Source organism: Medicago sativa, chromosome 7 (assembly GCF_051527215.1).
Source record: "Medicago sativa cultivar Bolivia chromosome 7, Bolivia_mono, whole genome shotgun sequence".
In the NCBI taxonomy this organism is placed as follows: Eukaryota; Viridiplantae; Streptophyta; class Magnoliopsida; order Fabales; family Fabaceae; genus Medicago; species Medicago sativa.
The window spans coordinates 102,231,635-102,290,571 of NC_140755.1; the positions used below are offsets into that span (position 1 = coordinate 102,231,635).

At 34.1% G+C, this 58,937-nt stretch overlaps 5 protein-coding genes, 2 non-coding genes and 1 pseudogene across 11 annotated transcripts; 4 read left to right on the plus strand and 4 right to left on the minus strand.

Annotated features, from left to right (window-relative positions):
* Window positions 1-1,671: 1,671 nt before the first annotated feature.
* Window positions 1,672-6,994, plus strand: LOC146911443 (glutathione synthetase, chloroplastic-like). The gene is made up of 12 exons (XM_085724807.1): window positions 1,672-2,029; window positions 2,362-2,531; window positions 2,708-2,783; window positions 2,947-3,077; window positions 3,280-3,402; window positions 3,492-3,572; window positions 3,746-3,826; window positions 3,925-3,994; window positions 4,608-4,729; window positions 5,713-5,852; window positions 5,941-6,133; window positions 6,236-6,994. The coding sequence occupies exons 1-12, from the start codon at window positions 1,688-1,690 to the stop codon at window positions 6,357-6,359; spliced, it is 1,653 nt and encodes a 550-aa protein (XP_085580933.1). The 5' UTR covers window positions 1,672-1,687; the 3' UTR covers window positions 6,360-6,994.
* Window positions 6,995-7,161: 167 nt separating this feature from the next.
* On the minus strand, window positions 7,162-8,884 carry LOC146911444 (uncharacterized). The gene is made up of 2 exons (XM_085724809.1): window positions 8,290-8,884; window positions 7,162-7,624 (listed from the first exon to the last, which is right to left on the minus strand). Exons 1-2 carry the CDS (start codon window positions 8,489-8,491, stop codon window positions 7,320-7,322), a joined length of 507 nt encoding a protein of 168 aa, XP_085580935.1. The 5' UTR covers window positions 8,492-8,884; the 3' UTR covers window positions 7,162-7,319.
* Window positions 8,885-11,015: 2,131 nt separating this feature from the next.
* Window positions 11,016-16,611, minus strand: LOC146911445 (putative polygalacturonase At1g80170). Its single transcript, XM_085724808.1, has 9 exons — window positions 16,332-16,611; window positions 13,220-13,351; window positions 12,917-13,087; window positions 12,799-12,819; window positions 12,484-12,691; window positions 12,224-12,305; window positions 12,036-12,144; window positions 11,833-11,949; window positions 11,016-11,523 (listed from the first exon to the last, which is right to left on the minus strand). The coding sequence occupies exons 1-9, from the start codon at window positions 16,551-16,553 to the stop codon at window positions 11,230-11,232; spliced, it is 1,356 nt and encodes a 451-aa protein (XP_085580934.1). The 5' UTR covers window positions 16,554-16,611; the 3' UTR covers window positions 11,016-11,229.
* LOC146911446 (uncharacterized) lies at window positions 13,547-15,601 on the plus strand (annotated as a pseudogene).
* Window positions 16,612-20,141: 3,530 nt separating the features above from the next.
* Window positions 20,142-23,330, minus strand: LOC146911447 (phosphoglycerate mutase-like protein AT74H). The gene is made up of 2 exons (XM_085725290.1): window positions 22,727-23,330; window positions 20,142-21,280 (listed from the first exon to the last, which is right to left on the minus strand). Exons 1-2 carry the CDS (start codon window positions 23,262-23,264, stop codon window positions 20,847-20,849), a joined length of 972 nt encoding a protein of 323 aa, XP_085581416.1. The 5' UTR covers window positions 23,265-23,330; the 3' UTR covers window positions 20,142-20,846.
* A 4,075-nt stretch (window positions 23,331-27,405) lies between these two features.
* Window positions 27,406-27,478, minus strand: TRNAA-CGC (transfer RNA alanine (anticodon CGC)). The gene has a single exon. It is a non-coding gene; the product is annotated as a tRNA-Ala (tRNA).
* Window positions 27,479-29,709: 2,231 nt separating this feature from the next.
* Window positions 29,710-49,228, plus strand: LOC146911449 (piezo-type mechanosensitive ion channel homolog). Of its 5 annotated transcripts, none has more exons than XR_015018221.1 (21): window positions 29,710-30,221; window positions 31,130-31,210; window positions 31,432-31,591; window positions 31,689-31,846; window positions 32,308-32,464; window positions 32,579-32,765; window positions 33,600-33,715; window positions 34,239-34,323; window positions 37,178-37,393; window positions 37,469-37,643; window positions 38,568-38,696; window positions 39,193-39,366; window positions 39,558-39,782; window positions 39,935-41,452; window positions 41,662-44,141; window positions 45,176-45,513; window positions 46,646-46,804; window positions 47,573-48,076; window positions 48,178-48,319; window positions 48,457-48,601; window positions 48,728-49,228. XR_015018221.1 is itself a non-coding variant. In XM_085724817.1 (21 exons), the coding sequence occupies exons 1-21, from the start codon at window positions 30,173-30,175 to the stop codon at window positions 48,861-48,863; spliced, it is 7,392 nt and encodes a 2,463-aa protein (XP_085580943.1). In that variant the 5' UTR covers window positions 29,710-30,172; the 3' UTR covers window positions 48,864-49,228. The 5 variants fall into 5 exon arrangements, 4 of the variants coding, with proteins under 4 accessions (XP_085580943.1, XP_085580947.1, XP_085580945.1 ...); XM_085724817.1 differs by having other exon boundaries at window positions 45,118-45,513; XM_085724821.1 differs by having other exon boundaries at window positions 39,558-39,761; window positions 39,908-41,452; window positions 45,118-45,513.
* Window positions 49,229-51,298: 2,070 nt separating this feature from the next.
* On the plus strand, window positions 51,299-51,380 carry TRNAS-UGA (transfer RNA serine (anticodon UGA)). Its single transcript has one exon. It is a non-coding gene; the product is annotated as a tRNA-Ser (tRNA).
* The last annotated feature ends 7,557 nt before the right edge of the window (window positions 51,381-58,937 follow it).

Sequence of the window (58,937 nt, forward strand, 5' to 3'; positions counted from 1 at the left end):
TTTTTATTTTATTTTTATGAGATAGAGAGAGGGGGAAGAGAGGAGGGAGAGAAGAGAGGAGATAGAGGGAGAAGAGATATATATATATATATATATATATATATAGAGAGAGAGAGAGAGAGAGAGAGAGAGGGAGGGAGGGAGGGAGGAGGGAGGGAGGGAGGGAGGAGAGAGAGAGAGAGAGAAGGGAGAGAGAGCAGGGAGAAAAGAGAGGAGAGAGAGAGAGAAGGGAGAAGAGAGAGACGAAGAGAGAAGGGAGAGAGAGAGAGAGAGAGAGAGGAGGGAGAAAAGAGAGAAGAGAGGGAAGGGAGAAGAGAGAAGGAAGAAGGGATAAGAAAGAGATGTAAAAACTTTTAAAGAAAAACAATCCCAAGAAATCTTATGTCTTCATGAAAGACTTTTTTTTGTTAAAATTTCACTAGACAATCTCACAAAATCCTTCAAAATCTAATTTATTAAACAATCCTTTGAAATTTGAATGATTTTGAATACCATGAGACTTTTTTTAAGTGATGAAAAGTCTTGATTGAATACCTCAAGACTTTTTTAAAATGACAAAGAATCTTGATTGAATACCACAAGACTTTTTTTAAATTGCATAGAGTCTTGATTGAATACCACAAGACTTTTTCATAATTAAAAAGTCTTTTAAAATCCCTTAGAATCCTAATCCAATACATCCCCCTAAGAATAGAAAGAGAAAAAAAAAATAGATTTTCCAGTGACCCATTAGGAAAGTGAAGTTGAATGATGAAGAGAGAAAGAGGAAAAGAGAGATTGAGCTCAGCTGAGTGTTTCGGATCTGAAGCTTGGTTTGGATGAGAATGGAAGTTACAAGTGGTGAAAGTGGTTGTGGGTGATGTTGTTGGTGGTGGTGGTGGAGGGGGGGCATGGACATGGAGGAGAGAGAAGGGTGGCTGAGTGAGTGAGGTTTAAGTGAAAATATATGATGAAGAGAAGGACGGCGGAAGGTCACCGTGGAAGGTCCGATGAGGTGGTGGGCCGTGGGTGGGTGCCAGGAGGAAGATGACAATAGATGATGAGTGGTTAGATTTGGTACTGTCATGATAATATTATGTTCCTTACATAATCCATGATCCAAACAAACTTTCCCATGGTGGGAAATAACCTTCCTTTCCCAGGTTAAACCTCACCGGTTCTCCAAAGTTTAAAGGTTCAACTGGAGCAGTAATAATTAAATATAAGTTTAAAATTATTATATATTGTAGTAAAATATACACCAAAAAGTAATTGAGGACCAATATTGTAACAAAAGAATTGAGGCTCAATTATAAATCCAAACAGGCAACCTAATTTCAATCAAATAGAAAGTTTGAAGCAGCTAGCTAATGCAGTGTGCAGCCGCCGCCGTCTCTGGTTTTCACGTCTCTCCTTGTTCTTGATTTATCCAAACAATCAGTTTTTTTTATATAATGAATATTCTTCTTTCTCAGTTTTGAAAAATAAATCGCGGTCCGGTCCGTTAAACCGGTTTTGACCGTTTTCCCGGTTTGTCTCCGGTTTTTTGCAACACGGGTTTCGTGGAGTGACGTGTGAGAGTCGTCCAACGTGGGCTTTGTTAGTTAGTGTTAAAAAAAGAGTTTTGGTGTGATACTGTGATCGATCTAAAGTCTGACAAATTGAAAAGAAACTCAAATTAGATACGATGTTGAAGCACTAGGCAGGCATGTCTGCTGCTTCTGCTTTTGGTATTAGATTCTACCAGACAATAATACCTTTGTCCAAATACATTCCTCCTTCTCCTCCTCACAAAAACAACAACCTTCTTCTCTCTTTACCTTGTATAAATTTCTCGACGAAACCTCTAATGTCTCATCATCATCAGCATCTCACTATGACACCTGCCATCACCATTAATGGCGATGAACAAAACATCATTAAACCTTCTCCTCCTCTATTCGCTGATGATTATCACAGTATTGATCAACAACTTCTCGGTAACATAGCTTATGATGCTCTTGTTTGGGCCTCTCTTCACGGTCTCCTCATGGGAGATAAATCTTACCAGGTCTTCTTCTCCTTCTTCTTCTTATTTTCATTTCATTATTATTATTAATTAATTATTCATTTCACACCATAAACTCATTTTTACTAAGCCATGTCTCCATCACCGTTTGGTTTTACAATGAGTTTGTCACAATCATAGTAATTTACAAAATCACGGTTGAATCAAATATGCTGCACTTATTAGTCCATGTTTCTATTCTATCCGTGGTGAGTTTTGCAACAGTTTGGAATTAAGCATGCATGTTTGGAATTATTTGAGCTGTAAATAAATTAGGTTTAAAAAGATGAACAAGCAAGGAATTTTTTAATTTTTTTCTTTCTTTTCAATTACAGAAATCAGGAATGGTTCCTGGTGTGGGATTGATGCATGCCCCGTTTGCATTATTCCCAACGTCATTTCCAGAAAGTAAATGGAAGCAAGCATGTGATTTGGCACCTATATTCAATGAACTTGTTGACCGTGTTAGTTTAGATGGTGAATTTCTTCAAGAATCTCTCTCAAGGTCCGTTCTACTAATTCACTTCACTGTTGCTCTATTATTCTTATTCATTGTCAAGTGGGTCACCCTTTTCGTTTGTTTGGTTTGGTACAACACAGTATTTACCTTTTTTCTACGTCTTTTCCATTTTCAGCTTTTAATTGTCATGATTTTTTTGTCTCTTTCTTATCTCAATCCAGAACTAAGCAAGTGGACGAATTTACCTCTAGACTTTTAGATATTCATTCCAAGATGCTACAGCTCAACAAAAAAGAGGTCGGTAGCTATATTGGTTAAAGTGGAATTATCATTTTTTTAGTAACATATTCTCCTTTTCACAATAACGCTACATATTATCTTTATGTTTTTTTTTATAAAGTGGATCAAAGGAATTTACTGATATATTACTTTTACTGTTGGCATCAATTTAACTTAATAGGAAATAAGATTGGGATTACATCGTTCAGATTATATGCTTGATGAACAAACCAAATCCCTTTTGCAAATAGAGCTCAACACTATTTCATCTTCATTTGCTGGTTTTAGTACTCTTGTCACTCAACTTCATAGGTAAACTTTTGATGTAACTCTAATTTACAATCTCTTTTGTTCTTCATACTGTGATTTAGCCTTTAGATATTTGTTTCACTTCAGCTGTACATTTAAATTCTCTGATTTTCTCACACTTCCTCTGTTTTTCATCTCTTTTGCATCCCTATGTTTCACCTCAGAATTTTTTCTGACCCAATTGTTTCGGTTTGTGATTTTTCAGGTACATACTTTCTTGCCATGGAAAATTGCTTGGTCTGGATTCAGAAAAGGTTCCTGCCAATAATGCTGTCAGCCAGAATGCCGAGGCCTTGGCTAAAGCTTGGAGTGAGTATAATAACCCCAGGTTAGATCCGAGAAACAAATATCCTTTTTCAGTTCACTTTATTCTACTGCTTATTTTGGTTCCTTATATTTCTGAATGATTCCATACAGGGCTATCATTATGATTGTGGTTCAGGCTGAAGAGCGAAACATGTATGACCAGCATTTTCTTTCTGCTGTTCTAAGAGACAAATATCCTTATCACCGTAGTTATAAACTTACAATAGTAATTTTATTGCATCTGATTTGTGCTACCAAATGTGATATCAGAGGGTATAAAGTGTAGTTTATCATATAAGGAAATGACTAGTTTTATATTTTAAACATATTCTGGTTATAGAGCTGTTGTCCTTAGCTTTGAACACGCATGGTATTACAATTGTTCGCAAAACGATGGCAGAAGTTGACCAAGAAGGAGAAATTCTACAAGATGGAACACTTTCTGTGTATGTAGGCTTTAGCCATCAGAAACTGACTTTCTTTAAGTTTGTGGTCTACTCAACTTGTTTTCTGACTGTAGAGAAATTCAATTTTTTTACTGTAGTAATGGACAAGCAGTTGCAGTCATTTACTTCAGGGCTGGCTATACACCAGTTGATTATCCTTCAGAATCAGTAAGTGGCCAGTTTATTTTTTCTTGCTTGTTCATAAGAATTGCGCTTTTACATCGTAGAGGCATTTTGTTACTTAAACAGTTAAACTCATTATCTGAAAGATTAGGAAAGGTTAACCCACTGAATTACCTGGTATGATCTTTGTGACCAAAAGAAGAACTGACTGCTGTCTATTAATATTTGATTGAATGTGAGCCACCTTATTTTTGTTCTGTTGGTTTGCGTGAAAGCTTTGTAGTTAGTTGTCTTTTTGTGTCCTACAAGTATTGAACACCTTTTGAAGATAAATAACTTCCAGTTTGGACCTCAAAATAGTTGAGTTCCGTAAGTTATATTATTTGTTGATTGGTCGGTACAGCTTGGATTTTGCGTGATTTTAATTACTATGTTAAAATTTTTGCATTACACCTTTTTTTTTACCGTTAGATTACTTTTTTCAAACTAACATGAACTGATTAACTCTTACCTCAATCTTTCTATTCTATGGATTATCTTCTCTGACATAACTTTGTTTCTTGATATAGTTGTCTTATCTTGAAATGTTAGTGAGCCTTTTATCCTGACAATGAGTTCTCATTGCTCATGCTTTGGGCAAAACTTACTCAATATGCAGGAATGGAGAGCTAGGCTACTGATGGAACAATCTTCTGCTGTCAAATGCCCTTCAATATCGTATCATTTGGTTGGCACCAAGAAGATTCAACAGGAACTTGCAAAGCCAGGTGTTCTTGAGAGGTATCTTCTAATTAGTTTTATTCATCTCTTCCTTGCTTTTTTTCAGTTATTGTTTTGAAAGTAGTTTTGATCAATTCAAAGATACTACGATTAAAAGAAAATTGTATAAATGTGAGTGAATGATATGTGAAGTGAGATCGCCTTCTTCTGGATCTTCTGTTCTCCAATCCATGCCTTACTTATTTGATTAATCATGGATATGGTTGTGCCAGCCATTTATGATTTGATTGGTTGGTGATTTTCTTAAAAAAATTTTTTTGCTTCGTGTTCCATATCTTTTTCATATCTTGTTAGAAGCTAATTTAGTTCAGTCCGACCCTATGCTTTTCTGCTTGGCCAGTAGTGGCAAGAATGCATCGTTAATACCTGAAACGGAAGGTTTGGAATAGTGAGGGCTTTGATAAAAACGTAGGTGGATTGAAAGTAGACAGTTGACGTTGTCTTTAGAACAATCATAAGAATGAATTCAACGAGGTTTTGATGTTAGAGAAAACTGGCCGCAACTAATCATGATTTAACGGGCTGATGATAGATATTAGATTTGTAAATTCAAAACTCTTCCTAGAGAGGATTGAGTTGAATTGTTTTGTCTGTTTCTCTTTTGTCTTACGTGTGTTCGAGTGTTTAAATATTTATCTTATCCGGTTATCCCCTTTTCTTGTACCTTCAATTTTTCTTCCAAAATTACTCGTTCTGTCTTGAAAAAAAAAGCAAAATAAGAAGAAAAAATAAAAAATCATTTTGGATGATCGGTGTAAATGAATATGTTCCCTTGGAACTACACTCATACTTCCTATTATGGTTATAGGAATTACAATTTATCAAATGTAGTGTACTGAACATGATCTGAAGCAAAAGTAGACATTTCCCTCGCACTTTCATCTAAGAAAACCAAAATATATTGATTTGTATTTTTAGTTGACCATAGTTTGCTTTTCTGGTCAATATCTTTTCCTAAATCCTTGAATCAAAACTGTAAGCAGGTTCCTTGAAAACAAAGACGATATCGCAAAAATGCGTGAATGCTTTGCAGGACTGTGGAGTTTGGATGACTCGGATATTGTTAGAAAAGCAATTGAACGACCGGAATTATTTGTAATGAAGCCCCAGAGAGAAGGAGGAGGTACTACAACCCCTAAAACGTGATCTAACTTTCTGCTCTCTCCAACTTTGTTGAAAATTATATTAAATGAGCTGTAATTATTTTTCAGGAAACAATATTTATGGTGAAGCAGTGCGGGACACCCTCATAAAATTGCAGAAAACGGGTTCTCAAGAAGACGCAGCTTACATACTTATGCAGAGGATATTTCCAAATACTTCTGCTGCAGTTTTGATGCGTAATGGTTGTTGGCACAAGGACCACGCCGTCTCAGAACTTGGGATATTTGGTACTTATTTAAGGTACATTACTTAACTATATATCTCTATAGCTCGGTGCATAAATTTTCATAATGCTTTTTAATTTGCATAATGCTTAACATCCGCTGGGACTTGAATTTGCAGGAATAAGGATAGGGTTGTCGTGAATAATCAAAGTGGCTATTTGATGCGTACAAAAATATCATCATCTGATGAAGGTGGGGTTGCAGCTGGTTTTGCAGTAATAGATAGTGTATACCTCACTTGATGTAGAGCACCCCTAACTTATCTGGGTATATTATCAAAACATTGTGTTTACCCATTACCATTTGAGCCTCCTGTTTATATTTGTCTGCCTCTGCAAAAAATTGAAAGAAGGGAGGCCACATTGTTTATTTTACGTTATCCCATAAAGAACCTTTTAATGCTTTTTGTATAGTTACACAAAAATAACCTGTTAATGCTTTTTGCTCAAAAAAACTTGTTAAATGCTTCCGGAACAGTACTAAAGAATCCCATAAAGATCGATGATCTGAGCAAACCTGTTGTTCTTATTGAAGTGCAGTTTCTAACCTGCTTTATAGCATGATTTGAGTTGGCAATTTTTAGAAGAAGAGGAAATGGTTTGCGTAGGGATTTCTGTATGGTGGACAATCCCCTCCTTGAACAAAGAGCATTTCATACAAGCGACTCCAAGGAACATGAAATCTTCTGACCTTACTCGATAACCTTGAGTCGACCACTCTATTAGTGAGGCTGGCATAGAATTTCATCACACAATAAAACAGACATTGTAAAAATAATGTAGAGGATTATATCGATTTTTATAATCCACCGTGACTTATAAGGTGCCAGTATAAGCATCCACCATCATAATTGAAATTAATGTTATGATTTTCATAATCCAAGACTTACATTTGCTATACTGGTAATCCGTAAACATACAGGCGAGAGTTTTGCATACAAGGAATATTGGCAAATGGCAATGTTGATTTATCCGTGCCTGCGTTTTCAATGATCAGTTTATTGTAAATAAAAGAGGTAAAGCCCTTTAGTTTAAGACCCTGCCGTTAAGTGGAATTCACCAAAATACTAATTTAGTTTTAAGGCATAGCCTCCATGGTTAAATAATCACAATTAATAAAAAGCTATGCTACAAATTACAATGAAGTGTTAGCATAAAGTAGTGATAGTTTATTAGTTGGTAGCTATCTTCTTAAGCATGTTCTCATCTCCTGTCCTTCCACCCATAATCACGAGCTCGTTCTTCCCATAATGCCGTCAACCTGCGCTCTTCAACAAGCTCTGCCTCTGCTCTCTCCCTTGCTTCTTCACAAGTTTCCATCCCTATGCTGCACTTTTCTACTTCTTTTTTATAATGAGAGAAAGTATTCCTTGCATTTATTACTAATCTTTTGGTCTGTTCCAAAGTCTCATTGGCTACAATTTTCTGCAACTTTAACTCCTCTGATAGCATTGTCAGTGGATCCTTGTTCATTTCCTCCTTCATTGTTGGATCATGTCTCCCACAATCTGTACATATAGTAAAAGAATGATCTTTTCTGTTATAATGTCCAAAAGACAACATGGTGGTGAAATAAACAATGCACTAAAAATGAGAACAGAATGAGGAAATAAGAGTTCAATCTCAGTAAAAGTATTCAAGTTTATTATAAATTTTACTTAAAGTGGATATTACTCATACATGTACGATTAGTAAGATTTACTAGCCACATAAACAAAGCTATGTTGACAGAAATGCAAAACATTTAAATGGTAACATTTCGAAACTCTTACGTAGAGTAGAAGCTAACTAAAATAAGAAACCAATCCCCGTACCGTGTTGAGCTAAACAACTTACAAGGCAAAGCCTTCGATGTATGTTTTGTATCACAGTGGCTTAATGCGATTCTCGCAAACTATGAACTCAGTTATCATACATCGCAACTTGCAAGATATCAAGACCACGAATTAATATATAAACCTAATACATATGAATTGAATAACCAAAACATTCTGGCTAGATAGACTAAAGAATTCTTTGTTCTGATTCTCAAAAAGGCTACCAGTGAATTTTTCTAATTACTATTGCATCATTTTTCAAACACAAAGGGTAACTTTTTTACCTGTACATCTAATCATTCTTTATCAAAACCAAGTCTGTTAATTTGTAGAGTAAGTGAAAAAGGGAAACTTACCCAAAGAAGCAAGGGGATATTCCAGTGAGGCAAGTGAGGAACAGTAACAATCATGACATTGAGGACAAGGAGATTTCTTCAAACGCCAGCGAGATGGTGGTCCAATTGTGAACACAAGGTAACACACACTCATCCAAACCAAAACCCACTTCAAAACACCATAAGAACATTGTCTTTGCTCATTTTGATGATGAACCCTCATTGCAAACCAAACCAAACCAAACCAATTGAACTCTGTTTTGTTTTGTTTTGTTTGAGGATTTGGGTCTCGTTGGATGCTCTCAAATATAGGACTGACCTTAAAAGTTCGACAGTACAACACAGTGAATTAGAAACAGATTTGGACTTCACATAACAAAAAAAGGCTCTTTTGACTCTGTTTTTTTTAATGCGAGTGGAAGACAAATTCTACTTTGTCTTTCAAGAAAAAATGAAAGAGAGAGAGACCCAGATCCCGGTAAAGTATAAAGATGATGTTTTTATGGGATTTGGGAATGGGAATTTGTTGCAGAAGAGTGCATTAAAGTGGGGTATCGGTATGGTATGGTATGGGGAAGAAATAAAGTGCATTTTTTAGTTCTAATTCAAGAAGGTTGATTTATTGAGAATTTAGTTAAGAATGGTAAATCTTTAAATATTTTGATATAATGGTTTACCAATAAGATGGTACTTACTAACTTGATCATAGGTGGTTTTCATTTACATCGAATTTTTTGTTAAATTGCGTGGTCTTAGATGTTGCCGTTTTCTGCTCTTGAGGCCCAAGATACTTCCACATGTCAATTGCGCACGTGTGTGTTGGAACAAAATGTGTTTAACAATGAACCTTAAAGAGTTTTGATGATAACAAGGTATTAAAAATTGTAAATTGGACTAGCTAATATTTGTTCAAGTGTACATGACCATAATTATAAAGTTACATCATCATTGGTTCTGAATGAGCAAATAAAGAGCAAAGGAAACAACAAAAATTTGAAGCTTGGACGCTCCTGAAGGCAACTTGTTACTGAAGAGAAAAAGCGCTCCTGAAGTTAAGCCGCTTCTGAAAGAAAGATTAGTGCTCCTGAAAAATAGTGCTCCTGAAGACAAGAAGTCCAGAAGTCATATCATCAGAAGCTGCATCATCAGAAGCTGCAGAAGTCATATCATCAGAAGCTGCATCATCAGAAGCTGCCTCATCAGAAGTCATTTCACCAGAAGCTGAATATCAACTGGATTTGCAAAGAATCAAGAATTGAAGAATTATCAATGCAAAAGCTGTCTATTGGATTCGAAAACACAAACAAAGGATTAGTGGATTTTGCAACGGTCATTTCAAAGGTGTTTGAAGGCTTGTGCTTGCAATTTGGACGAAAGCGTTGACATTGTACTCTGTACGAATTGTACAACCACGTTCTCCACTACTCTGTTTTGTGTCCACGCTACAGGACAAGAAAACAGCTCCAGAATACGGTTTTGCCTGCATAGATGTTCCTTTGGATAAGGAATGGAATTCAAATTTGTTCTTCATAGGACAACAACCAAATCAGGCAATGTATCATTGGTGAAAGATCAAGCTTCAACAACGACTCTTTGGTGTGCTGGCAATTTCACAACGTCTCTTTCACACCACTATATAAAGGAGTGAAGACTTAGAGTTTTGGTAATGCTAGAACGCTGAACGAAAGTCTCACAAGATTTTTACAAGTACCAAACCTCTGCTGAAATTGTTCTGCATTCACTTAGAATTTCTGTGTCTCAAAGTCATATCTTAGAAATTCTTAAGTCCATTGAGTCTGTATCTGATTTGTATTGTGAGCACCTCTGATTGTATATCAAGTGTTCAAACTTAAACAATTTTCTGTGTAATTTTGTTTAGTTAGGAAGTCTCTTGCAATTGTGCTTGAGCAGGAAGTCTCTTGATTGTGTTCTTGAGCAAAGGAAGTCTCTTGCTTGTGTGCTTGAGCATTGGAAGTCTCTTGCTTGTGTGCTTGAGCATTTGTAATCAGATATTACTCATAGTGAAATCTCCTTGGAAGTGCAAGGGGGACTGGACTACTTCCGGATTGTGGAAGGAACCAGTATAATTGCTTTGTGTCGTTCTTCTTCTCTCTCTCTGTTTTATCCGCTGCATTTAGATTCTGATCATCACTTCAGAAGCTGTCTCACTTAGCTTCTGATCAGTGTATTCAGTTGTTTAGGAGAAACGAAGAATTTTTCAAAACACAATTCAACCCCCCCTTCTTGTGTTTTTCTCACCTTCAGTGTGGTTAGTTGCTGATCAGTTTTTTTAAGGTTTCACTGTGTTGTGACGTGGAGTGATATATGAAATGAAATTAAAAAAAAAAAAACAAAGAGAAATCAAATATTTTATTCAGTGAGTACTCAAGTTTTTCTTTTTTGTTCCTAAAAAAAGGGATTATTTTTTAAAACAAAAATTGAAATAACCCATTGAGTTGGTTTGGTGACGTTCACTTGTAACTTTTGAATGAGCTCCTCAAAGTCTTAGATTTGGCAGTGTCAATTTGGATGTACTAGTTTAGTTTTAAAAACAAAAAAAAAAAAAGTAAAATTGAAATATTTTTATAAGCTTTAAACAAAAATTGAAAATTAAGAAACAAAGAAAAAAGATAGGGAAAAGAAAGTAATTGAATTAGGATCATTCTTCTTCTAGGTTGGATGTTACTGTTCTGATACCATGTTGAGAAATGAGAACCATGGTTGAGCTAAACCAAGAAAATAAAATGAGAGAAAGATGAATATTTCGAATTAATAAAATGAAGAATGTGATAAAAATTAGGGTAGAATACACCTTTGTATAGTGGTTAGTGAGTGATCCAAGGTAACTAACCTAACAAACTTCCACCTAATCATAACTAACTTCTAACTGCCTTAAACCAACATATCTAACATGAAGGGTTCATCAACTCTTTCCATTATGTACAGAATACCCCATTATCACTACAAATCATAATTAATATCAGGATTTGGCTCTAATAAGACATTCTGTCTAATGAAATCATTACTTGTTGAAAAACAAGCGGGAGGATTCACACAGCCTTGAGCAGAAGTAGAACCATGAGCTTGCCAACAGTAAGATCTATTTTCTCCAAAGTATGATGGAAGATAAATATTTTCGAGATATAGTCCTTCGCATGGATATGTATCACTGCAGGCAAATTTAATGGTTTCTTCGCTGGCCGAAGTTCCTATAATATTGATGAAGGATATGTTCGCCACTTGAACAGCTGAAGTCTGCATCACAATGCAGGACCATTACATTATTGCAGAAAAAAATTCTTCAGTTGAATTAAAATTATTATGAAAGTTCATTAATTTGAATCCTAGTAGGAGATTGACAAGAATGTATGTCACTGACATGATTATAATCAATGAAAATTATGAAATCAGCTATTATATTCTACCAAATCATAAAGACATTCAAAACTATATTGGCTATCTCCTCAGATAAATAAATAAAATTATACAACTATTAATAATGTGTCGCTGCATGTACATGTAAACTTACAAAACGACCCTGCAAAAGTATCTTAGATTCAATACCTGATTCTTGCATGGAAGTCGGGAATCACAGTAGTATTGATCAATTATTATTGGATTGGACACATTTTCCATCAAGATATCCTGAAATGTGATATTGGAGGCAAGACCATACCCACCCTAAAGAAAATTTGACATGACTCAATCAAATTGTACATCACTGGGTGAAATTTAATGAGAGCGAAAATGTAAGGTTACCAGCTTACCTGCCATGTTTTGATTCTCAGCCCATTCTTCGTGTTCTTAAGATAAGCTCCATAAACATTTACATTTTCAATCCTCTCCCATGCCTTTGATTTTCCCAAGCTACCAATGCTGAAAAATAGGTTCGAGTATCTGCTAAGAATTATACTACTTAGTGTACTAATGAACTAAAAGTAAGTATTAGTTTCACCTTATGCCATGGCCTGGACCACAGGAAAAATTTCTGATCCAGATCAGTGAAGAATTTCTTACTATGGAGATGCAGTCATCACCTGAAATGGGACATAAGCAGTGAAATGTTTTTCTACCGACACATTACTTGACATAAAGTTTATTCTGGAATTCTACAAGACAGTAATGAAAGTAAATAAGATGTTAAATTGCCACTTAGACCATTATATCTTTGAAGTTCGGTAAAGTTAACGTTGCATTAGGTTGAAGTTAACTCACCTGTTTTTATGTCACTATGATTAATCTCAACACCCTTTGTTGCACTAATGTGGATTCCATCAGTATTAGGACTGGAGGAAGGCGCTGATACGTTGAGACGGGATACAACAACCCACATACAGCTAGTGAATGCGATGTGCATTTTTTGGCTATTTACCACCGTAAGGTTTCTGACTTTGAGACTCTTGCATCTATGAAAAGTCAGGGCCTGCAATGCAAACGTAGTTCATTATTTCATCTAATAGATTCATACCTAGTGTATCATCAGATCAGAGAAATGAACTGTTTAGCTCCATATTTTGAAGCGCCACTAACCGTTGGAGCAGGATGACATGGCTGCAAAAGGAAATTTTGAAGTCATTATATGATCACTTAGTTTAACTGATGAATAAAGTTGAACTAATATGAAATTAAGTTTGTGAGATAGCAATACATTTGTAGCGTTAATCTTGCAAGATCTGGACCACCATTCTTGTCCCATTCCATCTACTCTCCCTCCACCACCTACAGAAAGGTGATTCACCCGGTGGATGTAAATCCACTTGCGCTTATTTAAGCCATTCCACACCTCAGGATCTTGCGGTGCAACTATTGTTCCTGAGATCTATAATAAATTATAAATGGTCAGAAGTAAATAAATATTTTCCAAAAGATACACTTCATTCAGGAATTGAAAGATGCATACGACAGAAACTTGATTAGAATCACAGAGATTTTACACGCTCTTGGTGCTTACCCTCAAAGTGATCTTTGATCGACATGGTCCACCGATGTCAATTGGATGGACAAGAAAAGTTATCCCATATGGAAAAACAACAACTATAAATCCAGATAGAGAACAAGCAATTTTCCAAACCTCTAGGAAGGCCTGCAAGATTTTTTAAAAAAAAAGAAAAAGTTAATACATTGTTTATCAATTCATCATGGTTGTCCATGTGCAAGGATGACACACAGATCGAGAATGGTCCAAATTTATGGTCTAAGGCGCGCCAGATTAAGGTTCTCGTCTGAAAAGGTGTGGGTTCAAATCCCATGCTAAACCTAAAACCTTTCTTGTTTGGGGCTTGTATCAGAAAAACAAGTTGGAGTTTCACTAAACTTCACTTCCGGAAAAAACCAAAAGCTCGCCGAAAATGCAGCTGAAGTTAATCATTGTCTGCCATAAATGGTGAGAATTGAGAAAGTCCGTCTAGTCACAGTTCCTTAATGAAGAGTTCTGATGAAGACAATGACGGAGTCTTTGGTAATGATACAGCTAAAGAACTAACTTTGTTATCATCTAAAGGTGCAAAATTTGTTGATTAAGTGTTTAATGGTCCAAATAAACATTGTTTAGATGATTTCCGAATGGATAAACATGTATGATACAAGTTATGTGATATTTTAGAAACCACCAAGGTTTATTACGTGGCAAAAATCGAATCAAAATTTAGAAGCAATTAGCAATGTTTACGTTCAGTATTGGACATAATCTAAGGATAAGGACTGTTCAAGAACTATTTCATCAGTCTGGTGAAACTATTAGTCGTCATCCGAACAATGTTTTGAATGCAATAATGTTCATTTCCAAGGATTATTTTCAGCCTCCTAGCTCTGACGTTCCTTCAGCAATCTCTGAAGATCCTAGATTCTATTCCTATTTTAAGGATTGTGTGTAGGAGCAATTGATGGTATATATGTACTTTTTCTCGTACAATCAGGACGGGCTACTTTCACAAAATGTTTTGGCAGCATGCTCATTTGACCTTGAGTTTTTTTGTTATAGTTTAGCTGGCAAGGAAGGATCTTCTACAGACTTATCAGTTTTAAAATTCAGCAATCACTAGGAGGTATAGGCTGCAGGTCCCTGAAGGTAAATACTACCGGGTAGAAGACAAGCATCCGAATGTGCCAGGTTTCACTGGTCCATATCCTCGTACTCCTTATCACTCCAAGGATTTTCCCAATGGTTACCACCCACAGGATGCATTTGAACTATTTAATCAACATTGGTCGAACCTTTGGGGCTTTAAGGGCGCAATTTCTTATATTGATGATGTAAAGTTAATGGTGCCAGTTTGTGCATTACACAATTACATTCACATGGATAAACCGTATGATTGGATTTTTAAAATGTGTGAAAAGGATGCATCATATACCATGGAGGAATCACTGCTACATTAGACGTGGAAATATTGTTGGTGATTTCCAAAATAATGGAATCACTTTAGAACCAAAAGTTGTAACTCTTCATGGAAACCATTCATATACATTGGAACATTATTATTTATTATAGATAATGAACCATGACATTGATTCAAGTGTATATGGTTATAACCTTTGGCAAAGGGTGCTTAATGAACCATAACATTGATTCAAGTGTATATGATCATAATCTTTGGCAAAGAGGTGCTTAATGGACCATAACATTGATTCAAGTCAAAGGGATGTTTTCTCTCATGTGAAGAGTCATATAATGCACTATAAATGTTTGGCATTTGGGCGTTAGTTGGACACACAACAAGAACAAAAACACACAATTTTGGACAGAAAACAGAAACCAGAATTTTGTTGCATTAACAAAATAATTCTCCATCATTCTCTTACTCTAAATCATCTATCAATTCTCTAATGCATGAGTGAATTGCTGGAACCATAAATCTGTAAAATACTGTTAGGAGATACACTTGGTGTGGTTGTGCAATACACGTCAAGGAACTCATGGTATCCTGAAGGGGATTCGCCGATCATTCCTTATTGCATCCAATATACAGTTATTGGTGGGGGCGAATCGAACCTAAAGGTTAGTATGGCAACCCCATACGCTTTGAGTTTACATGCATAACTATTAAACTTTTCAGGTTTCAAGTGCAGCAGCATCTTCCCAACAATCAAGATATACAACAATCTTTGGAATTTATGTGCACACTTCATCATAGTCATCTTCATCATCTTCTTGGTCAAGTTATTGCAGCAGACCCCCAACACAAGTTCCAACAAATACATCCAAAATCGAATGTTGGGACCCAAAATCCAGTATCAGGGTCTTAGTTTTAAATGCTGAAAAATTGCACTTGTTTCACAGTTAAGGGTCTCTGACACAACAATCTTTGGAATTTATGTGCACACTTCATCATAGTCATCTTCATCATCTTCTTGGTCAAGTTATTGCAGCAGACCCCCAACACAAGTTCCAACAAATACATCCAAAATCGAATGTTGGGACCCAAAATCCAGTATCAGGGTCTTAGTTTTAAATGCTGAAAAATTGCATTTGTTTCACAGTTAAGGGTCTCTGACACAAGTTATAACCGAAATGTGCAATGAACTTATCCATGATTCTTCTTTAACTAAGTTTATGTTCTAAGGTTAGGTTTGAATATTTCTAGGATCTTTTGGATATAATAGGAGACTGTTGTTTTATAGTACTTTATCAGTGTACATTGCCATTTTGTTCTTAAAATAGAAGCATGCTTGCTTGTTGATCACGTCTCATTTTTTATATCATGGTAATAACTAACAAAGTACTGTGTTTATAGTTGTAGATAAAGACATATAATAACATATTATCAAACATTCATTGGCTATCCTTAAATGTCCTAAACATTTTGTTTGCTATGAATCTCAATACTACATTGCACTATCTTCTGATTTTACATTTGGAGTAAAATCTCTAGAAATACTTGCTTCTTTACATCAAAGAGCACTATAATTCATTGATCAATGAAACAGTAACATTTTGTAGATCTTAAAAATCATTTGAACAACTGAACCAACAACTTTTTTTTTTTGAACAAACTGAACCAACAACATTAAACAAACTCATAACTCAGGATTCAAATAAAATAAAATAAAGGACAGAAAAGAACCTGTGTGTCATCTTGAAAACCATCACCTATGGCACCAAAGTCAGTGATGGAAAGAACCCGCCTGAATTTGGTTCTGGTTTTGATCATCGACCCGGAACGTGTGAGTCTGATGAGAGAGTCGAGCTTTTGTAGTTGCGTTTGTGGATGGTAGGTGAGAAAAGGAGTAACGAGTATAGTTATATGAATGAAGAAAATAACAAAGACATATATAGAAGAACTCATTCCTACCGGATTCTGTTTACTAGGAAATAGTTCAGTTCGTTAACCTAAAGACAGTATATTTGTGTGAATCCTTGTGTGTCTAAACATAGTGTGCCGCCTTATTTGTATTTATAATAGAAATATTATACTTAATCAATTATGATTAATGATAGAATCAATTATAATAAATGTTAATTAAAAAATGACAACTAGCAAATCAATGAATTATAAATTTATAAGTTAATTTTTATTTGGCTTAATAGCACTTTTGGCCTCCTATGTTTGAAAAAGTTGCGATTTTGGCCCCCTATGTTTAAAAACTACAAAACCGCCCTTTATGTTTCGGTTTCATTGCACTTTTGGCCCCCCAAGGCAAAAAAAATAAAAAAAATGACACGTGGCACCTCACTTAGGGTGCCACGTCAGCGTAGACCGAGTCAAAATTGACACTGGGGGCCAAAAGTGCAACGAAACCGAAACATAAGGGGCGGTTTTGTAGTTTTTAAACATAGGGGGCCAAAATCGCAACTTTTTCAAACATAGGGGGCCAAAAGTGCTATTAAGCCTTTTTATTTTATACATCTAAATATCATAAATCTCTCACCGTTCTAGTTAGTAGTGTAGTTAATTCACATGATTCCAGGTATGTTCCTTTTCACAAGTGGTTAGAGGAAAATATTATTGATGTCGATGAGGATATTATAGTCCATGTTCTGGCCTTGTGTTATGAGATATGGTGTGCTAGAAATAATAAATGTTTTGAGGGGACTGATGTTGATGTGGCTGCCACTAATCAAAAGGCACAAAGATCTATTGTGAATTTTAAGAGTGTTAGTACGGTGTTGGTGGAGACACTAAGTGGAGGTCCAATTTTGCCAATATCTAATTTTCATTGAACACCTCCTTTTAGTGGTTTCTATAAGCTTAATGTTGACGCAGCGGGTCCGATAGAGGGTGATAAGTGGGGTACTGGTGTTGTTGTGAGAGATTATGAAGGTGTTGTTGTTGGTGCTAGTTCTTGGCAAGTAGTTTCATTACCAGATTCAGAGGTTGCAGAAGCCTTAGCTATGCAGAAAGGTTTTGAATTTGCAAAAGACGTGTCTTTTCTGAATCTTATAGCAGAATCAGATGCTTTAAATGTGGTTTCAGCGTTGAATGCTCACCAACAATCTTCCAACTATGCTGGCTCTATTATTCGAGATAATATTAGTTTTAAGGGTAGTTTTCGTAGTTTAAATTTTTTGCATATTAGGCGTGAAGCCAACCAAACTGCTCATTATTTAGCTAAATATGCTCTTAAGAATTTAGATTGCATATGGGTCGAAGAAATTCCGCCTTGTATTTCTGCAGTCTTGGCATTTGATTTATTGCCAGACTTTCGTTAATTAAATTGTCTTTAACGTCAAAAAAAAAAAGTTACTAATCCTGGTATGTAGATGGCTCGATGATGTTGTAAAATGATAAAAGAGAAACCTAGTTGCTTGGGTTCCAGTGGCAAGGAGCTCGTTCCAAGAACGTATCCGGGGAATACCGGGTTCGATTCCCAAGGGGAACAACTCTTAGTCAGTGCACATGCCTCTACGCACGAGCCGGATTAATCGTCCACCTTTAGGTCGGAGACCCGTGCAAAAGCCAAAAAAAATGGTAAAAGAGGGACCCATTTTGTATTAGGACTTGTATTTTCATTTAATATGTTTTCCGTATAAATATATGAATAGATGGGAGTTATTATTACGATGATGAATTAGTAATTAAAATAAAGGGTTGTTTAATTTTTCTATGGAAAAATATGTTTTTGTTTTCTATAAATATTTTAATTTTGTTTTAATTCTCCTAAAAAATTTCTTCAATTTTTTAGTCTTTTAAAAAAATTTAATCACCACTTTTAGTCTCTTTTAAGTCGACCCGTGTGTATCATTTAATTTTTTTTCAAAGTTATGTTTAGATAATTATAAAAATTTCTCGCAAAAAATTTATAATTTTTTAACAAAATATGAAATTTTATGTTTTTTGCGTATAAAAAGTCATTTCTTGTCAAAAACCCTATATAATTTCTTGTCATCAAAACCTCACACTTGAATTCTTACTTATCCTCGAGCAAACTTACTTGTAAACTAAAATTCCTGACAAAATAACACCCCGTACTTACTGACAAAAAATACCAAAATGGAATTCTACCCCTCCGACGATGTAGTTATCGTCGTCTTTTGCATTTTTTGTTCATAATAGTATGGTTCTCCATACTTTAAGTCAATCGGTCCACATGAAGCATCACATTGATGAAAATCATAGCATAGTCTTTTTCTACCTAAAGCTACTTTCTTAACATTGAATAATGATATTCTCACCAATCGACATGCACATGCCACTTGACGATACAACTTGAAAGTATTCTAAATGTGAATCAAGGTAAATACAATACACACATTTTTAGAGGGCTTTCATGAGTTATATTATTTGACTTAGGTAAATGGTAAATTTATTTGGAAAAGTAGTGTAAAATTGGAGTTAGGTGTTAGAATTTCTTCTAATATTTTGTGGGCTGCAATTAATTGTTGGTTTTGCTTTTAATAAAAACGGACTGATGTTGTGATCCATTTGATGATGTTTATGCCCTAATAAAAGTGATCAATAGATAATGGGCTTTCTGGGCACATAATCTGATTTGTGTAGAAACATAGTGTAGGCCCAAACACTAGGGTCCATGATGGGTGGTACCTAGGGTTGCATGGTTATAAATAGAGAGGCTATGTCCCTTTCGACCAAAAAAAATAAAAATGCTAGGTTCCCTTTGCCATCACTCTGACAATTCTGCTCATTAGCGGTTTGCTCCATCGAAAATCCTAAGTTTGGAGCATGTGAAAAGCAAAGGAAAGTTTGGAGTATGTGAATGACAAAGGAAGACTTTGTTTCAAATCTTGGCGAATCACATAACAAGTAAGTAAGTGTGTTCTAATTTCATATAGAGCTATGTTATTTGTACATCTAAAATTGGACAACCAATGCAACAACCTTTAATTTTGTGAGGAGCACATAAATCGAAATCAGACAAAATATTAATAGCAAATAAGTTGTTGGTTGTACAATTTAGTTGTTCACATATCATTCCTCTTTCATATATAATATTAGGCTCTGATACCACATGTAAACCATATAGTAATTCGATCTCGTTTATTAAATTGTTTACACTAATTTCATATAATAATTAGATCTCGATTATTAAATTGTTTACATTAGGTTCTCTGCTACTTGTTCTTGATCAATTAAGTAATTCCACAACCTTGAATATAATAATGTTCTGTTTAAAGGAAACAAAATTAACCCGCCTTAAGAAAAGCAATGGCGGAACACCGCCTCATCGACCACACTTCTTGCATATTAATACGCAGTTGTAAGGACTAAGGATAGCAAAGAAAATGAGTCGTCAAGGGGAAATATTGAAACCATAGCTGTAATATCATGCGGTGAGTAGCACGTGTCTTTAATAAATTTTCCAAATAAAACAAAGACGGAGCTTGAATTTCTTACTAAAAATAAAAATAAAAATGCATAAAACTATAATCAAATATTTAACGACAGATGTAAAATAAAATAAGTCAAAACAAAATATAGTAGAATTTAACAATGTAAAATTATAATTATATTGTTTGAATATGTCTAACAATTCAAACAATATAATCATGTCTAACAAAAAGATAATTTCTCAAGGCAGTGTCATTTCATTCCTTTCAACTCCATTACATCCATTTCCATGTCAATTCAAACAACACGGGGAGTTCGGTATTTTTGTTCACAAGAGTGTGGGAATGATGTAGACATGAACTTTACACAGCTGAATACCATGACCTTAATACTTGACTCACCATTACTTACATGCTCTAGAAAGTTTCTTATGTATACACAACAAAAAAAATTTAGTACTCGAGAAGAATGAATGTATCCAATAGACCAATACTCGTAAACATTGAGGATCACAAACCAAGTACAATCTTTGACAACATACTTACATGCATATACTCTATATAACGAACATGCAGAATGATTAAAGCAAGCCATCCCTACTTCCTACCAAATGTATGAAATTGTTTTGAATCTACCCACAACAATTAAATATTAACAATTCATTAGAAGCATTTGTTGAAACCTCCAATTGATTGTAAATTTTATGATGATTTTGATGATGAATGAACCGATTAAAAGTGCTAACTAGCAAGGAACAACCTATTATCAAATTATATTTGCTATCCTCTTTTTAGAAACTAATTTACTTTTATCCAGTCAAAGAAAGAAACAACCAAAGAAAGAAAGAACAGCCTATTGTCTACTACACTCACTCAAAGAATCTGTTTCGTCTTCTGTGTCCACACTCTCGTCGTCAGAATCGGTAATGAGATCAAAAAATGCTTCAAGGCAGCGGGGACTTTGATCATTCAAGGGAGCCTTGCTGCCATGGGCACGCCATTTCTGATCGGCTACCATATCAGGAGAGAGCCCCCACTCAAGCAGTTCTTCATCTGTATGATGAACTGCCAAGCTGTACTCTCCACCACTCCCCAACTGCATCACACGGAACTCACAGTTTCCAAAATTGTTGAGAAGTTCAAATTGTTCAACTGTCCATCTAAACCACCTCATTAGGAAAACTCGAGATGCCAACCCATGTGACACAATTATCAGATTCAAATCGTTTGAAGGGTTATGATTGAGCCTGTTCATGTCAATGTCCCTCCACATAGATTCAAGAAAACCTGCAAACAAGTCATCTCCAAATTAATACCAGCTAATCCCTCTGCATTACATTAGTTTAAGACGTAAGAGTAATAACTACACGACAAATCAAACTGTAAAAGAATCCAGTCAAAATTTAACAAAATTTGATAATGGTTGTTGGATAAGGCGAAAGCTATTATCTAGCCCAGAGTCAATAACAGCACCAAATCATTCGCGTAACAAGTTTAGCTAAAAAGTTCTGTTTGTTTAGTGTTTTCCAGTTTAAACATGACCTACAATTAATCTACACCATAATCCTTTTTTGTTCAGTAACTTCATAATTTTGTCCATAAAAGATAAAAATTGACGGTATTAGTTTTGGAAAATGCTACTTACTAAGCATAGGTCCCTAGGACTTATACATGTTTTAATATTTTTACATGTATGCAATAAATGTATGTTTCAGGAATGCATTGTAAACCTCTGTTTTTTACAGATATACTATTTACTCTATTCTCTTATTCATGGGCTACTTAGACAGTAAATAACGTGAACTGCATAAGTTCATTGAATGGTTGAGAAAAGACTAAATTATTTTTCCCGTATTGTGTACGCTCAGATGATGAGGTCTCTGGCAAATGTATATAAAGATACTGGAAAAATAAAGAAAGGGTTTTCATTCATTTAATTTCAACAGACAATACGCACACGCATATAAGAACAATGACTGTACTTCATTTCGTGTTGCAGCTTTCTACTACCCATGACAGATTGATCTTATGCCTTTACTAGCTTAGCCACCATGCATTGCATGGTGATAACTGAAGGCTCATGGTGCTCACTGTTATTGCTCGATGTACAATTATCATGAGCCATTTGTCTTGTATGGAAGGATTTACAAAAATAGTTTGATCTATTGGATAAACCATTAATTTGATATCTAAACTATATAACTCTTCATCCAATTTGATCCATGAACTATAGAAATAGAATAAGTAGTCCCTAAACTATTTCTAATCTATCAAGATAGTTCCTGAGCTATCATTGTCTTGACTCTTGCCTATTTTTAAAGGAATTGAGCGACTAACTTAATGATCAAATAGGTGAGACAGCGATGGTTTAAGAATCAAATTGACGGTTTATTCTTATATATCTATAAGGTAGTTTTTTTTTTTTTTTTTTCAGTTAATTCTCTTAAGCTCCCGTAACACTACATTTTCTCTTCAATTTTATAACTATAAACTAATTTTACACGATAAGCACTTGTGTGTTTAATTTTCAGGTTTTTCTTATGTGTTGAATTAACTTGTTTCCTAAGCATCATACATATATGTCTTTCCTTTTTCATATAATAGATTATCAAATCAATCTCTAAATAATAATGGCATTATGGATTGATTGATTGATTGATTAATGCAACTAAGAAAATTGATTAGGTGAATAACTGAATTGAAATTACATGAAAAAGTGAGGAATTTACATACTGGAAACACGATCGAAAACATCGGCAGCAGATTCTCCCTCAGGAAAACGATAGAAGAATCTACCAAAACGCTGACGAGTTTCTTTAATAGCATCCATACGTTCCTGAACCTGAAAATTACCAAAATCCTGTTCACGAATGCGACACTCTTCTCTAACACCAATAACACGTTTCTTGGAGAAAGATTTGGCGAGTTCACGAAGAGTGGATCTGGTGCGAGTATAAGGTGAAACGTAAAAGTAAACACGCCAATCAGGGGAAGAAGAAGAAGAAGCGATGACGTGGCGAATACGAGAACCGGTAGAAAGTGCTTGTGAAATGCCTTGAGGTGTTAATGGAATCTTGTGATCTGGTGTGATTGTGTATGCACCTGGATCTAAGTTTCCTTGTGATTCACCGTGACGAACGACTATGATTCTCTTTGGAAGTACTCCGGAGGAGGATTTTTCTTCTCTGTGCATTGCTATTTGGAAATGATGCTGCTGCTTATGTCGATTCTTACATTCATTATTATTGGCATTGCTGCAACTGGGGTTCATGCTTTCCCACTCTTCTTCTCCCCACCGATATTATTATTTTATTCATTTCTTTTCATCATGCTGCATGTGCAACGGACGACTGCCATCTGCATTTTAAAATATCTTCTTTTTTTTTTTTTGTCTTTATGAGTCATAATAAATATTATTTTTCACTTTATAAGTTACAATCCATTTTTCTAAATTTGTCTTATATTTGACCCACAAACTAAAGAGAGAGGGAAAAAAAAACTAATTTAATCTAAGGTTAAATGAGTTTTTTTTTTTTTTTTATCTTTATAAATAACTTAAATTTTGTTTTTTCGAACTTTAGAAATTTACAACAAGTTTTGGTTATGTTTTCCATCATGACTTTTGATCATTGTTTTTAAATCAACTAATGTGTATCTTTCACAATTTCAATAAATTTTTAAGGAGATATATAAGAAATAAAAGCTATAGGAGCGTGAACCGAGAACCCCAATCTCTGACCTCTCTCTAGGTTATTCACGCCGCCCTAATCCCTCCCAATCAAACCTCTCTTTCGCGATGTAGCGGCAAATGTAGGGTGGTGCGACGATCGACTTGGCCATCCGCATCACTCTCACACCAAGATCTCAGTGGTTTGGTCTTGGTTTTTTGGTCCTTCGTCGTTGTTGTCTTCCAGCGGCGGCACATGTCTTGTGCTTTTGTGACGATTGAGGTGTTCCGTCCGATCGGTTTCGAGATTGGAGGGGCTCCCTGTATTGGTCTTGAGAAGGTTTTTTTTTTGTTTGGTTGTTGTACGTGTTTCTATTGAGAGTTTTCTGTTACAATTGATGTGTTAATGGGTTTGTGTTACGGTGTTGTTGGTGTTTTGATTGATGATTTTTTCTCTCTTACGGTTGTTGTGTTATGGGTTTGAATGGATGGGTTTTGGGTTGTTGTTGTATGGAGGTTCATGTTGGTTGGAGATTGTTGTTAATGGTGTTTGATTTGTCTCGTCTTGCATCTTGAGATAACGGTGATGCAGGTGGTGTGGTTGGTGTTAGCAACATAAGGTGACAGTTGTTGGTGTTATTTTGAGTTAACGGGTGATGTGGGTAGTTATTGGTGTTGGTAAAATAATGTGGTTGTTGTTGTTGGGTCGAGAGTTTGAATGTAAAGTGGTGGTTTTTCATGGTGATGCTTGTGGTGGCTGGTGTTGGTTTTTGGTGGTGATGCTCGTGGTGGCTGGTGCTGGTTTTTGGTAAGGAGTAATGGTGATTTTTGTGGTGGTTAATGGTAGTTTTGGTGGTGGTGGTGGTGCTGGTTTTTGTGGTTGCGCTTGTGGTAGCTAGTGGTGGTTATGTTTTTTGTGGGTTTTCTTCTTGAGTTTACTGTTGATGGGGTTTCTCAAATACATGGATGTTAGACGGTGTAACTTGTTTCAAGAATTGAGCTATGTGTTTTTTAGGTGGTGATTTTACTTGTGCTTAATTGCGCTCAACTGCAGAAGAGAAACAGGGTGCGGTTGCACGGGTTTTTGGTAGGTTTGGTGGTTATTTTGGAGGGCGTTTAGACTTTGGTTTTGGGAGATGACTTTTGTGGTTTTGGTGTTTAGTTTTTATGGGTTTCGAGGGCCCTCAATGGAGGGTGTTTTTGGTTTGTTTGTAGAAGTTTGTATTTGATGTATGAGTGTTCCACGTATATACGTCACAGTTTTTCTTTGTATGTTGCTACTTAAGTCTCATAGCCTATCATTCCTCGTGATAGCTAGGATTATTTGCATTTTGAATAAAATTTCATTTTAGCTTCTTCAATTTTTTTGTTAAGGAGATGTTTATAATATTATCCTTCATCTTTGATTCATCTTTTGTTAAAAAATGTAGACTTTTGTAGGAGAGATATATATAATATATTAAACATAATCGTAAAAAGTAACTTAAAATCTTAAATGATACACATCAGATTACTTTAAAACATGACCATTTAATTTATTCACTTCGATGAACCCATTGACTTTTTATTTTGACTGTCTTGTTGACTTACTATAGTTTTTTGGATAATAAACCATGGATGTTTGATAATTTATGTATATTTGTTGGTCTAACGGGTTATATAAATTTTGATTTCTTTTAATTGTCTTTATTTTTATTATTATTTTACACTTATTGGACTGTTTTGTAAACTTTTTAATTATCAGTTTTAATAAAAATGTGACATGCTAACAACATGTTGGTCTGTCATAAAAAAGGGGTTAGAGGTGAGGATTTCAACTATATATTTGTAGTTCGACCGTTCCACCCTGTTTTAGAAGTGCTAATGACGGGGTAAGATAAAATGCCTTTTTCCTTCCCTAATCTACTGTGTCACCCATGTTGTCTATGTGTTATGTGTAATGGAATTAAAGGACACTAGGTGGACAATAGTTCAAAAGAGGCAATTTAGCCTCGTACCTTATTAAATTGATAAATTGTACCTTCTTGAAATCACACAAAACCTATATTGAATCGTCTATAGCATGATTATAATGAGAAGAAACGTGGTTTGGGACAAAATCATGAAAAATACAACACAACGAGTTAAAATTCCGAATTTTAAAACAGGGTTAAAATATAAAATAAATCAACATAGATAGGAGGCGTAAAACTACATTTAAACAAAAAAAAAAAAGAAGTCTAAAATGAGCCTTCACTCTAAATTTAAAAACATTTGTTTGACCATCAAATGAGCAAGGCTTAGAACGGCTCAGTGATTGAGTCTTTTTTAAGGGGAAATATCGTAAACAAATATTGTTTTTTTAGATTTATTGAATAACATATGTATTTAAACTATATTGCAAACAACACATATTAATTCTACCAAAAAACAACACATATTAATTATTTATTCTACCAAAAAATAACACATATTAATTATTTAATACACCTGAAAAGGAGAATATTTGTTTTTTTTTTAAGCAAAAGGAAGATTAAAATAAATAAAAAGAAAGAGATACAACGATTGTGAGACATTGGACCTGACCCAGGTACAACCTAAATGGGGTTAGGTTATGCAAATTCTATTTTTATACACTAACACTTTTAATCTTATTTAAAAAAGTTTTAATTCATGCAATTATTTTTCTGGTCTCTATTAATTTGCTTGATCCATCCAAGAAGGACAAAAATACATTTTTTTTAGTAGTTTATTGACTATATTCACACATTTTAATCTTTGGAAATTTAGAGTTTGAATCTTGTGGGTCAACGCCCTTACAATACTTATAAGACACAAACAAATATGTTGGAGACGAAAATGAAACAACAAAGATAAAAAAAAAAAGGAATTAGTCACTTTAGTCCCTGAATAGGAAAGGAGTAGTCACTTTAGTCCCTGAATGCAGAGAAATTGCAAAACAGTCCCTGAATGTAGACTCTGTTGGTCAATTTCAGGGACTAAAGTGACTAACGGAGTCTACATTCAGGGACTAAATTGACTAACCGAGTCTGCATTCAGGGACTAAATTGACTAATAGAGTCTACATTCTGGGACTATTTTGCAATTTATCTGCATTCAGGAACTAAAGTGACTAATTCCCCATAAAAAAATATTGTTTTTGTTATATAGTCTAATTGTTATACTATATATTCACTCATTTTAAGGGTACAGAAGTGAGAAATCTAGAGTTAAAAATTTGACTCCTATATATTAATGTCCTTACTGTTACCACTTGAATTGTAATTACAAGGTTTTTTCAATATTGATTTGTTTATAATTTTTTTTTGATTGAAAGTAATTAATATAATTTTGAAGTTAAAAAAATTTCTATGTTGAATATTTCTTGAACATAGATATCTATTTATGTTCAATTTTTTTTAACAGTGCAATTCTCACTTTTATTTATATAAAAAATGAATAAATAATTTATTTGCTAATCTAATAATAATTAATAATAAATTACAGCAAAAAATAAAGAATTGTCTAGAAACTAAATCGAACATAGCAGTATTTTTTTTTTTATTTTTGTTGCGAAGAATCCAGTATTTCTTACTAGAAATTTGTATTGGTAATAATAAATAGAAAAAAATATTGAAAAAGAACGAAGAAAAATTGGGGGTATATGACGTAGACGGGGGTATATGAGATTGGGCCTAACCTTCGAAACGAAAAAAAATAAAGAAAGATTGGGTTTTGTTAAAAAAGGGTTTTGTTAAAAAAAATATGGAGACGCGGGGAATCGAACCCCGTGCCTCTCGCATGCGAAGCGAGCGCTCTACCATATGAGCTACGTCCCCACGTCTGTCATGTTTCGCTGCATTTTATATAATTTAGAATAACAACCGTGCAATGTTACACCTTTATCATAATGCTAGCTACAGTCGCTCATGCACTCTCTTTTGGGTACTTGCTTTTCCATTGGCCCACATCATTTAAATGTAAACCTTTGTAACGTACAACGGGATGATATTTATTATAATTTTCAATATAAAGCTTTTTAATTAATTTTTCTTCTCCACTTCGATAAAAAAAAAAGAAAAGAACTTTCTTCTCCACTCAACCATCAACCTCTCAAATCCCTGTTTACATACCAAGCGGCGACAACTATCTTTATCATCAAGCTCAACAAAATTGTGGAAAGTGAACCAGAAAGGCTAAGATCCTTTGCACTATGGACATATCATAACACACATATCTTGTATATGATGTCAAAGCAACAGAACACAAAATTAGGTTGGGCAGTGGCGGAGCTAGAAAAAAAAGGTAGGGTGGGCCATTAAAATTAACCATTGACAAATTGTTTAAAGCCTCGTAAAATAAATCTATAATTGAATTATTTAAATTTTTCGGGTGGGCCACTACATCACTTTGCGGGAATTTGGATAAACCGAAACCTAAAATCGACATAAAATTGTAGAAAAGCTCGCAGAATAGACCTATAATTGAATTATTTAAATTTTTCGATGGACCACTACATCACTTTGCGGGAATTTGGATCAACCGAAACCTAAAACCGACACAAAATTGTATAAAATCTCGCAAAATAGACATATAATCGTTGATTTTTTAATTTTTGGGGTGGGCCGTGGCCCACCTCAGCCCACGAAGGGCTCCGCCACTGGGTGTGGAGTTATTTTCTCGCAGAGAAAGACCTTTTTTGATATCAAATAACTCAATTTTTTTTAATATTAAAAAATATAAAGAACCCATATGTAATAAAGAAGCATCAGGTCGTGTGATGTATTGGAGAAGAAGATTTGTTGGTGATTCTTTCATGTAATATGATTTTTTTTCTTCAATTTTTTTTAGGAACAATGAGTTTTCAATTAATTGAAACACAACAGGTCGTGTGGTGTATGTGTTTGAGTAGGAGATCGGTGACTTTTCAGATCTGATGATGTATTTGAGAAAGATAAGAAGAATCCATTTGATGTATGTTGAATCCATTGCAAAAAGATTTTTTTTTTCAATTAAAGGACTCTAAACCGGTTGAACCAGTGAGCAGGTTAGCAGATTTAGAATTTTTTAAAAAGTAAGCCATGTGGCCCAATAGTTGAGAAAGTGCCTAAAAGAGAGTGCTTGAGCAACTGTAGCTAGGATTGCTCATGGATGTATATATTCTAATTTTAATTTTAATTATTTTAATGAAAGAAGTCTAATTTTATTGCAGTGTCATAAAATGGATGTTTATATGGTCTACAATAAAAGTGGTGATCCAATTACGGAGGTTTAAAAGTGACATGTTCTGATTCTTATAAAAAAATTCAACACATGTTTAGTATTTGCTAAATTAAAATTTGTCTAATTATGCCTACACTTTTAAATTTTTACATACTTGTTTAAAACATCATACAAAATTTCTTCGCAAAAAAATTAGCTCAAAAATGACTCTTAGGTCTAAATTTTTATCAGTTTTATCTCGTAATTATGACGTTTAAAAAATTAATATTTAATTTATTACATGTTAAAAAATCTTAATTTTTTATAAAATAGTTTTTTGTATTGTTTGTAACATCCTTAAAAAAAAAATAATGTTCTTAACATGTTTGTAGAAACTAGAAAATCATTAAAAGAAATTAATTTTCTTAGCATTATTAGACACATTGTAATTTAAGAGAGACTAAAACTGTGTGCTAAAAAAAAATTAGGGACCAAAATCTTTCACTTTTATTTTATGAGGATTAAAAACAAAATTCGATGTATTTATAGGGACTAAAAACTTATCTACTCTTTTATAAATTTCATTGTATTTTTACCTTTTTCTTTTCATTTTCTACCTTTTTTTTTTATGTGTCTATGTTTAGATGGATTGCATATCTATTTGCTAATGCTTAGGGGTTATTACCTCCGGTCCTATTTACAAGAGAAATTTGGGTCAACAAAAATTAATGTATCTAGTTCAAAATTCAGTCCAGTTTTATTGTAGTATATTGCAGTATTTCAGTCCAGTTACTACCTCCGGTCTTATTTATAAGAGAAATTTGGAGTATTATTGTAGTATATTGCATTGAATTAAGTCCCAGTTTTGCAGGCCTGTACCGTGACTGAAACTGAAAGGAAGGCTAAAAGAGACGGAGTACCGAAATTACCCTTGATTGATTCAGTAACAAAAATTCAGTTGGTCCAATTCAGGAGGGAAAGGGAAAACTCAAATCAGACAAAATCCATCAACAGAGCGTAAGCGAAGAACACGCTTCTTCGACGCGTCACAAATCTCATTCTCGAATCTTCATTCTCATTTCATCCATTCGCATTTTATCAATTCGAATCTCGTATCGTTCTTCTTTTCCCCATTTCAACGGGAAATTTTTCAGTCGTCGTTTTACGATTCTCTACCTATACATTGCCATGAGAAGCGAAAGCTTCAATCACGTTCACTTTCAGGGTTTCGAGCATTGATTGAGTTCTATAAATGGATTTGTGTTGCTCCACACTACAATTTAGCTACCGATTCTAGTTTTTTCGTATGAAATAGCGATTATACTTTCATCATGGTTAGGTTTATACCTGGATTCGTACTCCCTGTGCTCCTCCTAACAGGTTTCATTCTATAATCCCTCACTTTTCTTCACTTTATTATGCTAAATGCGTCTCAATATTGCGGTTTCAAATTGGAAATGATGGAATATAACACCACGCATCGGTGTCATGTCGTTGTTCGACATTCATATGCGCAGGAAGACACACTGTCAATCTGATATCTCAGTATGTAGCTTCAATTTGAATGTTTGCGAGGAAGTGTAATTATGTTTGGTTGAAACCAGGCTTAAGTCGTTTGGACATGTAGAGAGAAGACCTATTGATGCTATAATAACGAGAGTAAATTAGTTGGAGGATAGCCAGATCACCAGAGATAGACCTTGAAAAACTATTAAGAGAAACTACTAATAAACATCTAGAGATTAATGAGTTGGATCGAAATATGGTTTATGGCTTTATGCTACAACATTTTGGCGTAATTTGATCAATGTAGCTGACCCCACTTAGTGGAATAAGGATTGATTGTTGTTGTATAGTTTTCTCCAAGCTTGCTTTTAACTTGGCAAAAAATAGCAGATTGTGTATTTAATAATAATAATAGTATCGGACTTGTATGAACTTGGTCCTCAAATGGTGATGCTGCATTTAAATGTATGTTTATTCAAGCTGTCATAAACTCATATCATGGTGTTTTATTAAAAGTCGTCAAGTATGATTACACGATTCTTTACCAAAACAGTGACATTGGTTGAATAGGACAGTGCCATTTAGGCACTTCCACAACACTTGTTAATAGTTACAACTTACAACTGTGTGATTTATACTAGTGAATCCATCTTAAGTTTGAGTGTGATTGCTTGAATTCACATGAAGCTCTTTGTATGGTTGTCCATAGTTGTTTACTTTGCTTATTGCATCAACTTTCACTCTCTAAATTGCAATTCACACTTTTTCTCTGTTTCATGCAGCATCTATGCTTAACTGGAGTTTGATGTCTTTGGTTGATTTAATAGCATTCCTTTTTATTCAGTACACTGTTCCTAGAAAAGGTGAGATGCTGGCTCTGATCCTTGATGTATGACACGAGCTTTCTGCCTTTTGTTTACAACTTAAAGATTTGGTGTCCTATCAGGAATTTAGTTATACGTATATGCTCAAAGATTATGATTATGTTTGTATCATCTCACTACTTGGTAGTGATATTATTGTATTTTAGGTGTAAATATAATTATTATCTTTTCTTCATGACTTTTTTTTCTCCTCCAAATAGGATCTCGTTGGCATCAACAATCTTTCATAACGTGGTCTGTTCTCATATTATCCTCTTTGACGCTGCTCTCACATGCCATATTTCATATTGTTTTGGCCATCGAGGGGGATCAGTGGAGTACTTCCGATGCTCAGTGGGCTCAGCTAATTGGATTTATAAGGTTTTGTTTTGGTTTTAAACTTTGTTTATTATAATTCCCTCCCCAGTGTATCACCATTCAGAGTACACTACAAATACTGTATTAAATGATTTTGCAGAGTGCAGTCTTGGAGGACATTGCCTATAGAGTATTTTTTGGTTATGCAAGTACTAGCAACCTTTCTTTCTCTAATTGAAATATATGGAAATGGACGTGGTCAAGACACATGGGGAAATTTTTATTCAGGGTACCTGTGCTCTTCCGTTCCACTGATAGGTTTGTCGTAGAACTTCTCTCCTTTCCCTTATTCTTGCTTTGGGATGGAGTTTTGTTTATACTTTATAGCATCTCCATCTTTTGCTCGTGTTTGTTTCAGGGGACTTACCATTACTGATATATAGAGGGACATTTTTGCATTCATGATTATTTCTAGGTGGTTTATTTTTTTCTTTTTTGTCATTTAATTTCTGTTTTCAAGGGTGGTTTTGCTGACCCTTTTTTGTACTTGACATGTTTCCTTTTCTGGGCTCTTAGGATGACTGGTTTCTTGATATGGTTAAGAGTTCAATCTTCACTTTCTGCTCTACTAAAAAATATAATTTGTTCGTATGTTAAAATGAACAATTTATTTAGTTGCATTATGTTGTTAACACTAAGAATAACAACAACAACAACAACAACAAACCGATTTCTTTGTATCTATGGAATAATTAGTGATGTTGGTTTTTGGGTTGCAGGATCTCATCTCAAGAAATTGTGCTGTTTTTTGTTGCCTGCTATACAACTACTTGCTGGGATTAGTCATGCATCTTGGGTTTCTTTACCTTTTTTCATTTGCAGCAGTGCAGGGCTGGTTGTTTGGTCTTGGACAAGCAATTATATAGGTATCTTTCGGTAAGCTTTTCCTCCTCAAGCAAAAAATGACAATAATATATTTTATTGTTACAGAATAAATTTATAAATAGAATTTAATTGGTTCAATGATTTGTGGTTTTTATGAATTTGAAGGTGGTGGAGATACCTTCTATATTATGCTGGCTTCAATATAATTTTGCTGTACATATATCAACTTCCTATTGAATTCCCAGAGACCTTAAGGTCGTTATTTTACCACTTTGGGCTATTCAAACTTTCTACAAAGTCAGAATGGTCAGAAATTTGTTCTGTTCTTTCACTTCTACTTTTCTATATTATGGTAAGAATATATAATGTGCTCCTATAAATAACATTTTTCTACTATTGAAAAAAGTATCTTATAAAATAGGTATTTATCATTGTGTATGGGGTTTTGGGTGGGACTCCACTTATGAGAATTTAGGCTTAGGGTATAACTCAACCCCACATAACCGGCTGTAAAGTGGCGATTGCCCAATACTTATAAGCTTTACCTAGGCCATATCTCTAGTTTGATGTGATACTCTCAACAAATTCCCTCACTAAACTAGACATCTGGAGCGTGAACAAATGCATGTTGAATAATAGAGATCTTGACCTAATAACAAATTTAGGATAGACTTTGATACCATTTTAGAGTTTGAGCTTATGACCTAACTCAACACCATAAAACTAGCTTGTAGGGCTAGGATCTCCCTAGCCTTATAAGCACTACCTAGGCTGTATCTCGAGTCAATATGGGATTCTCCACGCAACTCTTCAATCAGAGTGTGTGGACTCTTGCAATTGCAATGAATAAAATATTTGTTTTTCAAAGACTAACCTATAGATGTAATTTCTAAATCTTTTAGCAAATGCTTGCAAGAGTAGATTTATTCATACTAGACTTTCTCAACAAAGGTTCTTAAAAGAGCACATCCAAAGTGGTAAGGCATGTCGCTCTAAAAATCAACAATAGCAGAATCCTGTATGGGAACGAGAGAAATCTATACCTTTTCTGATACGTCCAACAGATAAGATATTCTATATTACTGATTACTCTAAGATACAACTCGTATATTATGAGATATTTTCCATATTTTGTAACAATCTCCTGTAGTATGGGTCATCATTTTTCATTTTCCCTTTGTTCCAGATATCTTGGATCAGGAATGAGCTAACTGAAATGGAAGTCATCACATCAACAAGAGAAGGTGATTTGACCGAGGAATTTCTTCCCAAAAGACATCCCCTCTTTGTTCATGAATTCAGGTAATTTACTAGACACCCTCATTTTTTTTGAAACGACCAATATTAGTAATTAATTGTTAGGTTAGTATTTTCTCCTTCACCAAGGTTTGAACCTGAGTTCTCCAACTCTTTTAACCCTTAGCTCAAACCAGTTGAGCTACCCAACTACTCCCCCCCCGCAACACCCTCATTTGATCCATCTTTCTTTTTCTTCCTTTCCTCTTTTCCTTCTATAACCCTCATTTGATCCATCTTTCTTTTTCTTCTTCTTCCTCTTTTCCTTCTATATCTGATCCTTCCTTGAACCCAGCTTTATATGACTATGCTGTCCCTTAAGATTGACACATTATTGGGATGAGAATCTTGTCGGACCTGTAGGTTCAGGAGTATTTCTTTATTAGGCTTTACTTTACATTTTTGGTTTTTGTGTTTGAAGCAAAATATTTTAAGTGTCATGTAGATGAAATGAAATAGTTAAATTGTTCCTTTCACTGGCTAGCAATATTTATTTATTTCATCTCTTGGTTTTCTAATTTTCTGACAGGTTTGGTGTGAGGCATGCAAGTTTCATATTGCAAGGAGCTATTTCTCAAACATTTAGTATTAACTTTCTAACATATGGCTTTCCGGTATGCATGCCTTTCCTATTTCTGTTGAGTTTTTTTTTCTCCACCAGTAAATCATCTAGTTGCTAAAATCCTGTTCAAAATTCACGTTCAATGTTTGGAATGACGTATGTAACTAGCGAAGTAGCATAAATTAATTTCAACTATGATTTGCACCCATCCATTTTTTCAGCAGGTAAAATTTCAGTGTGTAAGGTTGAGAAAATTTAATTGGTAATTATCAATCATTTTCACTGGCCAACTGATAACTATGAATTTATCTTCCATCATTTATTCCCAAAGAAGGAAAGGATCCACTAGATGCAAATTGCACGAGTGCAACCGTTTTACCATTTGGGCCAAACAGGATATTTTAAGGGTACAAGGTAGAGGATGCAAATTCATTTTTACCTTATCCAGTTATCCTTTCTTCAATAGTCATCACAAGTTAGGAGGGCAAACCTTGGTGCAATGATAAGGTAGCTACTTCTAGATTACATCATGAAAACAACCTCTCCACTTGTGGGGTAAGATTGCATATGTCTACCCTCCCTAAACCCCCACATGTGAGAGTCTAATGTACTGGGCCGCCCTAGTCATCCGAATTGGATACTGTGACTTCCAAATTTTGACGTCCCGATGAGTGTTGACTTTTTTAATTATTGAAGAGATATGTATTGGACAAACTGATATGAGCTCATGAAACATGCAAAACACGTCATGATATTATAGCTCAACGAGGTTGAACCTTTGACCTATTGCTCTCTTGTGAGCTATGAAACACAAACACTCTTGGGATTAGGTGTGTTTGTGTGTTCGACACGTTCGCATGTTTGATACTCATCCTAATTTTTCTGCATGAACACACGTCAGACACACCTACAGTTGAATAGGCACAACTATGAGTTTTACCTAAAAAGGTAGAAACAATTTTTTTTTTTTTTTTTAATAATATTATAATAGTATTTTAATTAGACATTTGAAAAGTTGTCGCATATGCATGTCTTCCCACGTAGTCATGTCTTCATCTTCTCCAGTCTTGTTGAAATATATATTGTTTTCTTTTATTATTATTCTATTTTAATGGTTTATTTTTCATTCCGTCACTCCTTAGATTAAGGAGTTGATTAGTTGTATTCTCTCCTATAAAAGGAGCACATTCTCATTGAAATAAACTACTCTCAAGTTATAGAGCAATTTCTACATGGTATCAGAGCCTATCCAAGATCCACCGTTGGGATTCCGCAATGCCACGCTTCATGCCCATTGGGTCCGAGCGTGAAGGGGGGTGTTGGAAATCCCCCCCCAGTAATCCCACCTTTATTGCAATATGCCCTTAGTTGCCTTGTGTCGGCTTTGAGGGGGTGGATTCAGTCCCACATCGGTTAGATAGGACTATTGATAAGAGTTTATAAAGAGGAGGCACTCCTCACCTTACAAGCCGGTTTTGTAAGGATGAGTTAGGCTCCAAATTTCTATAAGTCTTCAATGATGATTGTCCATTTGTCCATTAAGGGATTAGAGACCTTAGATTAGTTACATATCGTTAGTAGACGGATGAATGAAGGTGAAAGTACAATATATCTTATTTTAAAATCTTTTTGTATTGAAAGATACATAATATGTAACTTTTTCGTTAGTAGATGGATGGATGAAGGTGAAAGTACAATATATCTTATTTTAAAATCTTTTTGTATTGAAACAAAGTGGCAACTTGAAATGAATATATAAGTTTTAATTCTTAATTCATCTTTTAAAAATGATGTAAATATTTTATTTAATTATTACACACACACAGTGGCATATATAGTGAGAATGGCTTTTTTATATAAGAATGAGAGGAACGTTTATTGACCATTAAATTAAAACCACTGGTTAATATTTAAAACTAATTAAGTGACTCACATGTCTCTGCCCGCACCAGACCCACACATGTCTTCCGTATTTATTCGTTACCCCAATTTTGTTCCTTCTCTTCCCTACCAAAGTGTGTTGGTTCCCCAATTCTTCCCTCTCAAGAATATTTGTTGAGCCGTCTTGTTTCAATGTGTTGGATTAAATCCAATTTGATGAAGTGGAGACTTTTAATTTTTTTGCAGGTTTCGATTTGAATAAAAATTAGAAATAGTCAATCTTTACTTCATATATGCATCGCTGAGAAAATTAGAAATAGTCAATCTTTATTTGACAAATTTGGTCAAATAAAGGAGAAACACTCATACATCATATGAAGATAAGGACTTCCATGCGTTCATATTAATCCTACAACATCATTAGTGATGCGAGGGAGGATGAGGACAAACAGTTTCAATAAGAAGAGGTTTGTTTGACTAAGGTGAGTTTTTGAAGAGTAATATCTATGCTTTTAAGCTAGGCCCGACAAATCTACAAAAGATTCGATAGTGAAAAATTTGATAAGTGAGGAATTGGGAGATCATCAACAAAAATAAAAAGCAGAATGAGAAAGCACAAGTGGGAAGTGAGGAATTGATTTGCAGAAAAACTAGAGAAAATAAGTTTATTCCCTGCAGAATGTAGGTTGAATTCGAAGAAGATGAAAAGGTAAATGTGTTTAGGAAAAGTAATAGACTAAGGAGAGGCACATATGTTATTTAAATGAGGCTTTTTACTCTTAACTGTCTATTTTGATCTAATGGTCAATAAATGCTCCTTTCATTCTCATATAAAAAACGGCATTCTCTAGAGATATGCCCCTTATATATATGTATGTATGTATGTATGTATGTATGTATGTATGCATGTATGTATATAACTCCATGCTTCATTACTTGTGAGCCACCTCTCCCTCGTTGTGACCCTTGACACTTAACAGAACTTTTCTAAGCTGATTGATTGTGTTAATTGTTACTCCTGGCAGATTTCCTTGTTGGTTCTATCATTGTGGAGTTTCCACTTTTCAAGTCTGTTCTCATTTGGATTGCTTGCTTATGTGGGATACATCTTGTATGCCTTCCCTTCCATGTTTCGATTACAGCAACTGAATGGCATCCTTCTTGTTTTCATTCTCCTTTGGGCAGCTAGCACATATATCTTCAATGTAGCACTCACTGTCTCCAATAACAAACCAAGGAAGGTACATATTGCTAGTGGCTTTGAGGGATCAATAATTCTATTAATTTTTTTTTAAGATTCTGTTCCTCACTTGCAGGATATGAAGATATGGGAAACTATAGGCTTGTGGCATTACCCTATCCCGGCATACTATTTGCTTGCTCAATTTGGTCTTGGTTTTCTTGTTACCGTGTGCAACCTTGTGAACAATTCAGTGTTATTGTGCATTACTGATCAAGGACAATTAACAGCTGATGAATCTGTTGTGGAAGGTGAAGAAACCGATGGTCTGAGTAGACTATGCATGCCACTGTTTGCAATTATGATTTCCAGTGTTTAACCATATTCCCCTAGATAACAAGTTGTGATAAAATGTTGAAGTATGACTCTCATGGTTAAATTATTTGTGATTTTTTTATTACATCGTGACTTATGTCCCAATGTAGGTTGATAACATTTGGATGTTTAGTTTGTCAAGGTTCTATTTATGTCTTCAGGTGGATGAAAGCAATTTATGAAGCACATTTAAAATTGATGTCTGCTGCTGCCACTTTGAAAATACTGGTTTCATAAAATAATTAGCATGACAGTATGGTTGATACGTTTATGAATATTTTTTTTTTTTGCTCATTTGGTGTATCCTTTATAGAATCTTGGTCACTTATTTTCGTTGAATTGAAACAGTAGCATCTTGGAAAATTTATGTTTTATACCTTTGGAGAAAATATATTTCGCCCAGATAAGTCTTTTCTTTATCATGGAGCATAGTCTATGTAATGTAATATAATGCCATTGCTATAGCATCACATGCTGCTAACTTTTTCCTTTTGACTTTTGAGAACATCACACACAGGAAAAAAATGGTATATGTATTACAGTTTTTTGGGAATTTGAAAGATTTCCTGCTATTAATCCTTTATCTATTGTTTGTAAGAGAATATGATCACGATTATTAGGAAATTATAAGAAATGAAGAGTTCTTCTTAAATGTCCCTGTATTCTTCCAATTTAACTTTGTATTGGCTTCTTCTCAAGAGTCCTAGAAATTTCGGCATACGCTTATATCTCATTAGACTTTTTCTCGTCCATGAAAAGTACATTTAAATACGCATAGGATAAAAAGTCTTTGTTTTTTTTTTTTAAGGAGATAAAAAGTCTTACTGTTTTGTTGTTTCTTTCTGTTGCCAAATTTCTAGAGGAAGAAGAGACTACAGTATTAGTTGTGGCTACAATAGCATGGGGACTGCACAAGTGCTCACATGCTATAATATTAACGTTGATATTTCTTCTTGCAATAAGACCCGGTCTTATTCATGTTGCTTATAGTAAGTTCAATGTCCACCATTTTCCTCCTTTGTTATTTAAATATCTGTTTATTGATATACTTCTAATGAGGAATTTCTCTTATTTATATTTTCTTAAATCATGAGATGTGGATCCACTATTTACCTCATAAATTTTGTTGGCTAATTTTGATTGACCATTAGTGTAAAGTTTTATAATACAATGGACCACACAGTTCCATTTGTAATGGATTGAAATTTATTGTTTAGTCATATTGTTGAGAGTTTTAAACAAACTAAACATTGGTAAAATTTAAACTTTCTTTGAAACATTGGATTTGTCTAACATGCACAAGCTAAATGGTCTTGCACCATGCACAAGTGTCGTTTTCACCATTGGATCAAAAAGTCCATATAAATTCTCAATTAATTCAATGGTGTAAATTATTGATCCAATGGTGAAAATTAGCTTGTACGTGATGCAAGACTTATCTTACTTATTCCTAATTTACTGACTGTGTACACTTTCTGCGTGCAGTGATTTTCTTTTTAATTTATCTTTTAAGCAATGCAATCAATGGTAAATTACGTCAAGCAGTTATCCTTTTATGTGAGGCACAGTTTGCACTTCAGTTCATTCTTCAGCTTGATTTGATCTCCAAAACTTTGGACCAGAAGGGTTCCTATGCTTTTCAAATTCTCTCACGATTAGGTAAGTGTTTTCCTTTTTTGTTAATGTATAAATACACTTTCATTATGCCTATAAACAAAAAAAGATACTTTTAGTATGCCTGTCAGACATTTGTGTAATTGTGTGTTTTTGGGTCCAAATTTAAACCGTGTTTCATTCAATAAAGTCAATCTGTTTAGTTTTATCATTATTCATTCATGTGAATGTTGCAGGTCTGCTTAATCATATCCATTCAGTGGATTTCTTCAAAATATCGATTCTTGCTTGCTTCTGTGCAATTCACAATCACGGGCTTCAAACACTTCTTATATTTTCAGCTATTGTGCGACACACATCTTGCCCGCCAGTTGGTTTTGGCATCTTAAGAGCTGGCTTGATCAAACCTGTTTGCTTATCGGGCTATAGTCCACGGTCTAGTGAGATCCAGGGAACTCATGGTACAACTCTTGTAAATACTGACTGTTCCCTAGGATTTCCATATCATTTTATTCTGTTAAGACAATAATACCTATGTTGCTTGATTAGTGTTAGCTACATATTTAACCAAAGTGTGGACGTCAAGATTCTAACCGTTCTATTGATTATTCAGAGAGGAAGACAATAGCATATTTGAAGGTTATAAGACAGAAGTTCCTTTCTGTTTATCAGTCATGTGGTAAATACATTGCCTTCCTGACAATTCTACTCAGTGTATACCTATCCACACCCAACTATGCTTCATGTGGTTACTTATTCTTTCTTCTAATGTGGATAAGTGGAAGACAGCTTGCAGGGAAAACAAAAAAGCATCTTTGGTATCCTATGAAAGTGTATGCTATATTTGTGTTTTTATCTATTTACAGCATTGATGTCTTTTCCAGCTCAAAGATGTCGTTTCCTGGTATCATAGATCTCCAAACTGCATTTGGCTATAACCCAGAAGCTTCAACGTTGCAAAACATTTGGCAATCATTGGCTGTATTGGTAGTGATGCAGCTATACTGCTATGAAAGGAGGCAGAGCAAAAGTTCTGGGTCTAGTAACTATGATTCACCTGAAATAAAATCTTTTCCTTTTACCAGACGTCTGTTGATCCGGCATACTGAGAAAATATTATATGCTGCCCTGTTTTATGCATCTCTATCACCTATAAGTGCATTTGGTTTCCTGTATCTTGTTGGTTTAATTCACTGCTCAAGATTACCAAAGTCTTCTCAGATCACTACAAAAGTGTTTCTAGTTTATTCAGGACTTCTCATAATGGTTGAATATCTTTTCCAGATGTGGGGAGATCAGGCTGAGATGTTTCCTGGTCAAGATCACTTTCAGTTATCCTTACTTATGGGCTTACAGCTGTATAAGCCTGGTTTTAAAGGTGTAGAGTCAGGGTTGAGGGGGAAGGTTGCGGTTATAGTAGCATGTATACTCCAATACAGTGTTTTTCGTTGGTTGGAAAAGATGCAACATGTGGACGGAAATGGAGGAAGATGGAACGAGCATTGTCCTCTATTCAGTCCAGTTGAAGATCCTGATGAAACTACCTTCTGTACACTGCTAAGCAAACAAGAGGAAAATCCTACTTCACCAACAATTAAAACAGGTACAAGAAGTCGTTCATGGCCAACAACTAATTCTGCATCACCCCAAGGGACAGATTCAGCGCAAAGAGACGGTGTTAAAAAATTAAGACTTTTTCATTTCTGGGAGAGTTTCAAGGATAGCTCGAAGTGGAACAGAAAGAGGCTTCTTTTCTTGAGAAAAGAGAGGTTGGAAATGCAGAAGACTGTTTTAAGAGTGTCTTTGAAGTTCTGGATAGAGAACATGTTCAATTTATATGGTCTTGAAATCAACATAATTGCTTTGCTTCTTGCTAGCTTTGCTGTGCTGAATGCCATCTCCTTGCTCTATATATCATCACTTGCTGCTTGTGTTCTTCTAAACCGGCTACTTATTAAAAAATTATGGCCTGTTTTTGTTTTTCTATTTGCTTCTATCATCACTATTGAATACTTAGCTATCTGGATGCATCTTGCTTTTGCCCAGCAACAAATTGACGAACAAGTACCATGCCGTGACTGTTGGAGAGTATCAGATATATATTTTAGCTACTGCAAAAGGTGTTGGCTAGGTATCTCTCCATTAATGCATGTTTCTTTATGTTTGTTCAGATAGTTGACAACAGGTATATGTCTCGTGGGTAAATGTGTATCACACGTATAACAATCCCAAAACTTGTTTTCGATAATAGAGAATGTTTACAAGTCAGGACTGGATATTTTAATATTTGTTACATGATAACATTTCCCCAGTAATTTATGTTAAATTCCTTCACTGCAGGAATTGTTGTTGATGATCCCCGTATGCTAATTAGCTATTATGGGGTTTTCATGTTTTCATGTTTCAAATTCCGTGCTGACCAGTCATCTACTGTCACTGGATTAGAGATGTATCAAAAAATACTCTCTCAATGGAAGTCTGCATCTGTACTAAGTGATCTTTCATTTGAAACAAAAGGATATTGGACATTTCTCGACCACTTGAGGCTGTATGGTTACTGCCACTTGTTAGATTTCGTTCTTTCATTAATTTTGATTACAGGAACTCTTGAATATGACATGCTGCACTTTGGCTATCTTGGTTTTGCTCTAGTTTTCTTTCGAATGAGGCTAAAAATACTAAAGCAAGGAAATAAAATCTTTAGATTCTTAAGGATGTACAACTTTGTCGTTATCGTCTTGTCTCTTGCATATCAATCTCCTTTTGTTGGTGACTTTAGTGAGATCAAAAGTGGTTCCATAAAGCGCATAAATGAAATGGTTGGATTTCACAAATATGATTATGGATTTCGAATTACATCAAGATCAGCGTTTGTGGAAATCATCATATTCATGTTAGTATCACTACAGTCATACATGTTCTCATTTCCAGAATTTGTTTATGTATCAAAATACCTTGAGAAAGAGCAGATTGGTGCTATACTGAGGCAACAAGAGAAGAAGGCTGCCTGGAAGACTGCTCAGTTACAGCACATACGTAAAGCTGAAGAGCTGAAGCATGTCCGAAGCTTGGAGGTGGAAAAGATGAAATCAGAGATGCTAAACCTTCAAGACCAGCTTCATAATATGAGCACTGAGGCAAACTGTAGTAATGTTTCTCTCGAAATTTATGGCCTAAGAGAGAGAGGAAATTCTTCCCAAGATTTTCACAAGGAAAATGAATTCCAGAAGCACGATCTTGATCTAAATACTGAGTCAATAGGCCCAATTGATGTGAATCAATCTCTATTGAGTGAAAAATCTCCAAGCCCATTGGTACCGGAATATTGGAAGCACCCAATGGATTCTCCTCATGGAATTGTTGAGTTAAAGGAAAAAACTAAAACCAACGATCTTTTGGACTTAGGAATAAGGAACCGTTATAAGCTTCGAGTCAGGAAAAATGTTTTAGTTTCTGCTGTACATTTCATAGGGAATGGAGTATCTCAGGTGCAGTCTCTTGGAAATATGGCAGTTAACAATCTAATGAACTATCTGAAGATAGAACGTGAAGAACTAAAGTCAGCTGAAGATTCATCAGACGATGAGGAGTACTATGAGATTGAGAATCAGAATACGAGTGCAGAACTGCTGGAGTCTACATTTTCCATACACTCTGTTAATGAGCATACTGTGCCTGATACAGCCTGCCCTCAAATTGGCATTATTTTCCGTTACATGTGGTCCCAAATGAGGTCGAATAATGATATTGTTTGCTATTGCTGCTTTATTCTAATATACCTATGGTCTTTCAGTTTACTTTCTGTGGTCTACCTAGCAGCTCTCTTTTTATATGCCCTATGTCAAAATACCGGTCCCAGTTACATATTTTGGGTTATTATGTTAATTTACACCGAGATGTGCATCTTGCTTCAATATTTGTATCAGATCATCATTCAACACACCGATTTTGAATTCAACGTGAGCTTGCTTCAAGAGTTGGGATTCCCTGCAAAAAAAATAACATCATCTTTTGTTACAAACAACTTACCATTTTTCCTAGTATATATATTCACTCTCTTGCAAACCTCCATAACTGTGAAGGATGGTGGTTGGATAATCGCTGCAGATTCCAATTTTTGTAAGAGAAGAAATCAGAGCTTCATAGAGGATGTAAAGTGCTCCACCTTCAAAGAGAGATTACAGAGATTATTCTTACCACTAAAAAATGTACTGAAACGGTTGGTCAGAAGCCTCTGTAGGTACTGGAAATCATTAACTTGGGGTGCAGAAACTCCTCCCTACTTTGTGCAGCTGTCTATGGAAGTTAACTCGTGGCCTCAAGAGGGAATTCAGCCGAAGAGGATTGAATCAAGAATAAATAAGTCCCTGAAGATATTGCATTATAGAAGATGCAAAGAGGATAACCTTTTTAATTTGCACTCAGCAAGTAGGGTTCGTGTACAGAGCATCGAAAAAAGTGAAGAGAATGAAAATTTGTGTCTTGTTGTTTTTGAGGTGTTATATGCCTCCCCTTCAATTGAAAATACTGCTGAAGAATGGTACAGCTCATTAACTCCAGCAGAAGATGTCTCCAATGAGCTTCGTAAAGCTCAACACATAGGTATTTTCAAAGAAATCGGGTTTCCATATCGAATAATTTCCATCATCGGTGGTGGGAAAAGGGAAATTGATCTGTACGCCTACATCTTTGGAGCTGATTTGGCTGTTTTCTTCTTAATAGCCGTTTTTTATGAATCTGTTATGAAATCTAACAGTGAGTTTCTTGAAGTCTACCAGCTTGAAGATCAGTTCCCAGAAGATTTTGTATCGGTTCTCATGGTAATAAATTTTCACAAACGTAAAACATTGATGCCTTATTTATAAATTGTATCAGATAGTACAAGTCCTATACTGGGTTTTTCTTGGCTGATCACTCTCTTGATGGAACTAAGGCTATGTTTAGATATATACTTGCAAAGGAATTGAATGGAAAGGGATATAATATTACTGTATTAGAGTGAGCTTAGCTCAGTTGGTAAGGACAATGCATAATATATGCAAGGTCCGGAGTTCGAACCCTGGACACCACCAAAAAAAAAAAAAAAGTTGATTGGAATTCTATTGTTTGGATATTTTTATGGAACACAACAAAAAGCGACTTGTTCCACCCCTTTTATCCTCTGAATTAAAGGGGGGAATATAAGGGTGTTGAAAGGAACGGATTGTACTCCATTCCATTCATTGCCCATCTTTTAAACAGTCCAAACAATGAATCCTGGTATTATTTCATTTTATCCCACTCCACGCCATCCTTTTTCATCAATCCAAACATAGTCTTACCATTTATGTTGAATGCACCAATAAATTCATTTGTTCAAAGTTTGCCGATTTTCAATTATTTGTTGACAAATTTGTCTTCCTTCATGCTTCATTAATCTTGCAAACATAATCTTAGATTCATAACACAGATCAGGGGAAAGTATTAGACAATCTTAACCTCTTTTTTTCAACAACAGAGGAGAACATCAAATAATGAAAAGAAACCCATTACCAAGCTGTGGTGTTTCTAGAGAAAAAGATGTATGGGCTGAAGGGTTGTTAGGGTCATCCGTTTGTGTGTGTGTATGTGTGTATAAAACCAGAAGACTGCTAATTTCTTTTCTTCCAAGGGCTCACATAACTTGTTTTCATAGATTTTCAGAAACTTGGTTGTTTCTTTCTAAGCGAAACTTGTCCATTTCATTTTTTGTGAAAGATGATATAGTTTAATATATTCCACTGCTAGATTACTCAGCATAAAAACTTTATCTTGCAGGTTGTCTTTTTCTTGATCGTGCTTGATCGAATTATATACCTCTGTTCATTTGCAACAGGAAAAGTCATTTTCTATTTATTCAACCTTGTGCTCTTCACATATTCAGTCACAAAATATGCCTGGGACATGGATCCTTTGCACAGATACTCGGGAAGATTAGCAATTCGTGCCATTTATTTTACAAAAGCAATTTCTCTGGTTTTGCAAGCAATGCAAATTCATTTTGGGATTCCTCACAAAAGTACTTTGTATAGGCAGTTTTTGACCAGCAGTGTTTCACGAGTTAATGTTTTGGGATTTCGACTATATCGAGCTCTCCCTTTCCTGTACGAATTGAGATGTGTGCTAGATTGGTCTTGCACGACAACATCTTTGACTATGTATGACTGGCTAAAGGTACGCCATATGTGTTCAACAGCCTCCATATTGTTTCTTTTTGATCACGTTTTCTATTGCTGCTACTGTTATGAGTTATGCCATTCACATATTAATATAGAACTCCTTGTTTTGCCATTCTTGAACAGTTGGGGTAGAATATTTAGACATCTTTATGCTCTTGTGATCATCTAATGAAAATATGGAAAAGTCATTTTGACATAAATCCACAAGTCTTATCATTAATGGTGAAATGTGAATATTATGGACTACTGGCACAGTATGTTGAGAAAAATAATGTTTTTTCTGAATAATTTCTCAAAAATTTATGACATGATTTTAACTTTCATTAACCTATATTAAAATAAACTTAAAGCTTTAATTTTATTATAGAAATTAGAAAGAGGACCAAAACATGCGACTACGTGACTTTATTACTGAGTCAAATGATGGACAATATTGGAAAACCAATATTATCTGTGTAGCAGCAAAAAAGAAAAGCAGTTACAACTGAACGACATAATAAATGAAGATGGTAGCGTACCTTTCACTCAGTTGATGTTCAGAGACTGCTAGGTCTTCTAGATCTAAATGTTAAGCAACCTCAATGATTTTGACCTTGATAACATGCATAGCATAGGTTGACTTAATTACTTTAACATCAAAGCAGCATTCTTAGTAAGAAAGGATTAGATTTTAACAATCTATTTGGGAAGCATACATGCCTTGCATCATTAAAACTTATTAACATTTCAGAAAGCATCGATTTCTAGTCCACTTCCCTTAACTTCTTCAATAGCATCTCTTTTTATTCTGTAATGAGTCTTCTGTAGTAGTTTATTCTTAGATTTTCCAATTATGGAAATAAACAGTCTTAGCCTTGTCATTTCTTAAGTTATAGCAATGTCCTAATATGGTGGAAGTTAATAATTTCACATACAGGCACCTGAACTAAAATTTGATTGTTATCAGTTTATCTTAACATCTGTATTAGCACTCTAGCAAATTGACTCTTTTTATTGAACAACTTAGATTCATAATTCCTGTATCACCTAAACATGCAGACTTGTTATTTTCTTAGCTACTTCTCATAAGCAATGTGCATTTTTTATTCCCATTTATATATTTTAAACACTCTTAACATTCTTTCTAGCTGGAAGATATTCACGCAAGCTTGTTTCTCGTCAAATGCGATGTGGTTTTGAATAGAGCCAGCCACCAACAAGGACAAAAGCAGCCAAAAATGACAAAGTTCTGCAGTGGGATATGTTTATTCTTTGTTTTAATGTGTGTTATATGGGCTCCAATGCTGGTAAGGAAAAAAATTCTAATATTATCTATTTGTAAATATTAAATGTTCCAATTATGAATCTCATTTTGTCTGATGAAATGGAGGAGCGCCTTGGGGATTATATGTGATAAAAAGGTACTGCTCAAGCTAAAGGGAGAATTTCATCGTAAAACTGTAGGACTGGCGATGTTTTATGAGATAGAGTATTGGGAAGTAAAATGTCATCACGGGAGTAAGATCAGTGCACCATAGATGGCAGCATTAGAGATAGAGTTGGGGTAGCACCTATTGTAGAAAAGATGGTTGAATTTCATCTTAGGTGGTTTGGGCATGTGCGGAGGAGACCTATAGATTTCACAGTAAAGATAGTAGATCAGATGAAGAGCATCCCAATTGCTAGAGGCAGAGGAAAACCAAGAAGAGTTATAGGAGAAACTATCAAGAAAGACCTAGAAGTCAATAGTTTGGATAAATATATGATATCTGATAGAGCATTATGAAGTCATTTGATACATGTAGCCGACCTCACCTAGTGGGATGAGACTTTGTTGTGGTTGTATGAAATAACAAATAAAAGTTGTGTGAATGACTAGACTGACATTATCTGCCTTTCTGACATTTTTTTTAGAAAAAGCCCAAAGGCTGTTGAGTGCTACTTTTAGTTTATTTTATATCAATTATAAAGTGCATACTTACTACAATAATATTGGAAAGATTTTTTTTTTTCCCTAAATTATTTATTGAACTCTCACTTCGTACTATTTCTTCAAAATTACATTTTCTGGACAGATGTATAGTAGTGGCAACCCAACAAACATTGCAAACCCGATCAAAGATGCCAGTGCTCGAGTTGATATAAGGACATTAAGTGGCAAGTTGACATTGTTTGAGACTACTTTGTGCGAGAAGATATCTTGGGAAAAGCTTGAAGCACGCACAAATTTGGATCCCCAGGGTTATCTTAGTGCATACAATGAGAAAGACATCCAATTAATTTGCTGCCAATCGGATGCAAGTACATCGTGGCTTGTCCCACCTGTTGTGCAGGCCAGATTTATGAAGTCCCTTAGGTGGAATATGGACATTACTTTCTCCTGGGAATTTACCAGAGATAGGCCTAAAGGAAAGGAAGTAGTGAAATATGAATTAACAATACAGGAACAGGATCTTCCCACGTCTTCAGAAGTGACTAAAGTCTTCAATGGTACTTCCAATAGTTTCTCAGTGTTCAATATTTATCCTAGATATTTTCGGGTCACAGGCTCCGGAGATGTGCGTTCTCTTGAACAGTCGGTATGTACATCTAACTTACAAGATCCTAGTATTGTTCATTGAACTGCTACATTCATTCACTGGCTATGGCTCCGATCATAACGACCATAACGTCTTTGCAGGTGGATCTGGTTAGTGGGGATCTTGTCCTTAACCGTGGGAATCCAGAATGGTGGTCTTTCTATGACCTTGACATCTCAGATGAACATGGATGTGGGAAGTTCCCAGGACCGATGGCTATAATTGTATCAGAAGAAACCCCTCGTAAGTTCAACTGAAACTTTATTACAGCTACCTATCCAGTCCACTCATACACGAATTTAGTCGGAACTTTGTTTCCCCTCAGATATGATCAAATATCTTAACTTATACCAATTTGTCTTTTCTCTTTGCTGCTCTAGAGGGAATTCTCGGCGAAACTCTTAGCAAGTTCAGCATCTGGGGACTTTACATCACCTTTGTGCTTGCAGTTGGACGTTTTATCAGATTACAATGTTCTGATTTACGAATGAGAATTCCTTTTGAGAACCTTCCTTCTTGTGACAGGTGCTCAAGCAATTGATCTATATTACGATGAATGTTCAGTTGTTCACTAATGGGCTCCCTTCTGTTTTATTGGGAAATCAAATGAAGTGGATACTGATGATTTCTATAATGTGTTCATTGATGCAGATTGATGGCAATATGTGAAGATATATATGCTGCAAGAGCAGAAGGAGAGCTTGAAGTGGAAGAGATTCTGTATTGGACGCTTGTTAAAATCTACCGCTCTCCACACATGTTGTTAGAGTATACCCAGGCTGAATAACTTCTCGGAGGAATTAGAAGATTTTCAGTCTCCTGCTGCATCAACTTGCAGAGCATTGATTATTGAGCATGATCTAATTCTCAGATGCAATCGCCGAAGCAGGAAGGCAACATGTAGAGGCTGCTCAACCATATTAATCTTGGATTATATCTTTTACTGTTTGGAGCCAGCCACTCACAAACAATCAGGGGTCACTTGGGGATCTTACGCGGGCTATACTGGATGTGGTTTACTGATTATGGGCTATTGCATGCTCTAATCAAGAATAGGTTGATGTTGTATAAGCACTTCAAGAGGTTAGAATTAATAACCAAACTATCTTGCCTTTGAAGTAAATGTGAAATCAGTTAATTATGCATCACAAATTACAATCTAAATCGACCTTTACGTTAATTACCATTCATAGATCTCACGAAGATATGAGTATCAGTATTCATTTATTTTTTTTACCCTTTTCCAAAAAAAAAAAAAAATGCATGGCTTTTTGAGTGATTAGCGTAAAAATGATTATGTAAAAAAAAAAAAATCGTTTTTTTATTTATCCATGTAAAACCATAATTGCATCACATTATCGAAGTTTTGTGTACATTAATGATTGTAGAGCCATCTTTCAATGCAGACCAGATTTTTCAGTAACGCTTATTAAGCAATACTCCCTCCGGTCTCAAATATAAGAAAAGATTCATTTTTTAGATTCATTGAATAATTAATGTATCTGCTTTACAATGTAGACCAGATACATTAACTACTCAATGAACCTAAAAAAGGAATATTTTCTTATATTTGAGACCGGAGGGAGTAGGTCAATTGTGTTGTTCATTCTCTAACTAAGACGATCATATGTTTACCTCGTGACTATAATTTTAATCATGTCACGCCATGTATCGTATTGCTGATGCAATTTTTAATAAAGTGAAGCAGCAACCGAGTTGGTTGGTTTTTTGTGTGGCTTGAGATCCTGGAGTGTGTTTTCTCAATGCCTTAAATTTGACTCCACTTGTCGATTTGAGTGGATTAATTTAGCTTCTTTTTTCCAACAAAAAATATATTTAATTGATATGCATTATCAATGTACAATTATTTTACACACATTAAACGATATGTTGATTCGTCAATAATAAATAGAACGACCGAATGTTTAGATTCATTAACTTACTTTACACATACATGAAGATGAGATCTCAGTATAGTCATAAAATTAACTATCGTAACTTGTTTTTCATGCTCCCAATATTTTTTGGTGGTGGCCGGGGTTTGAACCCCGGACCTTGCATATATTATGCATTGTCCAAACAACTGAGCTAAGCTCACAAGGACTCATGCTCCCAATTTACTTCACTACGAATGGATTAATAAAAATAAATAGAGTAAACAGTGGATTCACAATAGTTATTATTGTTTAAAAAAAAAAGCTTTTGTTTCGTTTTTTTTTGGGTTAAATATATTTTTAATCTCTACAAAATCATAAGTTTTCAAGTTTAGTCCCTATAAAATTTTAATGGTAATTTTAATCCTCCATAATTTAGTAGTTTGTAAGAATAATCCCTATTTTAAAAACTTTTTACAAAAAATGGACACTTTTGATCCTCCAAAATGGTCCCTATAAAATACAAATAGGGACTAAAAGTGAATAAATTTTTTGTAGGGGCTAAACTTAAAAGCTTGTAATTTTGTAGAGACTAAAAATATATTTAACCCTTTTTTTTTAACAAGCAACTTTTGTTTCGTTATCTCTTTTGTTTGACGTTTTGTTTTGTTATCTCTAGTAAAGGAATGAGTTAAAATATTGTTTAGTTTAAATGAGGGGAGTGCAACTAAGAGCTTTTTTTTTAATAGACCAAGAGCTTGTTTGTTAGAGATTAAAAAATAAACGATTATGACATTCAATAATTTAGGTATTATTTTTTACAAATTTTATAAAAAAAATAGAAGTTTTTTTTTACCATTATAAATAAAATTAAGAAAAAGTGTCAAAAAAAAAACTTGTTTGAATATAACTTTATGTATAAAAGTAATATTTTATAATAAAATTATTATCATAAAGGACGCTAAAAATAAGGAAACATAAATATATGATGGGAATATTAGCTATTTTTTAAGATATCTTTATCCAAAAATACCTCTATCTTATTTTTTTTTTCTTTCCTCTAAAACAAAATATTTTTAAGAATCTATTTTTAACAACTTCTTATTTGAAACATGTTTTTTTAATTTTTTTTATATTAAATTTTTTTTTAAAAAAATTGTAACAAATGCAATACTTTTAAGAGTAATTTCTTCCATTTTATGTAAGTGTGCCCAAATCTTTTTGATTTGGGTTTATGAGCATAGAAGACTTTCTCAATGTGATTATTGTCGTGGTTTGATGTAATGAAGAAAACTTGCTGCAATAGTCGAAGGAGCTTATACAATTAATGAGCTATAAGTCACAAGTCGTCGATATGTCCGAGTGGTTAAGGAGACAGACTTGAAATCTGTTGGGCTTCGCCCGCGCAGGTTCGAACCCTGCTGTCGACGTTTTTGTTTTTTCACTTTTGCTTAATTTCATTATTTGTTGCAAAACTGGAATCGGCTTGTTGTACTAATATCAACATGTTGAAGTTTTCATGCTGTTGCTGGTGAAGTTCTATATATTATAACTGTTATCTGAATCAGTTTGTAGTAGATAGATTTTTATGTTATAATTTTGTGCGATGATTGTATTTCGTTGAAGATTATGCAAGGTTAATGAACATTTTTGTTTTTTTTTTTTTTTAGGGAATGAACATTTTTGTCTGTTGAATGTTAAATTATTAATTTCATATGCCAAATATCTACAAAAAAAAATATATGTTTTTGAATCATGTAATTTGAGTTTGAGTTAGTTAGATTTGTAACAAACTTGGATTGAATTTTAAGTTGAACTCATGTTTATCGAGTCGAGCTTAGACAACCGTTTGTTACGGATTAAAATAAAAGTGATTTTGATATAAAATAATTTAGAAATTATATTTTAGAGATTATATGAAAAATCAGAATCTATTTTGTGTTTGTTTACTGTAATAAAAATCACTTTTTTTAAACAAATACTCCCTCCGGTTACTATTATAAGCAAAAATCAATTTTTTAGGTTCATTCATTAAATGATGTATTTGGTCTATAGTATAGAAGTACATCATTTAATGAATGAACCTAGAAAGTTGATTTTTGCTTATAATAGTGACCGGAGGGAGTAATCTAGTTTGTTTGGATACAACTATATAAAAGAGATTTTTTTTGTTACAAAATTAGTTCAATCTTTTAAATTATATTTTCACTCTCCTCTAAAAAAAATCTATTTTATTTTAAGTTGCTCCTAACAGCTTCTCATTTGAAGCCGTTTTTAGATTATTTTTAGATTCTGATTTTTTTTAAAATCTGTAACAAACGGATACAATACTCTGATTATTTTTTAAAAATAAGTGATTTTTTTCTTAAAAAAGTTATAACAAACGGGTTCAAATAAACTTATTTGAGCCCTATTAGCAATCGAACCAATCTTTTTTTTTTTTTGAGGGAAGCAATCGAACCAATCTATAAGGTATGGATCTCCTTTTATAAAACAAGTAGTAAAAGTGAATTTGTATGTATTAAATGTTTACCCATTCCCGTAGAGTAGATGTAGGAGTAAGAAGAAACGTGTACCAACTCAAGCCCTCTCAGTTCTGGAAGATGAGGTAACATAGCACAAGTGCTGTTCAGCTCAGCCACTAATAATTTCTAAAAATCCCGTGAACCTGGAAATCCCATTTATTGTTATGGATGGATGGTCAAATCTAATTACTTAAATTACCACAAGAATATTTAAACCAAAAAAAAATTACCACAAGAATATCCAAAATTCCATTTTTTTGGGTGAGGTCTAGATTACCCTCTCTTGTTTAGGAGGTATTTACCCTTTCAAGATATCAACCAATCAAAATGTAATATACAAATGCAACATTAAATGTCAAATAAATGAGTCAATTTTTCTATAATAAAAATCAATTTTAATAAGGTAACTTTTAATTTTTATTTAATTATATTTAGGTATACAATCTTAATTAATTTACATTATAGGGCTTGTTGTAACGTCCTCCTTTTTATTTAATTAATTTTATTAAGTTAGAGTCTATTTGTGTGATTTATTTATTTATATGAGGTGTTAGTATTTTATTATGTGGCATTATTCTATTATTTATTAGAATATGAGAATTATTAGAGTAAGTAGATTTGGAGGTAGTTTTGAGATTAGATGTCTTTTTATGATTTAGTCGATTTATTTTGATGAGTGATGTTTTGTTATGTTATATGTTGGTATTTACTAGAATAATATATATTTGTTATTTGTTAGAGATATATTTGTTATTTGGTGTAGAAATATATTTGTTATTTGTTAGAGATATATTTGTTATTTGGTGTAGAAATATATTTTTTATTTGTTAGAGATATATTTTTTATTTGGTGTAGAAATATATTTGTTATTTGTGAGAGATATATTTAATTTAGAAATAAATAAGATTATGAGGATTATTAGTGTGAGTGGAATTGGGGGTTAGAATAGAAAGAAGAATAAGTTGTTGGGCCTAAATAGATTTGGGAAGAATATTTTAGTATTATAAATAGAGAAGGTTAGAAAGAGTTTACCGGAAACCGCTTTTTGGAAAATAGTAGAACAAGAAAGAAGAGAAGAGAAGAGAAAAGTCAAGAGAAGAGGAGGAGACCTTAGGAAAGAAGAACGCTGCTGCTGATTCAGGAATTAATCTAAGGTGAGGGTGAGACTATCTTGCATTAATATTAAGTTGTTAAATCATTAGATTACATCTAACAAGTTGGGGAGAGTTTGTGAGAATTTGAGAATTAGGGTTTTGAGAGAGTTTTGATGATTAGATGATGAAAACTTGTTGAATTGATGTAGAAATTGTGTACATACCTTAGATAATCCATAGGATGATTATTGGAAGTAGTTTTGAGGTTAGAACCATGAGATTAGGTGAAACTTGGAGAAAATCTGCATTCTACTCGAATTTTGATATTAAAACCTGTATTGATCGGTGCGGAATTGGTCTTAGGTGTAAACACGAAAGTTGTAGGTATGGATGTTAGCTTTCTAATGCCATTGGTCTCACATCAAAACGATATATAGAACTTGAGTTATGGTCAAATTACTGCACGTAGGTCACAGTGAATTTTTATGGACTTTCAGCACAACTTTTCCGAATTTAAAATGAAAACTGGTATTGATCGGTACAGAACTGGTCTTAGGCGTAAACATGAAAGTTTTAGATAATTTTGTTAGCTTTCTAGTGGATTTGGTTTGACGTGAAAATGATGTTTGGTCTTTGAGTTATGATGAAAATACTAGGTCTTAGCAAAATTTTACGGTGACAGCATTCTCTGTTTCATGTTTTTGCTTTTTGTTCATATGTTTCTGTTTTGAATTGATCTTTGTTGTAAACATGAAAGTTGTTGATATTTGTGATACCTTTCCAGTAGCTTTGGTTTGACATGAAAATATGTTGTGGATAATTTATTATGTTTTTACAAAGATACATAGTGAATTATTGTTGATGTTTAAATATGATGTTATATGATGTTGTTTATGATTGATGAATATGATGTTTTAAGATGTTGTTTATTATCATTTGATATTGTTATATTATGATATGACATTAATTATTTATGTGATCCATATGTTGTCATGATGCTAAGATGTTAAGATGTTAAGACGTTAAGATGATATGAAGTTGTTAAGTCGTCGAGTCGTTATGAAGTCGTCAAGTTGTTAAGATGTCATAGATGTTCATGAAGTTTCTAAGTCGTAAGATGTTGAGTCCATGCATACTCATTTAAAGATGAGGGCTCATGCCCTGGAGCTTTTGCTCAACCACGACGATGGAGCTTATGCTCAACCAGAGACGAGGGCTCATGCCCTAGGAGCTTTTGCTCAAATAACGACGAGGGCTTATGCCCTAGGAGTATATTTATGCTCAATAGCGACGAGGGCTTATGCCCTAGGAGTATATTTATGCTCACAAGCGACGAGGGCTTATGCCCTAGATTGGTACCACATGCATTTGCATTTTCATGATGACTCAAGATGATTTAAGATGATAAGAGTTGCATAGTCGAGTTGAGTCGCATTGTCAAGTCAAGAGTCGAGTCGATCATGAAGTTGTTTATGACTATGATTATGAAGTCGATTTTGAGTTTGATTAAGAAGCTGTTATGATGATTATAAGATGCTAAATGATTATTGTTGTTGACGTTCATGATTGTTTTGATGATGATGTTTGTTTATGAGTTGATGATTATGATTTGATGATTATGGTTATGATTAGTACTTGATGTTATATGATGATGTTTATGTCTATGATTAAGATGCTATGATTAAAAGGAATATATGATAATGCTTATGACTAATATTTGTAGATATGTGATGATATTTATATGATGATATAATATGAAGTATATGACTATTGTAGGAAGAATAATGATACTAGTTAAGGAAGTTTAAGTAGCTAGATATGATTAATGAATTATAGGATGTTTAAGTTGTTGAATGTACTTTACATGATTTATATGCTTTATATTATTGTTTGAGAAATCTCACCCCTCTGCTTGGAAATGTTGCTCTTCGTATGGGTAACTTGCAGGTAATCAAGATTAGAGGCGTCGTGAGTGGACTCCTCACATGTGTGTCTAGGTGCTCTGATACGTAACGGGATGGGAATTTTGACACTGTTTTCTATTCCTTACGTATTGTTTTAAGAGATTTATAATGAAGTTGTTGGATTTGAACTAATTATTATGTTTTAGACTATTTATGAGACTCTTATGATGAGGCCTTCGTGCCAAAGACTATTTTAGATGATGAATAATTCCGCTGCAAAGTATTAATTAATTGTTGATTGAATTTTGAAGGATAAATATTAATTTATTCCATTTTTGATTTTTAAGAAATGTGACATTCCGTTTTGTGATAAAAAACTCTGATAATTGTTATGAAATTTTTACGTTGGGAAAATGGGGTGTTACACTTGTAACAATTAAAATTTCACATCAAATTCAACCCATAAATATTTATTTTTTAGGATGCAAAATTAATAAGTCTTTGGAATACCTTTTTTTTTATGCAAAACGAAAATTAAATTAAAATAAAAAGAAAGATACAAAGACTGGGGGGCATGAAACCTGACCCAGGTACAATTCATATGAGAATACAACGTGATAAACCATACCAAATGGACCAGTCCTAATCTATTCTAACAAAAATTCACTAGTCACAGGCGCAACCCAGCGAACCCGCGTACGGGCACGAAACCAAACTTAAAAAAAATATGAAAAGTGAACCTCTGCACAAACAGTTAGGATTAAAAATGGCGAATGGATCGACCGCCAGCACGGTAACGAATCTAAGTGCCAACAGCTCCCTGAACAAGCAGCAAGCGTGAAAGCTCTTTCGAGCAAGTACGAAAGTATAGGCAGTCATAACTCCTTGAAACCTGCAGAACTCAACAGTCCTGGAAACAACACAGAATCGAAGGCCAGACCACCAAACACAACGATTTCCAACAGACGCGTAAGAACTCAGATCGAGGGATGAGTCCAATGCGTTAATAACCAAACCCTTTCGGGTTAATCGGACCACCGACCCTAACGGGTTAACAAAACAGACCCTTACGGGGTTTTTGAAACTCCACCATAGGTCAAAATCAACAGCCACCCCATCTCCAAAACAAAACAAAAGAAAACACACGTACCAACTACCTTAGCCTTGAAGAACAGCAGCGAAGAACCGCAAAACAAGGACACCACCAGCGAACCAAAAACCCATAACATCTACGACAAACGCAAAAGCCAAAAAACCAGAAAGAACACAACATTACCAACCCCTCCGACACGGTGGAGCTGCAACAAACCTCAACCCAGCCGGCCAAGGAGCAAAACCCACCACCTTAGAGAAAAGGAACCGAACAACCGCGGCAACACAACCAACCAAGAAACCGCCAAACACGTCAGGCCTTCATGAAACGCCGATGAAGGAAACGCCGACGAACACAACATTATTTGTTTTTTAATTAAAAACAGAAAGGTGTAGACAATTTTTTCTCTACAAATTTTTTTTTCTCCCTAATTTGTACTTCCACGGATAAGTTGATATAACAAATTTCCACCAATATTTGTATTTTTGTTGCAAAATTAATAAGTCTTTGGAATACTTTAAAATTTTAAATATTATTTATTTTTTTAATCTGCTAACAATATGTAAAAAAATTATTAAAAAAACAATATATTTATTAAAAAAATATATCAAAATCAAAATCCAACAAAATTTCATAATTGTCCTTCTTAAAAGCCAATATATTATCATGATAATTACGGACAGCTATTTTTTCAATTCCACGCAACAAATTTAAATATCTACTTTTACTACTAATCTACTACTACTAATACTATAATAAGAAAATTAGAAAATCTTACTCGAGTAAAATTTCATAATTATCCTCACAATCTTCTTAATTTTATGGGTTTAATCGTCATTTTACAAAATAAAATATAAATTTATTCATTTTGAAAAATTATTATATATATATTTTTGTTTATCTTTCTAGCCTAACTAATTCTCTATGTATCTTCATTTTTCAGATTTATAACTTTCAAGCCTAACTAATTCTCTATATCGTCATTTTGTTCTCATCTATATTAATCTCTTAATCTTAATAATTTGCATATTTAAAAAATTAATAGAAACGATACAATAATGTTAAATTTTTTAAAATAATCATTACTTTTCAAAATTTAAGCATATCAACTTTCTCATATCGGTATACATAAAATTTAATTTTGGAGATATAAGCACATAAAGTCTACAATGAGTGCAGTGTAAATATTTAATGGTATTTTGGAGAAACAATACAGTGATGTTGATATTTTAAAAATAGTCACGATTTTTCTAAATTTTATCATATTGACAATTACATATTGTTAAAAAAAAAATTTCTTCTGCATATATAAGTATATAAAATCTTCAACGAGTGTGGTGCAAATATTTATCGGTGTTTTAAATATAAAATAAAAAGTTATTTAATGGAAACATTACATCGATGTTGATATTTTGAAAATAGTCACGAGTTTTCAAAATTTTATCATATCGATTTTCTCATATATGTACATAAAAATTTATTTATGCATATATAAACACATAAAATCTGCAACGGGAGCGGTGCAAATATTGAACGGTGTTTTGCATATAAAATAAAAAGTTATTCAATAGAGACACTATATTAATGTTTTTATTTTGACAATATTAATGAGTTTCTACGATTTTATCATATCAACTTTCTCATATATTAACATAAAAAATTATTTCTGCAGATAAATCACATAAAATCTACAACGGGTACGGTGAAAACATTGAATGGTGTTTTGCATATAAAATAAAAATTTATTTAATAGAAACACTACATTTATGTTGATGTTTTGAAAATAATCATGAGTTTTAAAAAATTTATTTTATTGACTTTTTTATATGTGCATATAAAAATTTGTTTTCGTGTACATAAGAAAATAAAATCCACAACATACGCGATTCAAATATTTAACATTTTTTATATATAATATGTGAAAAAAAAACATTTGATAGTACTAACAAAGTAATTATTTTTTATATGATTACCACAATGTTACATGACCCATGTGTAATCGCACGGGTCTATTACTAGTTAAAAAATAAAATAAAGCATGATAGTTTTTTTTCAAAGGAGAAAATGTGACAGTTGTTTTATTAAAAAATAAGCTATGAACTTGGCCGTTATTTTTTAAGCCATGAACATGTTGTTTTATTAAAAAATAATTAAATTAAATTAATAGGGTTAAAATTGGAAGAAAATATAAAAAAACCACCGGCTATAAGCTCAAAAACTACTTGAAATAGCTTCTAAAAATAGCTTTGGAAAAAGTTTTTTACCCAACACATCTTATTATATCAAAACAAACTTATAAGCTAGTCCAACAAGCTATAAGCTAGCTTATTCGTGTTACCAAACAAAGTCATGATGGGTTGAATTTGATGTG

Excerpts from the sequence above, each read along its gene's own strand:
- LOC146911447 (XM_085725290.1), bottom strand. The coding sequence starts at position 23,264 with ATGAACCCCAGTTGCAGCAATGCCAATAATAATGAATGTAAGAATCGA. Across the intron at positions 21,281-22,726 it reads TGTTTTCGATCGTGTTTCCA|GTTTTCTTGAATCTATGTGG; the intron begins GTATGTAAATTC and ends ACTTGTTTGCAG.
- LOC146911449 (XM_085724821.1), top strand. The coding sequence starts at position 30,173 with ATGGTTAGGTTTATACCTGGATTCGTACTCCCTGTGCTCCTCCTAACA. Across the intron at positions 39,762-39,907 it reads GGGCTATAGTCCACGGTCTA|ATTCTAACCGTTCTATTGAT; the intron begins GTGAGATCCAGG and ends GTGGACGTCAAG. Across the intron at positions 41,453-41,661 it reads CTGCAAAAGGTGTTGGCTAG|GAATTGTTGTTGATGATCCC; the intron begins GTATCTCTCCAT and ends CCTTCACTGCAG.
- LOC146911445 (XM_085724808.1), bottom strand. The coding sequence starts at position 16,553 with ATGAGTTCTTCTATATATGTCTTTGTTATTTTCTTCATTCATATAACT. Across the intron at positions 12,820-12,916 it reads GCAAGATTAACGCTACAAAT|CCATGTCATCCTGCTCCAAC; the intron begins GTATTGCTATCT and ends TTCCTTTTGCAG. Across the intron at positions 12,306-12,483 it reads TCATAGTGACATAAAAACAG|GTGATGACTGCATCTCCATA; the intron begins GTGAGTTAACTT and ends GTCCCATTTCAG.
- LOC146911443 (XM_085724807.1), top strand. The coding sequence starts at position 1,688 with ATGTCTGCTGCTTCTGCTTTTGGTATTAGATTCTACCAGACAATAATA. Across the intron at positions 3,078-3,279 it reads CTTGTCACTCAACTTCATAG|GTACATACTTTCTTGCCATG; the intron begins GTAAACTTTTGA and ends GTGATTTTTCAG. Across the intron at positions 6,134-6,235 it reads ATATTTGGTACTTATTTAAG|GAATAAGGATAGGGTTGTCG; the intron begins GTACATTACTTA and ends TTGAATTTGCAG.
- LOC146911444 (XM_085724809.1), bottom strand. The coding sequence starts at position 8,491 with ATGAGGGTTCATCATCAAAATGAGCAAAGACAATGTTCTTATGGTGTT. Across the intron at positions 7,625-8,289 it reads ATATCCCCTTGCTTCTTTGG|ATTGTGGGAGACATGATCCA; the intron begins GTAAGTTTCCCT and ends CTATATGTACAG.